General features: G+C 44.0%; 4 protein-coding genes across 4 annotated transcripts; all 4 read right to left on the reverse strand.

The window, feature by feature from the left end:
• Positions 1-5,078: 5,078 nt before the first annotated feature.
• LOC139459308 (BTB/POZ domain-containing protein 6-like) lies at positions 5,079-7,035 on the reverse strand. Its single transcript, XM_071240764.1, has 2 exons — positions 6,767-7,035; positions 5,079-6,135 (listed from the first exon to the last, which is right to left on the reverse strand). The coding sequence occupies exons 1-2, from the start codon at positions 7,033-7,035 to the stop codon at positions 5,079-5,081; spliced, it is 1,326 nt and encodes a 441-aa protein (XP_071096865.1).
• A 1,309-nt stretch (positions 7,036-8,344) lies between these two features.
• On the reverse strand, positions 8,345-14,717 carry LOC139459309 (BTB/POZ domain-containing protein 6-like). Its single transcript, XM_071240765.1, has 3 exons — positions 14,644-14,717; positions 10,435-10,717; positions 8,345-9,913 (listed from the first exon to the last, which is right to left on the reverse strand). Exons 2-3 carry the CDS (start codon positions 10,701-10,703, stop codon positions 8,854-8,856), a joined length of 1,329 nt encoding a protein of 442 aa, XP_071096866.1. The 5' UTR covers positions 10,704-10,717; positions 14,644-14,717; the 3' UTR covers positions 8,345-8,853.
• A 7,606-nt stretch (positions 14,718-22,323) lies between these two features.
• LOC139459310 (BTB/POZ domain-containing protein 6-like) lies at positions 22,324-45,523 on the reverse strand. The gene is made up of 4 exons (XM_071240766.1): positions 45,474-45,523; positions 34,424-34,657; positions 27,980-28,035; positions 22,324-23,300 (listed from the first exon to the last, which is right to left on the reverse strand). Exons 2-4 carry the CDS (start codon positions 34,648-34,650, stop codon positions 22,324-22,326), a joined length of 1,260 nt encoding a protein of 419 aa, XP_071096867.1. The 5' UTR covers positions 34,651-34,657; positions 45,474-45,523.
• Positions 45,524-55,359: 9,836 nt separating this feature from the next.
• On the reverse strand, positions 55,360-58,311 carry LOC139459311 (uncharacterized). Its single transcript, XM_071240767.1, has 3 exons — positions 58,300-58,311; positions 55,900-55,944; positions 55,360-55,644 (listed from the first exon to the last, which is right to left on the reverse strand). The coding sequence occupies exons 1-3, from the start codon at positions 58,309-58,311 to the stop codon at positions 55,360-55,362; spliced, it is 342 nt and encodes a 113-aa protein (XP_071096868.1).
• Between the last annotated feature and the right edge of the window lie 5,091 nt (positions 58,312-63,402).

Consider the following 63,402-nt stretch of genomic DNA (forward strand, 5'->3'; position numbering starts at 1 on the left):
CACCGAACAGCCCCCTTATGCCGAGCCTCGGACATGGTATCAACAAATATCAACGTTTGGTATGACGCGGCCGAGGATCGAACCCCAGAGCTTCCGCTCTCCGGGTGGACGCTCTACCACTAGACCACGGAGGCGGTCATCAAGCATAGGCAAGTATTTGTCGTCAGTGCAGACAGCTCTGTCAGTGGGACTGGAAATGTGGGCCTGCTAGGAATACATTTGGGTGTGTATGCACAGTTTGTTAAACTGTCAAATGTGTTGTGATGCATTGGAAAAACTACGCCATTTGCCAGCACACGCGAACCGATAAATACCGATAGGTTACTTGACTGGCTTCAGGTCTCCTCTCGGGCGGTGGGTAGCCAAGTGGTTAAAGCGTTCGCTTGTCACACCGAAGAACCGGGTTCGATTCCCCACATGGGTACAAGACGTGAAGCCCATTGCTGGTGTCCCCCGCCGTGTTCCTGCTGGAATATTGCTAACAGCGACGTAAAACCATACTCACTCACTCACTCACTACTCAGGTCTCCTCTCATTTTTTCTCCAGACAGAGTCTGCAAGTAGCACAGCACAGCCGTATCTAATGACCTTTTTGAAAATTTCAGGCCCAGTTTTCTTTGAAAAGTGGATATCATTTTACCATTTTAAAAAATAAATATAGGCAGAAAACCCTTTCCATGATCATACGGAAAATCGTTTGTGTTTCAGAGGTGTAAAGGTGTCCAGGTGGTTAACTGTTTGTCAGCGATTCCCCACATTGGTACACATCGCGAAGCCCATTTCTGGTGTCTCCCTCCGTGGCATTGGTGGAATATTGCTAAAAGCGGCGTAAAATCAATCTCACTCACTCACTCATACGTTATTTTATTCTACGTCATTTCACATCACGCCTATAGTACGAGACTTAAATGAGCACCGGGTGTCTGGACTCATTGACCTGGTTAACTGTGTGTCATCCTACCCTGATGGCGTTGATCGTTGCTCTTGCTATAAGTCACCAGTTTGCCCTGAGCCTACTCGAGTACAGACAGGTCATCGTGACTGTAATGTTGCCGGGTGCCATGTGAAAAACATACACTCAGTCAGTCACTCTAATGTTACTGGTGTGTTTCTGTCATTGAAAAATATATTCGAACCATTATTGTCATGTTGTATAGGACTTTCATACACGTTTACTCAAGAACAGCTGAGATGTTTGATGAAAGTGCACGTCGCTTCGGCCTCTTAGTGTTCGGTGTATGTGTCTAGGATGTCATGTGTTAGTCCTTTTCGTGAACACCTTATCATTGGTTTTCAGTGGTCCATTCATATAATATTCACCGCTACTTTGGCATTTTTGTCCAGTGGTGACTGTTTCGGCGTATGGTCGTGAATCTCTGACGGTGACGTTATGTATTACAATGTTACTGAATGTTTGAAATCAAACGTGCGCTATTGGAATACGATGACATGCGATCAACCAAGTCACCGAGCCTGTCACATTCAGTCGCCTCTTAAGACACTCACAGGTTGTTGGGGAGATATATACTTACTTGAAATCCGCAAGTTTTTTACTTAGTTTATCATTATATGTCCAACAAAGTCCCATGTTTTAAATCTCTCTTGTTTTTTCTGGGCCAAATATCAATACTTTTATTAGGCTTTGTGTTTAGGTTGGCTTATTTGTAGAACTCTGTTGTGAGCTATTGCAAACTTCACCTGCGTCCATGGAAAATCACACTTAGGATATGAGACTTGCTTCATACTGTTTGACCCATTGGCAAGAAGTTCGCGTTAATTTCAATTACAGAGAATACAACAAACACTTTAAACATTGACAATATGTAGATGTTAGTTGGTCAGGATATTCCCAGGTTTATAGGGTTTAACTTCACTTGAGTGAATGAGTGACTGTTGTTTTATGCCTCAAGGAGCATTATTCCTGGTATATCACCGTGGCCAGTATAAATGCAAGTCTGGCTGCGGCCTCTTCATGGTACTGTACACAATCAGCTGAGTCAGCCATGCTGAGCACTCGATCACTGTGGTCGATGTCTGACAACGATCACAGGAAACAGGTTCAATACTGCCGTCGTCAATATTTGTGTGTCAGGGAAAGTATGGGAGAAAACATGTTGATTTCCCTTCAATGTCTACCGGTACTGACACGTGTCAGGATCCTTCAGAAATATGTCGACCTTGAGATAGTGGTTTTGTGAGTGAGTGAGAGCCTGAGTGAGTGAGTGAGTGCACGCCGGGTTTGACGTTTATACCCCCATAAACGCAATAAAACCATAATAAAGTCACGTCCTATAAGTAGGTAAATCAACAATAATAACTTATAATAATAAAAGTTAATACACAAAAAACTGTAGACAGCAATACGAATGAGTGACATCGTTTGACCCGTGAAGATCTGGTGAGAATTGCTCTTCATCAACCATTGTTTACGCTTCTGTGCTTGTTGTACGAGGCGACTAACGGAGTCAGGTGGTCAAACCCGCTGACTTGGTTGATGCATGTCATGGTATCCCAATTGCGTAGATCGAAGCTTATGACGTCAATAGCCTGATTGCCTGGTTAAGAATCGACTATTTACAGATCGCCGTCATATTGCTGAGTGCGGCTTTAAAAAACAAACAAACATACAAAAAGAGACATCGTTGATCGCAATAATGCAATACAAGCCCCTCCCTTTCTCTTAAAGGCCAATCTGGAAAGAGTAGTCCGTCAGTGGGAGTGTCCCATGTTTTAAATTTGTGGAGACATAGTTCGAAAGAAGGTTTGCTTGGTTAGCCCATCAAATGCCACTTAAGCAAATTATTTATAACTGTATACAGAGGGAAGGAACACAACAGAGCGAATTCAGGCACAAACGGAGATTGGGATACCCATATACATGAACACGGCACAAGTACACAATGCATGCCTTGAAAAGAAGCTCACTAACATCGGCCTCCTCTATTCTCTGCAAAGGCAACATCGATGTATCTGATCTAACAGACAGCAAACGTGTCTACTCAAAGAAAACTGAGAAGGGTTAATCACACAGCGTAAAGTAAACTATATGTCTTTGTTGATCAAGAAACTTGTTGGAAGATGTTTAACTTACCACAGTTGCAATACATTTACAACTGAGGCCGTGCAGGGAACTGTCCCAGTTTATTGACAAGCAGTACACACACGGGATCACACAGCACTAGCTTATTATGATATATCTAACTCAGATGTACATCCAGGAAGAAAATGATTAATAAAACAGGGACCAGGAAATCTATTACCTCAGCTATTGTGAGTGACTGGGGAAAACTTTATCCTAACGTCACAACCTTCTTGCACTAAAGCATCAGTCACGAATCCAAACCACGAACAAAATAGCAAACTGCAGACGTCATTATGTTTGAGTGAGTGAGTGAGTGAGTGAGTTTGGTTAAACGCCGCTTTTAACAGTATTCCAGTTATATCACGGCGTGTCAGCTTAATGTGGGAGGAAAGCCCGAAGTGATGCAAGTCTCAGACGTTTACCACTTCGGTGAAACCCACGGGGACGGGTATGGTGCTGACAAACCTAGAAACATAATCGGGGCGAACCGGGATTCGAACCCACAATCATAGGTTTCTGGCGTGCCCAAGGGGCGCAACTCTGCACAGCGAATCGCGGCGCCTTAGACGACTGGGCCACCCGTTCCCCCTCATTATGATGGAAGCAGTGCAGGCAAATACTATAGGAAGAATAAGCTCAATGTTTAGGAACGTTAAGGAACATTCATTTCAAAATAGATATCACACTCATCTCTCTGACATGTTTTCAGAAACATGGTAGTTATGTCAATTGGATTTTATCAATTGACTCACATGTAACGTAGTCTGCATTATGGGTGAGCTTAATATATATGGTACATTGTAAGCTAGTTGGATTTCATGTGATTATACCTTTTAAACAGATGTTCAACAAAACACATGTCCAGATGCTGGATGAAGATATCGCTCTTCTCAGGCTCCCACTTTGTTGTTTCGCTTTCTTCAGTGGAAGTTACTGTCAACGTCGTGTTCGTGTCCAGTACTCTCAGTATAATTATTAACACACATAAATGAAAACTGCAAAGGGACCAATGAATATCAGAAAATGCGAGGCCAAACTCATGTACCACAATACTATAGTTAAATTAACCCAAAACAGGCCCCACTGCTAGCAAGCCATGATTAAGGTTAAGTACCACAATTTACGAAAAGATTAAATAACTTCAGGTATACAGGCATCATTACCTTGACACTCGTCTTGATGTACTCAGTGAATATTCCATCAAGTCCACAAGCTGTGTTATAACGTAACCTGTTACAGCTGAGGTTATGTCATCTTCACAAATACACCAATCTAACAATTTACACCTTTTGACTGAAACAAATCTAGGCTTACATCCTCTTCTTTATAATCATTCGATTCTGTGAAATAGTCCTACAATTGTTCGACACTGGAACCTTAAAGGAACTTAGTTGTTTACACAGATGTTCAACAAAACACATGTCTAGATGCTGGATGAAGATATCGCTCTTCTCAGGCTCCCACTTTGTTGCTTTGCTTTCTTCCGCGGAGGTTACTGTCAACGTCGTGACAGTATAATTAATGACACACATAAATGAAAACTGTAAAGTGACCAATGAATATCAGATAATGCAAGGTCAAACCCATGTGCCGTAAAACCTATAAGAAGGGAAACAGCTCTGCTCTTGCTGAACAGGAGGCTTCAGTGTTTTACAGGTTGGGGTCCAAGTGCTCTGTCTTCGTCTACTCGTCCATTGGCTGTATATAGACCAGTAGCTTTACATATATCTGACAGTTTATGTTAATAAGAACTGGCTGTATATAGACCGGTAGTTTTACATATATCTGACAGTTTATATCTATAAGAATTGGCTGTGGTGTACCTTGAACTCCCGTCTATACCCACGTCCAACTGGATTAAAACACCATGATCTCTTCACGTTAATCCTCTGTGTATAGAAATATGAGCAATTTACTTTGCTTATTGGGGTGATTGAATGAAATCAGATTCTACCAAGGCGTCACAGTTGTCAGCAAGGCACAACTGACACACTCCCTATGGCGGGCGACTGAATATCAAGCCAGGTATCTGTCCCCTAGTTGTTGATGTGTCTGTAGTAGACATTGGAGAGTCTGTAAATGTGAACTGTACTCCATCTACTGTTACTGTATCCTTTCCTCCCACACCACAGATGGTGTGAGGTCCCTCCATGTTCACACACAGAGTATAGGTCGCACCTGCTGTGAGGGACAGATATCTCGGAAACAGGACGTCATTCGAAATCTTCCTGCCATGAAGCGTCATCCTGGTGTTCTGGAACAGTTCATCAATCAGCAGGTTATTGGCGTCATACACTCTGATTGTCAGTTTATATGAATCATCATTTCTACTATACAGCTGACAACCTTGTAGGAAAATGCTCTGATTAGGTGAGAAGGCGATAGCATTATGCCCATTAGCCGACATCGAAAAGGGACTCAAAGAGGAAAACCTATTGACACTTGCACAGGATGCCTTCCGTTGCCCGTGAATAATACTGTCAGCCTTTCTATGTGAATGTTTAAACGGAGATATGTCAACATTTGAGTCCATAGCTCTGTCCATTATTCGTAATCTCTCATCCCCTGTCAGCACACCTGATCTCCCTACAACCTTCACCAGATACTCCAGGGGCATGCTGGTAAACCGGATCTCATACCTCATATCTCCCATGAGTCTCCGTATGTTATCAGGCGTGTCACTCACACCTTCCTTCCGGCATCTTTCCTTTGTCCAGGACAGCACAGCTTCAAATACGTCTTCCTCTTTCAATCTCAAATTGTCTGACCTGACAAACTGATCCATACAATCAGGGCAAAGATTCACAAACCCCAGAGACTTGGCAACTCTGTTCCCTCCTTGTGTAAGAAGCTTCAACGCCTTCTGTTTCAGGTCCAGCTCCCCGTAACCATGACACTCCTCCAGGATCTGGCAGACATTGTCTTCTGACAGGGACTGTTCCAGGAACGTTACACACAGATTGAACAATGCGTCTTGAGAGTATTTCCTAGAGGTGTACATTAGTCCTGTGACTGTTTCAGCGCTGATAGTGGCCTTGTCTGTATACACATACCTACAATAATATATTGGAACAATGTTTAGATTGCTTAAAACAAAGGATTCATGAGATTTATCAGCTTAGTTCAAATCCAAATAGCACAATCATGTTGGGTTGTCTGTTTCAAATGTTCACTTGTTCAGACGAGTACAGTTGTAGTTACTGGTAGAGGCTAACCCATGTATTATTCCTTCTTCTCACTTGTCAGGGACCGCCTCCGTGGCCTAGTGGTAGAGCGTCCGCCCGGAGAGCGAAGGGTCCGGGGTTCGATCCCCGACCGCGTCATACCAAAAGACGTTAAAAGATGGTACTTGTTGTTACCCTGTCTGGCGCTCGGCATTAAGGGGCTAAAACAAGGACTGGTCGGCTCGGAGTCAGTATACTGTGTCTGAGTGGGGTATTCATGTTAAACTGCGGCATGGTATCTCAGTGAGCTAGCACTATAAATCGGCATCAGTCCGGACTAGTACAAGCAGCCACACACATACATACACGTGCATGCACGTCGCTATATAAGTGTAATAATCTTGGACGCGACGTTAAACCCCATTACACCTCACCTCACCTCACTTGTCAGCATTGATTACAAAAGGTGTTATCTTCAATGGATAATGGTTGATTTGTAAAACTGCCAGAATAATCTAACCTCAAGAACTCTTTGAAGATGTCTGCCTCAATGTCAGAGATGGTTACCTCCCCTGGCTCGGCAAGGGGGCCACAGAACATGGCATGGAAGATACAGCTGCGACTGACAAGAACGTAGCGGTGAGCTCGGACCACCCGTTTCTCTGACCCAACAAGGAAGGTGACGTCACTTAAGTCTTCCGTGTCGAGCATGCGCAGATTACACTCTGTGACAGTCTTCCCTGACTGCCAGTTGTCGACAGATCCAGATCCTCGGCTTGTACCGGACATCCTATAGCTTGGAACTGACAACAAAAGGACACATAGATGATAACCATGAGTTAATGGTTAAAGCATTAGTCATATAAATGTACTGTGTAAAGAGCAGTCTTATAAATTCACATGGCTTAAATCACGTTTGAGTATTGCTAGGCAATAAGTGTTCATTTGATAACCTACACAATCAACTATACTTGCCAAGGATTTTTGTTACAGTGGCCTTAGTGTGGGAGACATGTTTGCGTATGTTATGGAACTGATCCACGAGAGTGACACTGTAAGATACACCTCACATTGGAATGAATGTAGTAGATAAAAGCCTTATTGCATTCAATGTCTGCGAAATGAAAGTTCTTCTGTCTTTCTGACACCATGGGACCAACTTCAGTCCTAGTGTACAGATCCCTGCCACACAGTCCACAGTCTGGATCCTTGAATCTGTTGCTGTACAACAGTAGTAGCGTGTGACAATGCTACTATTGAGTCCCTACTGACTGAGAAGGCACAAGGACTCTTATGTGGACATTAAAGCAAGAAACTAGATTTAATACTTCCCTCAGCCACATTTAGCAGGCTGCCACTAAAGTGAAGAAAATATTGCAACGTTGACAGAAGTATGGTCAGTGAACAACATGAACTTATGGCCGGCAGAAAACTCCAGCGGAGTATGCCGATGTTGTATCCCACTTTGTTGGCCTGTAAACGTGTTTGAAGTGGGGAGTGTGTGTGTGTGTGAGTGAGTGTGTGTGAGTGAGTGAGTGTGTGTGTGTGAGTGTGTGTGGAGTGTGTGTGTGTGTGTGTGTGTGTGTGTGTGTGTGTGTGTGTGTGTGTGTGTGTGTGTGTGTGTGTGTGTGTGTGTGTGTGTGTGTGTGTGTGTAATATGTTGAAGTCATTATAAGTCACCAAGAATCACATCATATTCAATTATTAATAGACACAAAATACTTAGCTGTGTGGACGGGGTGGCAACTACAGGATCTAAAACATAATTGTGGATCTGATTTAACGTCCGGGGATACACGCGTTTTCAGCATTCACACACGCACGCACACACGTACGCAATAACCAATAAGGGTTGTCGGGTAACTACTTGTTAAATGGAACTAAGAACTAATTTACACCTTTTGACTGAAACAAATCTAGGCTTACATCCTCTTCTTAATAATCATTTGATTCTGTAAAATAGTCCTACAATTGTTCGACACTGGAACCTTAAAGGAACTTAGTTGTTTACACAGATGTTCAACAAAACACATGTCCAGATGCTGGATGAAGATATCGCTCTTCTCAGGCTCCCACTTTGTTGCTTTGCTTTCTTCCGTGGAGGTTACTGTCAACGTCGTGACAGTATAATTAATGACACACATAAATGAAAACTGTAAAGTGACCAATGAATATCAGATAATGCAAGGTCAAACCCATGTGCCGTAAAACCTATAAGAAGGGAAACAGCTCTGCTCTTGCTGAACAGGAGGCTTCAGTGTTTTACAGGTTGGGGTCCAAGTGCTCTGTCTTCGTCTACTCGTCCATTGGCTGTATATAGACCAGTAGCTTTACATATATCTGACAGTTTATGTTAATAAGAACTGGCTGTATATAGACCGGTAGTTTTACATATATCTGACAGTTTATATCTATAAGAATTGGCTGTGGTGTACCTTGAACTCCCGTCTATACCCACGTCCAACTTGATTAAAACACCATGATCTCTTCACGTTAATCCTCTGTGTATAGAAACATGAGCAATTTACTTGCTTAATGGGGTGATTGAATGAAATCAGATTCTACCAAGGCGTCACAGTTGTCAGCAAGGCACAACTGACACACTCCCTATGGCGGGCGACTGAATAGCAAGCCAGGTATCTGTCCTTCGTGTCTTGATGTGTCTGTAGTAGACATTGGAGAGTCTGTAAATGTAAAATGTACTCCATCTACTGTTACTTTAGCAGATCCTCCCACACAACAGACAGTGTCAGGTCCCTCCATGTCCACACACAGAGTATAGGTCGTACGTGCTGCGACGGAAATAGACCTGGGAAACAGGACGTCGTTCAGCTTTCTCCTGCCTTGAAGCGTCATCCTGGTGTTCGGGAACGGTTCATCAATCAGCACGTTAATGGGGTCAAACACTCTGATTGTCAGTTTATACTCTTCATCATTCCGCCCCCCATACAGTACACACCCCAGTAGGAGAATGTTCTGACTAGATGAGAAGGAGATAACACTTTTCTCAGGTGGCATAAACGAAAAGGAGTGAGACGAAAACCTATTCACCACACTTCCATAGGATGCTTCATGCTTCTCCTGAATGATATTGTGGGCCTTTCTCTGTGAATGTTTAAACGGAGATATGTCAACATTTGTTTCTGTAGCTCTGTCCATTATTCGTACTCTCTCACTGTCTGTCAGCACACCAGATCGGCCTACAACCTTCACCAGATACTCCAGGGGGATGCTGGTAAACCGGATCTCATACCTCATATCTCCCAGGAGTCTCCGTATGTCCTCAGGCGTGTCACTCACACCTTCCTCTCGGCATCTTTCCCTTGCCCAGGACAGCACAGCATCAAATACGTCTTCCTCTTTCAAATCTAAATTCTCTGACCTGACAAACTGATCCACACAATCAGGGCAAAGATTCACAAACCCGACTGACTTGGTGACCCTCATCCCCCCTTCAGTAAGAATCTTCAGCGCGTTCTGTTCGAGGTCCAGCTCTCCGTAGACATGACACTGTTCCAGGATCTGGCAGACATTGTCTTCTGACAGTGATTGTTCCAGGAACGTTACACACAGATTGAACAATGCGTCTTGAGAATATTTCCTGGAGGTGTACATGAGTCCTGTGACTGTTTCACCGCTGATATTGGCCCTGTCTGTGTAAACATACCTACAATGATATATTGAAACAACGTTGAAAACAAAGATCAAAAGGTATCTACAGTACTATTTAAGATGAATGGATTAATATTACGTTAATGGTACAATGGATTAATTAAGATTTTATCAGAGTTCTCAAACTTTTTCTCAAATCCAAATAGCACAATCATGTTGGGTTGTCTGTTGTAAATGTTCACTTGTTCAGACATGTATAGTTGTAGTTACTTGTAGAGGTTAACCCATGTAATATTCCTTCTTCACACTTGTCAGGTCAGCATCAAATACAACAAAAACAGCTATATGCTACCCACAAAACTCCCTTGACGAAGGACATGCAGACGTAGTTCTACTGATCTCATATTGCCTTCGAAACTACAAATCCATACACTTTAAATTTAACTTGAATATGGAATTACACCTTTCTTTCTGCCGAGCGACTTCGAGACTTTGGAATAAAATCAGCTTTGATTACGGAAGGTGCTATTTTCTCTGGGTAATGGATGATTTGTAAAACCGCCAGATCAATCTCACCTCAAGAACTCTTTGAAGATGTCTGCCTCAATGTCGGGGATGGTTACCTCCCCTGTCTCCGCCAGGGGGCCACAGAACATAGCTTCGAAGACACAGCTGCGACTGACAAGAACGTAGCGGTGAGCTCGGACCACCTGTTTCTCTGCCCCCACACGGAAGGTGACGTCACTGAAGTCTTCCGTGTCGAGCATGTGGAGATTACACTCTGTGACAGTCTTCTTTGACTGCCAGTTGTCCACATATCCAGATCCTCGGTTTGTATCGGACATCCTATAGCTTGGAACTGACAACAAAAGGACACATAGATGATAACATGAGTTAATGATTAAAGCACTTGTCATATAAATGTAATGTGTAAAGTGCAGTGTATAATGCTATTATATACAACTGAGTCTTAAATCTCACTTGGCTTAAATCACGTTTGAGTGTTGCTAAGAAACAATGTGTTCATTCCATAACCTACACAATCAACTATACTTGACAAGGGCTTTGGCTGCAGGAGCCTTAGAGTGGGAGACATGTTTGCGTACGTTATGGAACTGATCCACGAGTGTGACACTGTAAGATACACCTCATATTGAAATGGATGTAGTGAATGAAAGCCTTATTGCATTCACTGTCTGCGAAATGAGAGTTCTGCTGTCTTTCTGACACCATGGGACCAACTTCAGCCCTAGTGTACAGATCCCTGCCACACAGTCCACAGTCTGGATCCTTGAATCTGTTGCTGTACTCGGGCGTGGGGCAATGCTACTATTGAGTCCCTACTGACTGAGAAGGCACAAGGACTCTAATGTTGACTAAAGCATGAAATTAGATGTAAACCATCCCTAAACCCTATGCATCTAGGTTGAGAGGACTGACTTGTGGATCTCCACTTTCTCATCTATTCTATATGATCTACTTTGCAGAAACTGCTTTCCAGACATCACTGTTAATGAATTCATTAAAGAAAGAATGTAGATTACACATTTGTCCTGCTACTGGTCAAGACGACGCCTCTAACAAAACATATTGTGATATACACAACCATCCTTGGGATGGCAAGGACATTGTCGGTCAAGAATTCCTCCCTAACCTGAAAACCATAGTTCAAATTAAGAGCAAGCCGGTTCTAACCACCTCAACATCTTCACATTTGTAAACATAACGAAGGAAGAGTCCCGTCCTATGACATTGCTGCTCCGAATTCCAAATTCAACCTGGTGGCAAGCTGCCACCAAAGAGACGAAAATACACAACCTCCACACAAGTATCCTCAGTGAACAACATGAACTTATGACCGGCAGTAAGCTCCACTTTGTTGGCCTGTAAACGTGTTTTTCATGTCAATTATTGAAAAAATGGAAACTCATTAATGTCTTGTACATTGCAAACCATTTTATTGATTTTCAGAATGTATGTTTCGGAACATGTATCGTACAATGTTTGAAGGTGTGAGTCAACGTTGACAATTCAACATGCTAATTAAACCAATAACCATATTCACATAATTGATTTTAATAAAATATGTATCTTAATACGTGTATCTTATTGTGTAATATATCTGTATATTTGTAATGTGTACATGTATAAATGAATAAACGAATACCTGACATTCTGCCACAGACTCTAGTTAATCATCTAATTGTCCCCAAGAACAACAGGTGAGGCCACAGTGAGGTTCCCGTGTACAGAGCATATTACGTATAATCTTTTCCACCACCTTGATGAACATGTTCATACATGAGTGAGGGTCGACAAGTAAAAATATGGCGGAGGTCCCCCACATGCTGGATGAAATCTACAACTATCCAGTGACTCAGTATCGTACTTCCGTGCGCGAAATACGCATATGCACGTTAAAACCCAAACAAAGTAAGTAAGTAGTGAGTGTCAGTGAGTTGGGTTTAATGCCGCTTTTAGCAGTATTCCTGTTATATCGCGGCGTGTCTGCTTTATGTGGGAGGAAAGCCCGAAGTGATGCAGGTCTCAGACGTTTACCACTTCGTGAAACCCACGAGCACGGGTATGGTGTGGACAAACCTAGAAACATTATCTTTTCCATCCCCTTGATGAACATGTTCACACATGCGAGAGGGTCAACAAGTAAACATATGGTGAGGGGTCCCCACAAGCTGGATGAAATCTACAACTATCCAGTGACTCAGTATCGTACTTCCGTGCCGGGATTCGAACCCAGAATCATAGGTTTGTGGCGTGCCCAAGGGACACAACTCTGCAAAGCGACTCGCGGCGCCTTAGACGACTGGGCCACCCGTGACCCCCTAGTAAGTAAGTAAGTAAGTATCGTACTTCACATCTTAGTCAGAACAATAGCATTTCACCAATTTTACAGTCAACCCTTTTCAATATGGAAAAGCACAGATATGCTGGATAATGATTTTTACACATTAACACAAATATTTACAAGCCAAGTCAATTACAATAAATGTAACAGTTACTTGTTTTGTATAGACCAAGATGATCAAAGGGACATAACTCTGCAGAGTCTAATACAAAAAACTTATGTGGATTCTCCACACGGTTTAAGCCACGATCAATATCACATTAGTCACAAACATTCACACAAAAAATTCCATGATAGCAGGGAACCTTGTTACGTATCACAGAACTTATGGATACTCTGACCAACTGACTGTTACACCAGAGACCATATAATAGTCCGGACAGGCTGCGCAGAACAAGCCGGAGCACTAATTATTTCAATCATATTAAATGATATTATTTAGATTCCACATGTATCAGAGACCATAAAATATTTAATTGTCTCTCCATATATATGAGGACATTCTGCTGGCAAAATGGTTTTGAAAGCTGCAATGTATATATGTCAATAAGCTACCAGGAATGGTTCAATGAGTTTCCCAGTTAATTCTCTCACATTCCGCATCTGCTATGCCTTAATTTGGTTGGTTTGTTGTTTAACGCCGCACTCAACAATATATGACGGCGGTCTGTTAATAATCGAGTCTGGACCAGACAATCCAGTGATTAATATCATGAGCATCGATCCACCCAATTGGGATCGATGACATGCATTTACCAAGTCAGGGAGCCTGACCACCCGATCCCGCTAGTCGCCTTTTACGACAAGCATAGTCACCTTTTACGGCAAGCATGGGTTGCTGAAGACCTATTCTACCCCGGACTCTTCATGGGCCGCTATGCCTTGAAGCAGTGACTGTGAGATATTGGGGCTTAGAAATCCCTTGAATAGTACAAATGTAATTGGACCCCTTTTAACTCTATTGTATATCATATACTCTGTTTGATGTTTAATGACACACTCAGTAATATTCAAAATAATTAGTATAATTATATTACTGTACATACCCTCCTACATATATAGTGTGAACATCATCGCCTATTGTACAATGTCATAACATTTTCATCCTGTGTTTCTGTGTATGAGAAGAATAATCAAAATAATCTTGGAAAAATAGCATAACACAAACATCATAGGAACTTGTATTATTACACTTATATCCCGTCCAATGAGTGGCATAACATCTTTAAAATATATAAATTAGAGAATAATTTTATTTTCATTTGGCTTTTGCTATTTCATAGGAAAACAATGTGTTCAGAAGTGGCCAAGATAGCTATTTAACAGAAAATTTACTCTATTATTAAACATGTCACCACCTCACGAAAGTTATGATATGATAAAGGATCAAATAATACATTTGGGAGTGATATCATGGTTAGAAATTAAACATGGCAATGGGTAGTAAATACAGCTAACAAGCAACACGACCATTTTCATAGGAATTGCATTTTTTCATTAGCGATCTGTATAAGAAGAAGAAATTGTATTCCGCTTTAGTTCCGCATTACCACTTTTATGCGCTTCTATATTTAGCTAAAAATGGCGGCTATCGAGTCAGTAGCACTGCCATTGGCGCACTTTGCAGAACGGAGTAAAAATATAAAACACAAGAAGTACAGATGATTTTGCTCTTATTAAATGTTTGTCAATCAAACACATAGTTGCATGCAACAGATATAATTCTCTACGGTGTTTATCCCAGTTCTGGTCGTATCCCACTTCTGGTCAATACAGCCGTCCCTCTTATCACATAGCACTGAGGTGTGATTATGTCAAACTCCAGACATATCCAGTACTCGATCTAGTCAGTGACACCACACACTGTACACGAGACAGATCACCGTTCAGTACAGCTGTGTAGACAGTGTACACCTTACCTGGGCCGGTACAGAAGGTTTGAACACAGCGGGCGAGAGAGACGCATTCACCCGTTTGAACACCTGGAATTCGCTTTGACACGACTTCCGCATTGCATGAGTATATTTTATGTGCGCTTCACTTGGTATGAAACGAGGGACAACTCTGTCAATCACGCGCACGTGAATTGTAGATACCACAACCTTATTGAACATCAATAAAATGTTATTGTTTAAATTTGATTAGAAAACGCGATACATTTTGTAAAATCTTTCTCACCTGATACTTTTATGAATATTCTTATTTAAGCTCTTGATCAGTGATGAGGAGAGATTTATATTCTACAATGTTAGAATGTGTGAACTGACAGGACTGTCGTTGGTGTGCGTGTGTGTGTGTGTGTGTGGCGGGCGTGCGTATGGCGTGCGTGCGTGCGTGTGTTTGTGCGTGTGTGGGTGTTGGGGTGAGTGTGTGTGTGTGTGTGTGTGTGTGTGTGCGCGTGTGGCGTGCGTGCGTGTGTGTGTTTGTGTGTGTGTGGGTGTTGGTGTGAGTGTGTGTGTGTGTGTGGTAGTGGGGTGTGTGTGAAGACGCTTTGAACGCAGAAACATATTGAAGTCATTATAAGTCACCAAGAGTAACATCATATTTAATCATTAACACACAAAACAACTGTTGGCATGGATACAAAAAAACAATAATGCTAACTTATACAACACAAACCCTGCCGACTCAATACAGTTTTGTTCACATATAACGCACAAATATATATGGGTCCTTCTAAGTCACCAACAATAACATCATAGACTGCTTATTTAATCATTAACATACAAAACAAGGGTTGGCAGGGATACGAGTAGTATCGGCGCAATTACACACAAGCACTGCCGACTCAATTATCAGCCAAGCAGAAAACAGTAGTCCGTTAGTTGGTGCGGCCTAATATTTTATGGAAACAGACAGAAATAGCTTGGTTAGCCATCTGATGCCACTGAATTAATTTCCATTCAGAACCCATTTCTTGTTCAAATTATGTGGGCTGAACACTATCACGGCGGACGACCCTGTCACTCGTGGCATATAACAAGCACACAGCACACACATCTGTGAAAGAAGGATCTTACCTGGCCATGTGCAGGTGTGAACTGACAGGGAGAATATCCTTTATATCATGTGCCAGGCAACAACAGATTTTCTAAAAAGAGCACATTTAATCAACAAATTGAAATCGGACAACAAATTGTCATATTTATAGTGTAGGTCAGAAATAATGTATTCTCATTCTTTGTAGAGATGTCCATTGAAGCGTAAATGTCGACGCCATGTTGTCACGTTTTACAGTCATGTGTTCTCCTATCTATGTTTTATATATCAGTGTATTAGCTGTGAGGACGGGCGGCAACTACAGGACATTAAACATAATTGTGGATCTGATTTAACGTCAGGAGATACACGCGTTTTCAGCATTCACACACGCACGCACACACGTGCGCAATAACCAATAAGGGTTGTCGGGTAACTACTTGTTAAATGGAACTAAGAACCTCATGTGTGATGTACATCTGAAACAGCAGACACCATGACAATCGGATTACTAGCCAAAATCAAATGTGAGACAATGGTAACTAAATAGTTACATAACTGGCGCTAGTTGACATTCGATTCACTTTGAATCTGTATAGTATAGGGCATAGAATACAGCATAGGATTTCTTCTTGGCTGTCCTGGTGTGATCTCGGTAAGCAAAGGGACACAACTCTGTAAGACAAACACTCAACACAAGCTGACTTACTGTTCAGACACAAGCTGTGACATGTCCCACATTTGCATGTAAGGTTCATTGTGACCCGTGTCGATATTGTCAGACACTATTTCCTGCCGGACATGATACACACGACTTACGAATATGAACAGTTCAAAACACAGAGAGCAGAGAGTGGGATCGGTCGATGTTGTTACCTGGAATCTGTGTGTTGCTTTTGAAAGACTTCCGCACGCTCTGTCAGTATGTAATGAGCGAATCACTTCGTATATACCCGAGAGATTTTCTTGTTGTGACGACAATGAATCGTGCAGCTTTAGAGTGTTAACTTTGTAAGAAGATATGTATGTGTACGCATGGTAGCTCTATGCGTGCATGGCCTGATTGACAAGAAGAACGGAAAGAGTTGCCTCCATTTGCAACAGCGACCCATCATTGTTCGGCGAACTGAGCATACAAAACAGTTGGATCAACCTTGCCTTCTTAGGACGGACACAGACGTTTTGAGAAAATAATACATAGAAAATGTTACAGGAGATATAAGAAAAATAGTGTGAGTCCTCGTGTTTACAAAACTAAATTGTTTTGCGGGCCTAGCGACGCATGTGTGTGTGTGTGGCTGCTTATGTACTGGACTTCCCCCAGTTTTATATACATAATACATATGCGTGCAAATAAAAAAAGGACGTTGCATGAACTGGTAAATACGGTCATAAATATTTGATCAATATTTTGCCTAATATAGTTGACCCCTGTTTTCTCGTATCGATCTGCAGCAAGCATAGGAGGTGAAGTGAAATGGGGTTTAACATTGCATCCAAGAGAATTGCACATATTTAGCGACGTGCATGCACGTGTGCAGGTTTGTGGACTAATCCCGATTTAACGTGTATGCCCCACACAGACACAGTATATTGACTCCTCACCGAACAGCCCCCTTATACCGAGCCTCAGACATGGTATCAACAAATATCAACTTTTGGTATGACGCGGCCGAGGTTCGAACCCCAGAGCTTCCGCTCTCCGGGTGGACGCTCTACCACTAGACCACGGAGGCGGTCATCAAGCATAGGCAAGTATTTGTCGTCAGTGCAGACAGCTCTGTCAGTGGGACTGGAAATGTGGGCCTGCTAGGAATACATTTGGGTGTGTATGCACAGTTTGTTAAACTGTCAAATGTGTTGTGATGCATTGGAAAAACTACGCCATTTGCCAGCACACGCGAACAGATAAATACCGATAGGTTACATGACTGGCTTCAGGTCTCCTCTCGGGCGGTGGGTAGCCAAGTGGTTAAAGCGTTCGCTTGTCACCCCGAAGAACCGGGTTCGATTCCCCACATGGGTACAAGACGTGAAGCCCATTTCTGGTGTCCCCCGCCGTGTTCCTGCTGGAATATTGCTAACAGCGACGTAAAACCATACTCACTCACTAACTCACTACTCAGGTCTCCTCTCATTTTTTTCTCCAGACAGAGGCTGCAAGTAGCACAGCACAGCCGTATCTAATGACCTTTTTGAAAATTTCAGGCCCAGTTTTCTTTGAAAAGTAGATATCATTTTACCATTTTAAAACATAAATATAGGTAGAAAACCCTTTCCATGATCATACGGAATATCGTTTGTGTTTCAGAGGTGTAAAGGTGTCCAGGTGTTTAACTGTTTGTCAGCGATTCCCCACATTGGTACACATCGCGAAGCCCATTTCTGGTGTCTCCCTCCGAGGCATTGGTGGAATATTGCTAAAAGCGGCGTAAAATCAATCCCACTCACTCACTCATACGTTATTTTATTCTACGTCATTTCACATCACGCCTATAGTACGAGACTTAAATGAGCACCGGGTGTCTGGACTCATTGACCTGGTTAACTGTGTGTCATCCTGCCCTGATGGCGTTGATCGTTGCTCTTGCTGTAAGTCACCAGTTTGCCCTCAGCCTACTCGAGTACAGACAGGTCATCGTGAATGTAATGTTGCCGGGTGCCATGTGAAAAACATACACTCAGTCAGTCACTCTAATGTTACTGGTGTGTTTCTGTCATTGAAAAATATATTCGAACCATTATTGTCATGTTGTATAGGACTTTCATACACGTTTACTCAAGAACAGCTGAGATGTTTGATGAAAGTGCACGTCGCTTCGGCCTCTTAGTGTTCGGTGTATGTGTCTAGGATGTCATGTGTTAGTCCTTTTCGTGAACACCTTATCATTGGTTTTCAGTGGTCCATTCATATAATATTCACCGCTACTTTGGCATTTTTGTCCAGTGGTGACTGTTTCGGCGTATGGTCGAGAATCTCTGACGGTGACGTTATGTATTACAATGTTACTGAATGTTTGAAATCAAACGTGCGCTATTGGAATACGATGACATGCGATCAACCAAGTCACCGAGCCTGTCACATTCAGTCGCCTCTTAAGACACTCACAGGTTGTTGGGGAGATATATACTTACTTGAAATCCGCACGTTTTTTACTTAGTTTATCATTATATGTCCAACAAAGTCCTATGTTTTAAATCTCTCTTGTTTTTTCTGGGCCAAATATCAATACTTTTATTAGGCTTTGTGTTTAGGTTGGCTTATTTGTAGAACTCTGTTGTGAGCTATTGCAAACTTCACCTGCGTCCATGGAAAATCACATTTAGGATATGAGACTTGCTTCATACTGTTTGACCCATTGGCAAGAAGTTCGCGTTAATTTCAATTACAGAGAATACAACAAACACTTTAAACATTGACAATATGTAGATGTTAGTTGGTCAGGAGATTCCCATGTTGATGGGGTTTAACTTCACTTGAGTGAGTGAGTGACTGTTGTTTTATGCCCCAGGCAGCATTATTCCTGTTTTTCACCGTGGCCAGTATAAATGCAAGTCTGGCTGCGGCCTCTTCATGGTACTGTACACAATCAGCTGAGTCAGCCATGCTGAGCACTCGATCACTGTGGTAGATGTCTGACAACGATCACAGGACACGGGTCCTATACTACCGTCGTCAATATTTGTGTGTCAGGGAAACGTATGAGAAAAAAACCATGTTGATTTTCCTTCAATGTCTACCGGTACTGACACGTGTCAGGATCCTTCAGAAATATGTCGGCCTTGAGATAGTGGTTTTGTGAGTGAGTGAGTGAGTGACCGCGTGCCTGAGTGAGTAAGAGCACGCCGGTTTTGAAGTTTATACCTCCATAAACGCCAAAAAACATATTCAAGCGACGTCTAGATAAATCAACAATTATAACTCATAATACTCATAGGTAATACACCAAAAAACTGTAGACAGCAATACAAATCAGTGACATCGTTTGACTCGTGAAGATCCGGGTTAGAATTTGTCTTCATCAACCAATGCTTGCCGTAAGACGCTACTGTGTTTGTTGGACGAGGCGACTAACGGAGTCAGGTTGTAAAACCTGCTGACTTGGTTGATGCATGTCATAATATCCCAATTCCGTAGATCGAAGCTTATGCAATATATTTACAACTTCTGCAATATATTTACAACTTCTGCAATATATTTACAACTTCTGCAATATATTTACAACCTCTGCAATATATTTACAACTTCTGCAATATATTTACAACCTCTGCAATATATTTACAGCTTATGCAATATATTTACAACCTCTGCAATATATTTACAACTTCTGCAATATATTTACAACCTCTGCAATATATTTACAACTTCTGCAATATATTTACAGCTTATGCAATATATTTACAACCTCTGCAATATATTTACAACTTCTGCAATATATTTACAACCTCTGCAATATATTTACAGCTTATGCAATATATTTACAACCTCTGCAATATATTTACAACTTCTGCAATATATTTACAACTTCTGCAATATATTTACAACCTCTGCAATATATTTACAGCTTATGCAATATATTTACAACCTCTGCAATATATTTACAGCTTATGCAATATATTTACAACCTCTGCAATATATTTACAACTTCTGCAATATATTTACAACTTCTGCAATATATTTACAACTTCTGCAATATATTTACAACCTCTGCAATATATTTACAACTTCTGCAATATATCTACAACTTCTGCAATATATTTACAACTTCTGCAATATATTTACAACTTCTGCAATATATTTACAACTTATGCAATACATTTACAACTTTTGCAATATATTTACAACTTATGCAATATATTTACAACGAAGACCGTGCAGGGAGCTGTCCCAGTTTATTGACAAGCACTACACACACACACGAGCTTACATCAAGGATCACACAGCACTAGCTTATTATGATATATACAATTAACATGTATACCGAGGAAGAAAATGATTCATAAAACAGGGACCAGGAAATTCATTACCACAGCAGTTGTGAGTGACTTGGAGAAATCTTTATCACGACCTTCTTGCACTAAAGCATCAGTCACGAATCCAAACCACGAACAAAATAGCAAACTGCTGACGTCATTATGTTTGAGTGAGTGAGTGAGTGAGTGAGTGAGTTTGGTTTAACGCCGCTTTTAACAGTATTCCAGTTATATCACAGCGTGTCAGCTTAATGTGGGAGGAAAGCCCGAAGTGATGCAAGTCTCAGACGTTTACCACTTCGGTGAAACCCACGGGGACGGGTATGGTGCTGACAAACCTAGAAACATAATCGGGGCGAACCGGGATTCGAACCCACAATCATAGGTTTCTGGCGTGCCCAAGGGGCGCAACTCTGCACAGCGAATCGCGGCGCCTTAGACGACTGGGCCACCCGTGCCCCCTCATTATGTTGGAAGCAGTGCAGGCAAACATCCAGGAAGAATAAGCTCAATGTTTAGGAACGTTAAGGAACATTCCTATCAAAATACATATCAACATTCATCTTACACAATCAGGGCAAAGACTTTCAGAGCGACAAATACAAGGTGCATATAAATCCTCTGTTTTAAAGGAAATAATATAGTTATTTTTACAGATACTGCTAGCAAGCCATGATTGAGGTAAAGCACCACAATGTACAACAAGATTAAACAACTTCCGGTATACAGGCATCATTACCTTGACACTCGTCTTGATGTACTCAGTGAATATTCCATCAAGTCAACAAGCTGTGTTATAACGTAACCTGTTACGGCTGAGGTTATGTCATCTTCACAAATACACCAATCTAACAATTTACACCTTTTGACTGAAACAAATCTAGGCTTACATCCTCTTCTTTATAATCATTTGATTCTGTAAAATAGTCCTACAATTGTTCGACACTGGAACCTTAAAGGAACTTAGTTGTTTACACAGATGTTCAACAAAACACATGTCTAGATGCTGGATGAAGATATTGCTCTTCTCAGGCTCCCACTTTGTTGCTTTGCTTTCTTCCATAGAATTACTCTCAACGTCGTGTTCGTGTCCAGTACTCTCAGTATTATTAATGACACACATAAATGAAAACTGTAAAGTGACCAATGAATATCAGATAATGCAAGGTCAAACCCATGTGCCGTAAAACCTATGAAAAGGGAAACAGCTCTGCTCTTGCTTAACAGGAGGCTTCAATGTTTTAGAGGTTAGGGTCCCAGTGTTTTTGTCTTCGTCTACTCGTCCATTGGTTGTATATAGACCGGTAGTTTTACATATATCTAAGAGTACATATCTGTAAGAATTGGCTGTGGTGTCCCTTGAACACTGGTCTACACCCACATTCAACTTGATTCAAATAATGTGATCCCTTCAAGTTTATCCTAAGTATATAGACCAGAAGTTTACATATATCTGACAGGATATATTTATATGAATTGGCCCCTGAACTCCTGTCTATACCCACGTCCAACTGAATTCAAATTCCGTGATCCCTTCACGTTAATCCTCTGTGTATAGAAATATGAGCAATTTACTTGCTTATTAGGGTGATTGAATGAAATCAGATTCACCACAGAGTCGCAGCAAGGCACACCTGATATACTCCCTATGACGGGAGACTGAATATCAAGCTAGGTATCTGTCCTTCGTGTCTTGATGTGTCTGTAGTAAACATTCGAGAGTCTGTAAATGTGAACTCTATTCCATCGACTGTTACTGTAGCAGGTGCTCCCGCTCCAAAGGTAGTGTCAGGTCCCTTCATGTTCACATACAGAGTATAGGTCGCACCTGCTGTGAGGGAAAGAGGACTGTGAAACAGGAAGTCATTCAACACTTTACTGCCTTGAAGCACAATTCTGGTGTTCAGGAACGATTCATCAATCACCGCGTTGTTGGCGTCAAACACTCTGATTGTCACGGTATACTCTGCGTCTCCATTCCATCCACCATACAGCTGACACCCCAGGAGGAGAATGCTCTGACTAGGTGAGAAGGAGATAGCACTTTTCCCAGCTGGCAGAATAGGACCGCATTGAATAAATCTATTGACCACACGTTTTTTGGAGGCCTTATATTTCCCTTCAATGATAGCGTCGACCTTTCTCTGTGAGTGTTTAAACGGAGATATGTCCACAGTTGTGTCCATATCTCTGTCCATTATTCGTATTCTCTCATCCCCTGTCAGCAAACCTGATTTCCCTACAACCTTCACCAGATACTCCAGGGGGATGCTGGTAAACCGGATCTCATACCTCATCTCTCCCAGGACTCTACGTATGTTCTCAGGTGTGTCACTCACACCTTCCTTCCGGCATCTTCTCTTTGTCCAGGACAGCACTGCGTCAAATACGTCTTCCTCTTTCAATCTCAAATTATCTGACCTGACAAACTGATCCAGACAATCACGGCAAAGACTCACAAACCCCAGAGACTTGGCAACTCTGTTCCCTCCTCGTGTAAGAATCTTCAGCGCTCTCTGTTCCAGGTCCAGCTCCCCATAACCATTGTCTTCTGATAGGAACTCTTCCAGGGACGTTACACAAAGATCGTACAATGCGTCTAGAGAATACTTCCTGGAGGTGTGTAGCACAACAGAAGAGTCGTTCAGGGTTATAATGGTTTTCTTTAATAACTGTTAACAAATACTTTACAGTACAATACGTTTTTCACCAGGGCGAACGTGGCAGAGACTTGTGAGAGGAGACTGTGGTGATTGTTCAGGCACGACCAGACGCGACAAGAGCTTGTCCCTATGTGTTGTTCTGGTGGGAGCTAGGTTGACTGGTGGTTGTTAGTCGTGGCGGCTGTTAGAGACCTGGGGCTGCTCTCCGGGACTGCTCTGTCGATCTGGTCTTGGTTGGTGTTGCTGGTTCTGTGCCTTCTTGCCTCTCTCTGCGTCCCTCTGCGTCTCTCTGCGTCTCCCCCGTACTTTACTGACGGACCGGCTTATATGTGGATAGCCCGGCTGGCTGAACGTGACCCAACACGCGCTTGCACCATGATTTCGTCAGCCTGAATCACGATTCATCAATCAGCCGACGACAACTGTCGGTCAGTACATGACAGTTCGGGACCATTGGGTCACAAAAAAGGTCAGTCCTTGATATATCCCCTGATGTGTGGAGGGTGTCCCTCCACATTAACACAGTTCCTGACCACTAGGTTACTGGAGAATCAGAGCACCACTTTGTCTAACACGGTCGTCAATCAGCCGGAGCCAATTTGTCAGCCAGTAACTGTCTCATCGTGACCATTAGGTCACCTGGACAGGAAACTCTCCAGTATAGCCGGCGGCAACATACAGCCTCCGGCCACACTGAATAGTGTTACATTCGCCCTTTCCACATGAAGACATTTTCCACGGAAAATTTGTTACAACAATCATATAACACATTAGTACCATTTGTATATGTACAATTCAACAACAACCGTTGTCCATTACCTTTACAAGAAATTAATACGCATACATAAAATGTAATCACAAAAACATCTTTGTACACCCGGATCTTGGGTGCAAGGACAGCGACGTGTTCGATCGTCTGCCATGCGTTGTGTATATTTTTTTTGTTTTCAAAGTCAACTTAAAAAGTTCTGTAATACGGTCTTCAGACCGACTGCAGAGATGACACCTCGTTGGGATGTCACTGCTTCTCCGGTTTACTTCCGTCGTGCTTCCGTCAACTAATGGGAGTTAGTTGACCTCACGATGTCCGATGGTAGCGGTATCCAACGTCGGATAGATGCTCCGTATGGCGGGAGTTGGTTCCACCTCTGCTGGATCGTGGTCCCTTCGTCTTAAGAGTGGCGCAGACGGTAGTGTTCCTCTGTAGGCGTGAACTGCGCTTCCAGTGTCAACTGGCGCCATCTCAAAGCTGGTTGCAGCACAGACATTCCTCCGACTCTTTCCTCGTTTAGCTAGCCAGGGTCTAATATATCTTACATATAGGAACACCCCTACCAGTATCCCTACTATAATTAAAGCTACTCCTAAAACATACTTCCAACAAATGGCAATAGTGAACGCTTGGGTCTAGTACGTAACCTGCTATATTCGGAGAAATTGTCTACTGGGTCATTCAATGTTGCATTCAACCTTATGATTTCCTCATTTAACTTAGTATACATGCTTAAGATCCCTGTTGATTGATTAGAGTGGTAGCGGCTCAACAGCTGTCTAATCATCATTGCAACTTGGTTAATGTTATACCTACATTTCCCAATAAACCTATCATATGGCTTTAAGTCAATAACACATGTTACTAACCACTTTGACCTTGTTGTAATTATATCGTTTAATTTTTGAAATATAATGTTTTCATACATAATTGTACCCTGAGCTAACCCTAACAGGAAGAGTAAACCTAGAGGACTCATGTTTTCTCTTTGTCGGAGGGTGAGTTTGCACCAGAGTCCCTAGTTCGGCTCAATTCAGTGGACTCTATCCACATGTCTCCTTGTTGCTATCCGCAACTTCACTTTCCACAACTGAACCTGTCGCTATCCTCAACTTTACTTTCCAAAACTGAATCTGTCGCTATCCGCAACTTCAATTTCCCCAACTGAACCTGTCGCTATCCGCAACTTCACTTTCCACAACTGAATCTGTCGCTATCCGCAACTTCACTTTCCCCAACTGAATCTGTCGCTATCCGCAACTTCAATTTCCCCAACTGAACCTGTCGCTATCCGCAACTTCACTTTCCACAACTGAATCTGTTGCTATCCGCAACTTCACTTTCCCCAACTGAATCTGTCGCTATCCGCAACTTCAATTTCCCCAACTGAACCTGTCGCTATCCGCAACTTCACTTTCCACAACTGAATCTGTCGCTATCCGCAACTTCACTTTCCCCAACTGAATCTGTCGCTATCCGCAACTTCAATTTCCCCAACTGAACCTGTCGCTATCCGCAACTTCACTTTCCCCAACTGAATCTGTCGCTATCCGCAACTTCACTTTCCACAACTGAATCTTTTGCTATCCGCAACTTTACTTTCCAAAACTGAACCTGTCGCTATCTGCAACTTCAATTTCCCCAACTGAACATGTCGCTATCCGCAACTTCACTTTCCACAACTGAATCTGTCGCTATCCGCAACTTCAATTTCCCCAACTGAACATGTCGCTATCCGCAACTTCACTTTCCCCAACTGAATCTGTCGCTATCCGCAACTTCAAGTTCCCCAACTGAATCTGTCGCTATCCGCAACTTCAATTTCCCCAACTGAACCTGTCGCTATCCGCAACTTCACTTTCCCCAACTGAATCTGTTGCTATCCACAACTTTACTTTCCAAAACTGAACCATGGGACTCTACTTGTTTGTCATGCTTTCTGTAAGTTTCGGATGACTTGCTTTCCTATCTTAACTGTACCAGCTACCACTGCTCGGGTTACCAGCTTAATTCATCCGGAATGTTGTCTCCTCCTCCTCCTTCCAATCAGTGTCATCATGAGAAGGAGTGTTCAGTGTTTAAACCTCTGTTATGTGTTCCCCTATATGCCCCATAGTTCGTCCCATAGGTTCTGACTGTTTAGGCAGTCTTTTTTAATCATATCAGTATGCTCTTGTCGCTACCCGCGACCAAATACTGATCATCACCGTTATCATGTCAGTACACCCTTGACGCAACCCACAATCAAGAACTGATCCTCATAACTGGATCCTTTATGTTTTTACAATCCCTAACGATATTAGCATACTTTTGACCGGACCTGGGCCATGTGTATGTCTTAGCATTAATGAATTTCCTGTTGTATTCACAGTTTCCCTATTCTGTTCTTGATATGAACCTTGTTCTCTCGTTTTAAGGTTTCCCTCATCCCTATAAATTGTTTAGCCTATTTAATAAAATCGACTTTCAGTTTCTTATATGCTGCCAATAACTTCCCTAATAATCCGGTATAAACTTAAACATACCTCTGTACGCGTTTGATCACTTCCACAACTAGTTTTACTTTATCTATACAAAACATTTCGCAGTCTTTGCCAACGCTTAACACACGGCTGGATCCCCTTCAAATGAACGGAATAAATTAGCAATGCATTGAGCACCTACGACTATTGCCAAGGTTACAATCTGCCTTGCTGCTTGATCATGGTCTTGTAGAGACCTATGGCTAAAATCGCTAACCGCCCCTGAACTTGACTGGTAGGCTACCAGCTTCGCTCTTTCTCTATCCGCATTAATGAGTAGTGCATATTTTTCAATGCTCATAATCCACTCTTTAAATTTTGTGGGCTCCCCCTCAAATGTTTTAATAACCTGCGCTATTCCCTGCGCACCTAGGGTAGTTGATAGATTGGTTAACTGTCCTGAAATCTGTCCCGCTATTCCTGACAAGATTTCACCTAGTTCCTGGCTAGCCATTACGAGATTGAAATGAGGAGAAGTCTGAGCTACTTACCAACAAGGATTTGGACGTCAGTCTCCACTCGCCTCAGGCTGTTCCTATTTGAGAGGGATCCGGGTCACGGCACCAAAGAAGAACCCACGCCCGTGCTATATGTAGCACAACAGAAGAGTCGTTCAGGGTTATAACGGTTTTCTTTAATAACTGTTAACAAATACTTTACAGTACAATACGTTTTTCACCAGGGCGAACGTGGCAGAGACTTGTGAGAGGAGACTGTGGTGATTGTTCAGGCACGACCAGACGCGACAAGAGCTTGTCCCTATGTGTTGTTCTGGTGGGAGCTAGGTTGACTGGTGGTTGTTAGTCGTGGCGGCTGTTAGAAACCTGGGGCTGCTCTCCGGGACTGCTCTGTCGATCTGGTCTTGGTTGGTGTTGCTGGTTCTGTGCCTTCTTGCCTCTCTCTGCGTCCCTCTGCGTCTCTCTGCGTCTCCCCCGTACTTTACTGACGGACCGGCTTATATGTGGATAGCCCGGCTGGCTGAACGTGACCCAACACGCGCTTGCACCATGATTTCGTCAGCCTGAATCACGATTCATCAATCAGCCGACGACAATTGTCGGTCAGTACATGACAGTTCAGGACCATTGGGTCACCAAAAAGGTCAGTCCTTGATATATCCCCTGATGTGTGGAGGGTGTCCCTCCACATTAACACAGTTCCTGACCACTAGGTTACTGGAGAATCAGAGCACCACTTTGTCTAACACGGTCGTCAATCAGCCGGAGCCAATTTGTCAGCCAGTAACTGTCTCATCGTGACCATTAGGTCACCTGGACAGGAAACTCTCCAGTATAGCCGGCGGCAACATACAGCCTCCGGCCACACTGAATAGTGTTACAGGTGTACATTAGTCCTGTGACTGTTTCAGCGTCGATAGTGGCCTTGTCTGTGTAAACATATCTACAACAATATGCAAGGAAAATGTTACACCCCTGTGTCGGTGGAGGACGGGATTCTGGTGGTTGAAGGCACTGGAGCCAGGAACAGTGTTCCTTTGCCCAACACACCACTTCGACCCTTACTTCACCTAGACGGGTGGTAGAATGGGCCCGATTCTATCAATCGGCTGGTCACGCCATGCCCTGAGCATGGAATACTTCCACATTTCGACATATATTAAACTATGTTTGATCACAATATTTTATAAACATGATTTTGTGAATTTCAATTTTGCCTAGAGTCCTATGCCAGAAGGCGGTGGCTCATGGGCCAATCTGGCATGATAAACCTCTGAATTCTGTGTTTCTCCAGAAAGGTGTCATGGGCGAACCAGCCTGGCATTTCTTCTTTCAGATTCCATAGCTATTCAAGTTTCTCTTTGCTGGAGTATAACATCCCTGTAGCCCTGGTGGTGCAGGCGGGCTTCCACTGCACCATCGTCCTTGTTGACACTCCATGGCGGGTAGGGAGCAGAGATGTCGAAACCTTTACTTTTACCATGGCTCTTCCCCTTCTATCTGGTTCATCAAAGAATAAGCGTAGACATGTTGAGTCTTTATCATCCGATGAAGGCTCGTCTGAAATTGTTGACTCGTGGCCACGGTTTGTTGTAATTTCATCTTCTGATGACACTCCTTTGAAACTAAACCCATTTGCTATCTCCTTAGGCATTAAAGGTGTCTGTGGTGAGGTGAAAAACGTAACACGTCTCCGAAGCGGTTCACTGTTAGTGGAATGTGCACGGAGACAACAATCTGACAATCTCTTGACATTAAAACAGTTTGTGAATACACCAGTTGTTGTCTCAGTGCACAAGACACTGAACTCCTGCAGAGGCATTGTCAGAGACAGGGTTCGCTGCCTTCATGACATGAGTGAGGAGGAAATTGCAGCTGAGATGCACACTCAAGGTGTTACTGCTGTGAAGCGATTCACCAAAAAGAAAGATGATGGTACTATTATAAAACTTAATACGTACCTATTTACATTTGCTCTTTCTTCTATTCCAAAGAGTTTAAAAGCTGGATACTTCAACATCGGAGTGGAGGTATACGTACCAAATCCACTCCGATGCTTCAAATGTCAACAGTTTGGTCATGGGGCCAAGTTTTGCCGTAACAACACGGCGTGTTCCCGTTGTGGTGGAGCTCACGAGGGCTCTGAGTGCACCAATACCATCAAGTGTGCTAATTGCAACGGAGAACACTTGGCCTCATCCAAGTCCTGTCCTAGATATGAACGTGAAACTAAAATTCAGAAAATAAAACACACAAACAACATATCTTACTTTGAAGCAAAAAAGTTGGTTCCTGCTCCAAATATTTCAACTGTTACATACTCAGCTGCAGTTTCCTCCCCAGCACTTGTTGCCAGACCTACCATGTCATCAACATCGTGTCAAACTTCGATCTCTTGGATAGATGAACAGTGCATCCTGGATGACCATACCCAGTTTGTTCCTTCTCTGCCCAATATCTCCACGTCAGCCTCACAGACTGACATTATTTCACCACAGCCTTCAGTAGATCAGTCATCGGAACCGGAAATTGTAAGTGAATCAGTACAGGGCGAAGCCCACATGTCTGCAAAAAAAAGAAGCAATTGAAAAAAAAGGCCAGGGCCCTCCAGCATTTGGAGGTGCCTTCTACTCTACCTGTGGAAGTTCATAATCAGTTTGAACCTTTGCAGATGGAAGTCTGTCCTTCACTCCCAGTCCAGGGGAGTGGACCCCTGTCCGGCTCACGATCTCCCATTGAGCCACCATGAACAGCTCAAATACTCTTATTCAGTGGAATTGTAGAGGACTAAAGAATAATTTTAATGACTTACAGTTATTGATACAGGATTTTCAACCGTCAGCATTTTGTTTACAGGAGACCTAATTTAAGGATACAGATCAACTTGACATCAGACAATATGCTTCATATCATTTATTTTCTCCTCCAGGGCCAAAAGCCACTGGTGGGTCTTCAATCTTAGTGAAGCAGGGAGTGATCCACAGCCCTGTTCCACTGATTACTCCACTACAAGCCGTTGCTGTCCGTGTGACCTTGCACATTGTGTTTACTTTGTGCTCTATCTATGTTCCTCCGACTTCATCTCTTCAGCTTGTTGATCTCCAGGCCCTCTATGACCAGCTACCTAAGCCTTGCGTCATTATGGGTGATTTGAGTGGACACAACCCCCTATGGGGAAGTGCACATTCTAACAATAAAGGTAAAGTCCTGGAAGATTTTATTTCCAACAACAATTTATGTCTTTTTAATGATAATTCCAACACTTATTTACATCCAGGTAAAGGTACATACTCTTCCCTGGATTTGTCACTTGTGGATTCTGATCTACTGAATGAGTTTGAATGGTCAGTCCATGACGACCTGTGTGGAAGTGACCATTTTCCAACCATTCTCAAATCTGTTATTCCATCTGATGTTCCTCCATCATCACGATGGAACTTCACTAAAGCCGATTGGCCTTTATTTGAAATTCTTTCTTCTGACAAGTTAAAACCTGATTTGTTTATCGCTGTCCCTGATCCTGTACAACTGTTCTCTGATGAACTAAACAAAATAGCTGATACCTGTATCCTTAAGTCCTCTACGATTCCACACATACGTAAACCATGGTTTAATTCTACCTGCAAACAAGCTCGGAAGGCTCGGAAAAAGGCAGAGCATTATTTCCGTCGCCACCCTATGGTACATAATTTAAATCAATTTAAAATTTTGAATGCTAAAGCTCGGCGAACGTTTAAACAAAATAAACGCCAGTCTTGGCATAATTTTGTTTCAAAAATAAACTCACGTACGCCAATGTCAAAAGTATGGAACATGATCCAACGAATCAAAGGTAAGGGTTCTAAATCTAACATTCGCCATCTTAAGAATGGGAATGAATTATTGACAAATACTACAGATATTGCAAATAAACTTGGTGAAACGTTGGCTAAACATTCTTCCTCATCTAACTATGTACCTCAATTTCAAACATATAAAAAACAGCAAGAAAAGAAACCTATTAATTTTAAGTCAGATAATGGGGAGGATTATAATGAAATATTTTCTATTCACGAGCTTCATACTGCCCTGGGGCAAGCTCATGATACTGCCACAGGAGCTGATAACATACATTATCAACTCTTAAAACACTTACCAGAAACATGCTTAGAAACCCCTCTATTGATATTTGATGAAATATGGACATCTGGCAACTTTCCGCCTTCATGGCATGATGCCATAGTTGTTCCCATACCAAAACCAGGACGGGATCATACTGATCCCTCAAATTATAGACCTATTGCATTGACCAGCTGCGTTTGCAAAACCATGGAACGCATGGTCAACAATAGATTAACATGGTACTTGGAATCTAATAATTTAATTGCTAATATTCAGTGTGGATTTCGGAAAAATCGAAGTACTGTTGATTATTTGGTTCACATAGAGTCATTCGTTAAGAATGTGATTATTAACAAGCAACATGCAGTGTCTATCTTTTTCGATTTAGAAAAAGCATATGACACTACATGGAAACATGGTATTTTAAGAGATTTACATGATTTTGGATTACGAGGCCGTTTGCCTCAATTTATATCCAAATTTTTATCAGACAGGCAATTTCAAGTTCGTGTGGGTTCTACCCTGTCTGATCATTATAGTCAGGATCAGGGTGTCCCACAAGGCAGTATTTTGTCTGTCACTTTGTTTAGTATTAAAATAAATAGTCTTTCCAAGGTTTTAACTGATTCGATTGATGGATCACTTTTTGTGGATGATTTTAACATATCTTGTCGCGGTAAAAACATGCGTACTATTGAAAGACAATTGCAATTATGTCTAAATAAAATAAATAAATGGTCCTTAGAAAACGGTTTTAAATTTTCTAAATCGAAAACAAATTGTATACATTTTTGTAGAAAATACAAACACCATAACGACCCAGAACTAGTTTTGGATAACATTCCTATTAAAGTTGTGAAAGAGGCCAAGTTCTTGGGCATAATATTTGATCATCATCTGACCTTTTTACCGCACATAAAATATTTGAAAAATAAATGTATGAAGGCCCTTGATTTGTTGAAAGTCGTTTCCAATTCAAAGTGGGGAGGGGACCAAAAAACGCTCCTCCAACTGTACAGAGCACTCATTCGCTCTAAACTAGATTATGGCTCCATCGTCTATGGTGGGGCCTGTAAAAGTAATTTAAAAATATTGGATACCATCCACCATCAAGGTCTGAGACTCTGTCTTGGTGCTTTCAGAACCTCTCCTATCAATAGCTTGTATGTTGAGGCTGATGAACCATCACTCAAACACCGTCGCTTAAAACTATCCTTACAATACATTACTAAACTGTTCTCTAATCCATCTAATCCAGCTTATCACTGCGTATTTCATCCGCTGTATGAGGATCTCTATCTCAAGAAACAATCCCTCACTCCACCTCTTGGCATAAGGATAAAGCCAGACGTTTCTGCTGCAGAAATTGAACTTTCTAACATATCTCCCACCAATTTAGTGTCGTCTCCTCCGTGGCAACTCGTAAAGCCACATGTAGATCTTGAATTAACAAAACTAAAGAAATCAGAAACTAATCAATTCCAATATCAGCAGGAATATCTTCAGTTACGACATACCTACAATACTTATCGATCTATATTTACTGATGGATCCAAGGATGGTGGTTCAGTGGCTAGCGCCACTGTCATTGGATCGAAAACAATCTCATCCAGATTACCAGATGCTTGTTCCATTTTTACAGCAGAATCTAAAGCTATTAACAGCTCTTGAATACATTCATCAACAATCCCAATATCATCAATTTATCATGTTTTCTGATTCTCTTTCATGTCTTCAGGCCATTCAAAATAATGCATGTCATAATCCACTTTTATTAGAAATTGTCGAATTATATAATGTTCTTGCTACTGGCCAATACGACATCGTTTTCTGTTGGTTACCCAGTCATGTTGGCATCACTGGTAACACGATGGCCGATGCTGCTGCAAAAGCTGCCCTCAACAAATCTGTGACACCACTTCAAATTCCATACAGTGATTATAAACCAGTGATCAGATGTTACATCAGGGATCTGATGCAAAAGAAGTGGGACACCCAAGTAGGTATCAATAAATTACATGAAATTAAACCAAATATCGGTTATACCTACTTGGGTTGTCAGTCCAGATTTGATGAGGTCATTATACGACGATGTCGTATTGGCCATTCAAGATATACAAATGAATATATATTGAAAGGTGAGGATCCTCCATTCTGTATCCCTTGTGATGAGAGAATCACAGTCAAGCATGTCCTGCTTGACTGTATTGATTTTTCCATCACAAGGGATAAATATTTCAGTGCAACATCAATAATGGATCTTTTTAATAATGTGTCCTCTCATTTAATAATTAGTTTTTTAAAAGAAATTGAACTAGTAGATAAATTTTGAATATGTGTACATAGTTACCTTTTTACTGTATAGTAGTGTTTAACTTGTAACTGAGTTTGTTAGTGGCTGTATCTTCAAAGGGGGTTGAAGTACTGTAAAATTATTGTCCCCCCGAGAAGGTATGTAAGTCCACATCATTCGAGGTAAATTTATTCCTACTACCGTTTTAGTCGTAGTATACTTGTTTGTTTTAATTTGGCTAAACTTGATGATAATCGCCAGCGGCTAAGGGATGGTGTAAATCCTGCTGGGGAACCGTGCAGGTAGCAGAAGTATTGTAAGTCCCCACGGTTCCTAGTATGGTGGCCTACTTTTAATTGCTGGCGATTCCTAGCCCCGTTTTTATACTGTATTGTTATTTATGGTAGTACTTTTTTATGGTTCCATACTAGTCTTAAAATGTACATCTGTGATAATCTAGTTATTTTACTGTCCTTTGACGACAGTTATTATGATAAAAATGTATGTATTATTACTGTCTAACTTGATTTAGTCACGATATGGCTGAAATATTGCCGATGTGACTATAAATATTCACTCACTCACTCACTCACTATTCAAATCCAAATACAAGCACAATCATGTGGGGTTGTCTTTTTTAAATGTTCACTTGTTCAGATATTTGTAGTTACTTTTAGAGGTTAACCTACATGATATTCCTTCTTCTCACTTGTCAGGTTAGCATCATATACAACAAACACAGCAACAAAACTCCCTTGATGCAGGACATGCTGACTGAGTTTTATTTGTTTGATATTGCCTTCGAAACTAAGAATCTATGTGTATACACTTAAGATTTAACCTGAGTATGGAGGAAGACATTTCTGTCGGCCCAGCAACTTCGCGGTGTTTTTTTCAGGTTAAAGGATGATTTGTAAAACCGCTAGATCAATCTCACCTCAAGAACTCTTTGAAGATGTCTGCCTCAATGTCAGGGATGGTTACCTCCCCTTTCTCCGCCAGGGGGCCACAGAACAGAGCTCGGACCACCTGTTTCTTTGAGCCCAGGCGGAAGGTGACGTCACAGAAGTCTTCCGTGTCGAGCATGCGTAGGTTACACTCTGTGACAGTCTTCCCTGACTGCCAGTTGTCGGCATATCCAGATTTTCGGCTTACGTGCGACATTGTGGAACTTGGAACAAAAATCACGGACATTATAACCTTGAGTCGATGGCTTGAACTGTATCTGAAAACTTCGTGTGAGTGTAATTCGATTTTGAGCATTGGTAGGCAGACGCTTACGGAAACCTTTTAGGGCCATTCGTTTGTTCTTTTTGTCTTGAAATTTCAAGATACTAAATTGAGACTTTACGATACTACCTTTACGTTTCAAGATACTAAGTAGAAATGTCAGGTCATTATCCTGAAATTTCAAGATATTATCTTGAAATTTCAACTTAGTATCTTGAAATTTCAAGAAAAAAGTAAAAAAACACAAATGACCCTAAAAGTCCTCCGTAGACACTCGTTTATTCCAATTAAATACCATTGACTGTAACAACATGAACTTCACGTGCATGTGACACCAAGTACGTGTGTGACGGTGGTCATGATCTGTAAAGCGGTGTTTGAGCTTTAGCATTTTGAAGCATTTCTCTGTGCTTCCAATGGCCCGAAGTCACATGTTTGAAGACAAATTATTGGTAAGAGGGAGGAGGAATGTCACTAAGACAGATCGCGACACACATGATTGTGTGTCATAGTATTGTCAGTTGGTTTGAAGGTAATAATGGACAGATCCCTGCCCCCCACACTGCGGTCTTGACCCATTGAATATTTCACTGTACTCGGGCGTGGGGCAATGGTATTTATTAAGCCCCCTGGTGATTATAAAAGCTTATTCTTGTAAGTTGACAAGACAACCTTATCTTCAAGTATTCGATGAAAGAATTTAGAAAATCGCCATTAGAATCTGGAGTATGGGTGACTTTTGTTTTAATTTGACGGGATCCCCACTCTCTTCTGTAATCTACACAACCTACAGTGAAGAAGTGGCTTTGCAGAGATCCATGTTAACTCCATTTGATAGTGTGGGACGGTAGAAGACACCATAGTCTTGTTACAGGTCAAGATCGCGCCAACTTGACAATACCAATGAAAAGCGCGCCACTTGCTTGCTAACGATACCACGCTTGCTTTTGCTTAATCAGATTGGTTCGAGATTGCAGATTAACATAAAGATACCCAAAGTCCCGCTTGCGTTCTCACTAACCTCATCACGTGACAGTTGAAATGAAATTCAAATTGACCAACTCATAAAGTTGACATAACATTTACATTTACATACATCCCTCCATCAACCACGAATATCCCCCCATCAACCACGAACATCCCTCCGTCCACCACACACATCCCTCCATCCACCACACACATCCCCCATCAACCACACACATCCCTCCATCCACCACACACATCCCTCCGTCCACCACACACATCCCTCCATCCACCACACACATCCCTCCATCCACCACACACATCCCTCCATCCACCACACACATCCCTCCATCCACCACACACATCCCTCCATCCACCACACACATCCCTCCATCCACGACACACATCCCCCATCAACCACACACATCCCTCCATCCACCACACACATCCCTCCGTCCACCACACACATCCCTCCATCCACCACACACATCCCTCCATCCACCACACACATCCCTCCGTCCACCACACACATCCCCCCATCAACCACACACATCCCTCCGTCCACCACACACTTCCCTCCGTCCACCACACACATCCCCCCATCAACCACACACATCCCTCCATCCACCACACACATCCCTCCATCCACCACACACATCCCTCCATCCACCACACACATACCTCCATCCACCACACACATCCCTCCATCTACCACACACATCCCTCAATCCACCACACACATCCCTCCGTCGACCACACACCCCCCTCCATCCACCACACACATCCCTCCATCCACCACACACATCCCTCCATCCACCACACACATCCCTCCATCCACCACACACATACCTCCATCCACCACACACATCCCTCCATCCACCACACACATCCCTCCATCCACCACACACATCCCTCCATCCACCAAACACATCCCTCCATCCACCACACATCCCTCCATCCACCACACACATACCTCTATCCACCACACACATACCTCCATCCACCACACACATCACCACACACATCCCTCCATCCACCACACACATCCCTCCATCCACCACACACATCCCTCTATCCACCACACATATTCCTCCATCCACCACACACATCCCTCCATCCACCACACATATTCCTCCATCCACCACACACATCCCTCCATCCACCACACACATCCCTCCATCCACCACACACATCCCTCCATCCACCACACACATCCCTCCATCCACCACGCACATCCCTCCATCCACCACACATATTCCTCCATCCACCACACACATCCCTCCATCCACCACACACATCCCTCTATCCACCACACACATCCCTCCATCCACCACACACATCCCTCCATCCACCACACACATCCCTCTATCCACCACACATATTCCTCCATCCACCACACACATCCCTCCATCCACCACACATATTCCTCCATCCACCACACACATCCCTCCATCCACCACACACATCCCTCCATCCACCACACACATCCCTCCATCCACCACACACATCCCTCCATCCACCACGCACATCCCTCTATCCACCACACACATCCCTCCATCTACCACACACATCCCTCAATCCACCACACACATCCCTCCGTCGACCACACACCCCCCTCCATCCACCACACACATCCCTCCATCCACCACACACATCCCTCCATCCACCACACACATCCCTCCATCCACCACACACATACCTCCATCCACCACACACATCCCTCCATCCACCACACACATCCCTCCATCCACCACACACATCCCTCCATCCACCAAACACATCCCTCCATCCACCACACATCCCTCCATCCACCACACACATACCTCTATCCACCACACACATACCTCCATCCACCACACACATCACCACACACATCCCTCCATCCACCACACACACCCCTCCATCCACCACACACCCCTCCATCCACCACACACCCCTCCATCCACCACACACATCCCTCATCCACCACACATCCCTTCGTCCACCACACATCCCTCCATCCACCACACACATCCCTCCATCCACCACACACATCCCTCCATCCACCACACACATCCCTCTATCCACCACACACACCCCTCCATCCACCACACACATACCTCCATCCACCACACACATCCCTCCATCCACCACACACATCCCTGCATCCACCACACACATACCTCCATCCACCACACACATCCCTCTATCCACCACACACACCCCTCCATCCACCACACACATCACCACACACATCCCTCCATCCACCACACACATACCTCCATCCACCACACACCCCTCCATCCACCACACACATCCCTCCATCCACCACACACATCCCTCTATCCACCACACACACCCATCCATCCACCACACACTTCACCACACACATCCCTCCGTCCACCACACACATACCTCCATCCACCACACACCCCTCCATCCACCACACACCCCTCCATCCACCACACACATCCCTCCATCCACCACACATCCCTCCATCCACCACACACATCCCTCCATCCACCACACACATCCCTTCATCCACCACACACATCCCTCCATCCACCACACATATTCCTCCATCCACCACACACATCCCTCCATCCACCACACATATTCCTCCATCCACCACACACATCCCTCTATCCACCACACATATTCCTCCATCCACCACACGCATCCCTCCATCCACCACACACATCCCTCTATCCACCACACACATCCCTCTATCCACCACACACATCCCTCTATCCACCACACACATCCCTCTATCCACCACACACATCCCTCTATCCACCACACACACCCCTCCATCCACCACACACTTCACCACACACATCCCTCCGTCCACCACACACATACCTCCATCCACCACACACCCCTCCATCCACCACACACCCCTCCATCCACCACACACATCCCTCCATCCACCACACATCCCTCCATCCACCACACACATCCCTCCATCCACCACACACATCCCTTCATCCACCACACACATCCCTCCATCCACCACACATATTCCTCCATCCACCACACACATCCCTCCATCCACCACACATATTCCTCCATCCACCACACACATCCCTCTATCCACCACACATATTCCTCCATCCACCACACGCATCCCTCCATCCACCACACACATCCCTCTATCCACCACACACATCCCTCTATCCACCACACACATCCCTCTATCCACCACACACATCCCTCTATCCACCACACACATCCCTCTATCCACCACACACATCCCTCCATCCACCACACACATCCCTCCATCCACCACACACATCCCTCCATCCACCACACACATCCCTCCATCCACCACACACATCCCTCCATCCACCACGTACATCCCTCTATCCACCACACACATCCCTCTATCCACCACACACATCCCTCATCCACCATACACATCCCTCATCCACCACACACATCCCTCCATCCACCACACATATTCCTCATCCACCACACACATCCCTCTATCCACCACACACATCCCTCATCCACCATACACATCCCTCATCCACCACACACATCCCTCCATCCACCACACACATCCCTCTATCCACCACACACACCCCTCCATCCACCACACACATCACCACACACATCCCTCCGTCCACCACACACATACCTCCATCCACCACACACCCCTCCATCCACCACACACCCCTCCATCCACCACACACATCCCTCCATCCACCACACACATCCCTCCATCCACCACACACATACCTCCATCCACCACACACATCCCTCCATCTACCACACACATCCCTCAATCCACCACACACATCCCTCCGTCGACCACACACCCCCCTCCATCCACCACACACATCCCTCCATCCACCACACACATCCCTCCATCCACCACACACATCCCTCCATCCACCACACACATACCTCCATCCACCACACACATCCCTCCATCCACCACACACATCCCTCCATCCACCACACACATCCCTCCATCCACCAAACACATCCCTCCATCCACCACACATCCCTCCATCCACCACACACATACCTCTATCCACCACACACATACCTCCATCCACCACACACATCACCACACACATCCCTCCATCCACCACACACATCCCTCCATCCACCACGCACATCCCTCTATCCACCACACACATCCCTCCATCCACCATACATATTCCTCTATCCACCACAGACCGCCTCCGTGGTCTTGTGGTAGAGCGTCCGCCCGGAGAGCGGAAGGTCCAGGGTTCGATCCCGGGCCGCGTCATACGAAAAGACGTTAAAAGATTGTACTTGTTGTTACCCTGTCTGGCGCTCGGCATTAAGGGGCTAAAACAAGGACTGGTCGGCTCGGAGTCAGTATACTGTGTCTGAGTGGGGTATTCGTGTTAACTGCGGCATGGTATCTCAGTGAGCTAGCACTATAAATCGGCATCAGTCCGGACTAGTACAAGCAGCCACACACACACATACACGTGCATGCACGTCGCTATATAAGTGCAATAATCTTGGACGCGACGTTAAACCCAATTTCACCTCACCTCACCTCTATCCACCACACATATTCCTCCATCCACCACACACATCCCTCTATCCACCACACACATCCCTCCATCCACCACACACATCCCTCCATCCACCACACACATCCCTCTATCCACCACACATATTCCTCCATCCACCACACACATCCCTCCATCCACCACACATATTCCTCCATCCACCACACACATCCCTCCATCCACCACACACATCCCTCCATCCACCACACACATCCCTCCATCCACCACACACATCCCTCCATCCACCACGCACATCCCTCCATCCACCACACATATTCCTCCATCCACCACACACATCCCTCCATCCACCACACACATCCCTCTATCCACCACACACATCCCTCCATCCACCACACACATCCCTCCATCCACCACACACATCCCTCTATCCACCACACATATTCCTCCATCCACCACACACATCCCTCCATCCACCACACATATTCCTCCATCCACCACACACATCCCTCCATCCACCACACACATCCCTCCATCCACCACACACATCCCTCCATCCACCACACACATCCCTCCATCCACCACGCACATCCCTCTATCCACCACACACATCCCTCCATCTACCACACACATCCCTCAATCCACCACACACATCCCTCCGTCGACCACACACCCCCCTCCATCCACCACACACATCCCTCCATCCACCACACACATCCCTCCATCCACCACACACATCCCTCCATCCACCACACACATACCTCCATCCACCACACACATCCCTCCATCCACCACACACATCCCTCCATCCACCACACACATCCCTCCATCCACCAAACACATCCCTCCATCCACCACACATCCCTCCATCCACCACACACATACCTCTATCCACCACACACATACCTCCATCCACCACACACATCACCACACACATCCCTCCATCCACCACACACACCCCTCCATCCACCACACACCCCTCCATCCACCACACACCCCTCCATCCACCACACACATCCCTCATCCACCACACATCCCTTCGTCCACCACACATCCCTCCATCCACCACACACATCCCTCCATCCACCACACACATCCCTCCATCCACCACACACATCCCTCTATCCACCACACACACCCCTCCATCCACCACACACATACCTCCATCCACCACACACATCCCTCCATCCACCACACACATCCCTGCATCCACCACACACATACCTCCATCCACCACACACATCCCTCTATCCACCACACACACCCCTCCATCCACCACACACATCACCACACACATCCCTCCATCCACCACACACATACCTCCATCCACCACACACCCCTCCATCCACCACACACATCCCTCCATCCACCACACACATCCCTCTATCCACCACACACACCCCTCCATCCACCACACACTTCACCACACACATCCCTCCGTCCACCACACACATACCTCCATCCACCACACACCCCTCCATCCACCACACACCCCTCCATCCACCACACACATCCCTCCATCCACCACACATCCCTCCATCCACCACACACATCCCTCCATCCACCACACACATCCCTTCATCCACCACACACATCCCTCCATCCACCACACATATTCCTCCATCCACCACACAGATCCCTCCATCCACCACACATATTCCTCCATCCACCACACACATCCCTCCATCCACCAAACACATCCCTCCATCCACCACACATCCCTCCATCCACCACACACATACCTCTATCCACCACACACATACCTCCATCCACCACACACATCACCACACACATCCCTCCATCCACCACACACACCCCTCCATCCACCACACACCCCTCCATCCACCACACACCCCTCCATCCACCACACACATCCCTCATCCACCACACATCCCTTCGTCCACCACACATCCCTCCATCCACCACACACATCCCTCCATCCACCACACACATCCCTCCATCCACCACACACATCCCTCTATCCACCACACACACCCCTCCATCCACCACACACATACCTCCATCCACCACACACATCCCTCCATCCACCACACACATCCCTGCATCCACCACACACATACCTCCATCCACCACACACATCCCTCTATCCACCACACACACCCCTCCATCCACCACACACATCACCACACACATCCCTCCATCCACCACACACATACCTCCATCCACCACACACCCCTCCATCCACCACACACATCCCTCCATCCACCACACACATCCCTCTATCCACCACACACACCCATCCATCCACCACACACTTCACCACACACATCCCTCCGTCCACCACACACATACCTCCATCCACCACACACCCCTCCATCCACCACACACCCCTCCATCCACCACACACATCCCTCCATCCACCACACATCCCTCCATCCACCACACACATCCCTCCATCCACCACACACATCCCTTCATCCACCACACACATCCCTCCATCCACCACACATATTCCTCCATCCACCACACACATCCCTCCATCCACCACACATATTCCTCCATCCACCACACACATCCCTCTATCCACCACACATATTCCTCCATCCACCACACGCATCCCTCCATCCACCACACACATCCCTCTATCCACCACACACATCCCTCTATCCACCACACACATCCCTCTATCCACCACACACATCCCTCTATCCACCACACACATCCCTCTATCCACCACACACACCCCTCCATCCACCACACACTTCACCACACACATCCCTCCGTCCACCACACACATACCTCCATCCACCACACACCCCTCCATCCACCACACACCCCTCCATCCACCACACTCATCCCTCCATCCACCACACATCCCTCCATCCACCACACACATCCCTCCATCCACCACACACATCCCTTCATCCACCACACACATCCCTCCATCCACCACACATATTCCTCCATCCACCACACACATCCCTCCATCCACCACACATATTCCTCCATCCACCACACACATCCCTCTATCCACCACACATATTCCTCCATCCACCACACGCATCCCTCCATCCACCACACACATCCCTCTATCCACCACACACATCCCTCTATCCACCACACACATCCCTCTATCCACCACACACATCCCTCTATCCACCACACACATCCCTCTATCCACCACACACATCCCTCCATCCACCACACACATCCCTCCATCCACCACACACATCCCTCCATCCACCACACACATCCCTCCATCCACCACACACATCCCTCCATCCACCACACACATCCCTCATCCACCACACATATTCCTCATCCACCACACACATCCCTCCATCCACCACGTACATCCCTCTATCCACCACACACATCCCTCTATCCACCACACACATCCCTCATCCACCATACACATCCCTCATCCACCACACACATCCCTCCATCCACCACACACATCCCTACATCCACCACACACATCCCTCTATCCACCACACACATCCCTCATCCACCATACACATCCCTCATCCACCACACACATCCCTCCATCCACCACACACATCCCTCTATCCACCACACACACCCCTCCATCCACCACACACATCACCACACACATCCCTCCGTCCACCACACACATACCTCCATCCACCACACACCCCTCCATCCACCACACACCCCTCCATCCACCACACACATCCCTCCATCCACCATACACATCCCTCCATCCACCACACACATCCCTTCATCCACCACACACATCCCTCCATCCACCACACATATTCCTCCATCCACCACACACATCCCTCCATCCACCACACATATTCCTCCATCCACCACACACATCCCTCTATCCACCACACATATTCCTCCATCCACCACACGCATCCCTCCATCCACCACACACATCCCTCTATCCACCACACACATCCCTCTATCCACCACACACATCCCTCTATCCACCACACACATCCCTCATCCACCACACACATCCCTCCATCCACCACACATATTCCTCATCCACCACACACATCCCTCTATCCACCACACACATCCTTCATCCACCACACATATTCCTCATCCACCACACACATCCCTCATCCACCACACACATCCCTCCATCCACCACACATATTCCTCATCCACAACACACATCCCTCCATCCACCACACATATTCCTCCATCCACCACACACATTCCTCTATCCACCACACATATTCCTCCATCCACCACACACATCCCTCATCCACCACACACATCCCTCCATCCACCATACATATTCCTCTATCCACCACACATATTCCTCCATCCACCACACACATCCCTCTATCCACCACACACATACCTCCATCCACCACACACATCCCTTCATCCACCACACACACCCTCCATCCACCACACACATCCCTCCATCCACCACACACCCCTTCATCCACCACACACATCCCTCCATCCACCACACACATCCCTCCATCCACCACACACCCCTTCATCCACCACACACATCCCTTCATCCACCACACACATCCCTCCATCCACCACACACATCCCTCCATCCACCACACACATCCCTTTGTCCACCCCACACATCCCTCTATCCACAACACACATACCTCCATCCACCACACACATCCCTCCATCCACCACACACATCCCTCCATCCACCACACACATCCCTCCAATCCACCACACGCATACCTCCATCCACCACGCACATCCCTCCATCCACCACACACATCCCTCCATCCACCACACACATTCTTCCATCCACCACACACATCCCTCCATCCACCACACACATCCCTCCGTCCACCACACACATCCCTCCATCCACCACACACATCCCTCCATCCACCACACACATCCCTCCATCCACCACACACATCCCTTCGTCCACCCCACACATCCCTCTATCCACCACACACATCCCTCCATCCACCACACACATCCCTCCATCCACCACACACATCCCTCCATCCACCACACACATCCCTCCAATCCACCACACGCATCCCTCCATCACCTCACTCACATCCTTTCGTCCTCCATCCACCCCAAAAGAAAAACAGCCTTGCGCTTTCCCATCACCTCAAGATGATAAGTCGTTGCATAACCTAAGCACATTTCAGATTGTTCTGATGTAATAAGAGGAGTTTACTTGAAATGGCATAGAAAAATTATTACTATGACAATTTATTACAGTTGTCATCGAACATATACACAGAATGTCATAACATCTACTTACCATTCCCTAAGGATGTCCCACATTACTCCTCACTATTAAACACGTTACCTCTGACATATTAAACACAAAGTCGTTGCACATGAACAGTAAGAGCTTACCTTAGAACAAAAGCTTGAAAAACGGCGAGCGCGAAAGCGGGTGTGATCGATGTCACCTGTTATTCCAGTTGAAACAACTTCCGCGTTCGCTATCTGTATACGTATGTGATCACGTGATGATAACTGGCCTTTTTTATCTCCTGATAGGGCGGTAGGGTACACGTAGTGTTTAAGTTACGTTTGTTCTTCTCACCGAGTGTCCGGGTTCAATCCTCAACATGGGTACAATAAGTATCTATGACTTCAAGGAAAAGGGCCGGTTAGCCGCTGTGCCTTATGGAGAAGGATAAAGTCAGTTCTGATAAAATTGTACTCATAAACAGTGTCTGGTAGGCACATCAACGAAATGACTGGACTTATTTATGGCATAGGCAGAAAAACATCTCCAGTCTTTGATTACTGATTGATTTGGAAAGCATTTGACACTGTTGACTGGATATTTAATTTCAAATTAGTGTTCCTATACGAAGATACTTTAAAAAATTCCACCGGGGAATTCAATCTAATTTGTGTGTAAATGGCCAAGGTTATGCCATGTTTGATATGTCTAGAGGGTGTCGCCAAGGTGACCCCCTTTCGCCGTATATATTTATCTTATCTGCTGAAAAACTCGCAACCCTGACAAGAAATAATATAAACATAACAGGCATAAATATAGAATAGTTGCTTGCCTATGATCTGGCATTATTGACCTCCGGGTTCTATTTGTCTTCAGAAAATTGCCATGGGCGGAACCAGCCTGACTTTATTTCTGTTTGACTCTCTTAGCTACCCGTGTCTGTATTGCTCGAGTACATCATGATCGGTGTTTGTAGTCGGCTCCCACTGTAGGGTGGGTGGGGAGCAGGGGTGTCGAATATCCTTTTTTCATTATTGCTTCCCCACAGATCACTGGTTCTCGACAAAAAAATAAAAGAAGGCATATTGATACAGATCCTGCAATATCTTCTGATGAGGAATCTGTACAAAATATTGACTCTTGGCCTCGATTTCTGGTAGTTGAAGGGATTGATGGTGAACCTCTCAAACTCAATCCCTTTGTAGTTTCAAAATCAATTGAAGGTATTTGTGGTACTGTGAAGAATGTTACTCGTCTCCGGTCCGGTTCACTACTTGTGGAATGTGCAAGGAGACAGCAATCTCTGAATCTACTCAAAGCTGATCATTTCGCACATACAGAGATTCATGTAGAAGCATTGTACGTGGCTGTGCAAAGTGCCTCCCAGACATGTCTGTAGAAGAGTTGAAGTCTCCAGGTGTATCTTCGATGAAACGGTTTACAAGGAAAGATGGTGACACCATCATAAAAACAACTACATACCTTTTCACTTTTAATCTCAGAATTTCACAGCTTCCTTCCTCCATTAAAGCCGGTTATTTCAAAATCGTGGTAGATATATATATTGCAAATCGACTCCGTTTTAAATGATAACAATTTGGACATGGAGCAATATCCTGTCGCCATACTCAAGTTTGCTCCCGCTGCAGTAAGACCAATGATAGCACTGACTGCACAGATACCATAAAATGTGCAAACTGCAGAGGTGATTCTAATTCATGTCCCTCTTTTGTGACACAAACTATAATTCTAAAACTGAAATACACAAATGATATCTCATTTACAGACGCGAAGAAGCTGGTTACAAGTTCTCCTATCAAGGCTGATAATAGCTGTCAAACAGCTCTTAGCTGGGTGGGGGCACGGGTGGCCAAGTCGTCTAAGGCGCCGTGATTCGCTGTGCAGAGTTGCGTCACTTGCGAACCTATGATTGTGGATTCGAATCCTGGTTCGCCCCGATTATGTTTCTAGGTTTGTCAGCACCATACCCGTGCTCACGGGTTTCACCAAAGTGGTAAACGTCTGAGACCTGCATCACTTCGGGCTTTCCTCCCACATTAAGCTGACACGCTGTGATATGACTGGAAAACTGTTAAAAGCGGCGTTAAACCCAACTCACTCACTCACTCTTGGCTTAGGATTTACCGTAATTCCTGACGATATTAACATTAAGAAAACGTGAAACATAAATGTTTTTATCGGTTATAATTCCAAAACTACTGGTTTTACTGGCAGAGGATGGTCATTGGTTGTTTCGGTGTTGTTGAGGCGGTTAATGGTTGCCCTGCACTAACAGAAGCACCCGCTTATAGTTTACCTGAAGCCCTTTCACATTGATTTTGTGATGGTCATGGCATCTACTGTGTTAAAGCGTTCGCTCGTCACGCCGAACACCCAGGTCCGAGTCCCCACGTGGGTACACAGTGGGAAGCCAATTTCTGGTGTAACCCGCGGTGATATTGTTGGAATATTGCTAAAGGCGGCATAAAACCATACTCACTCACTCACTCTTGGAGAAGATGTCAATTTAGATTGATGTCCCGTGGATATCATTTCCGAAATGTTACCGGAGGTACTAGTTGTAAAACCGTTCGGGAATGCACGTGTATGTATGTGTGTATGTGTGTATGTGTGTGTGCGTGCGTGAGTGCGTGCGTCCGTGCTTGTGCTAGTCCGGTTTTATAGTGCTAGCCAAATTATAAAAGGTCGCAGTTTAACATGCATTTAAGAAATATAGTTTGCTCTTCCCCCGTGTGTTTTCCCCTGAACTACAGTTAAGTCTTTGAAAGGCATTTAGAAGTGATACACATAAGGAAGAGAATTTATGGATGTCAACTTCTTTATAATAAGGAAACCAACGTTTCGGAGTTTACGCTTACTCCTTCATCAGGTGAATGAATGCTATGAGGCAGAGAGGATATATATGTACATGTAAGAACAGCAAAAGTAATAAGACAACAAAAGGTGGAAACTAAACAAGGGAAGCCAACAGATAATTGGCCCTGAAAGGTCATTAGCAATAGACAATGGAAGCCAACACTTTGCAGTAATTAGCGCTGAGAGTCAGGACAACTAGAAGCCAGGTCTAAATTATCACTGATAGGTAATTGGCAATGGACAATGGGCAAACGTGGGGCCGGGGGTAATTAGCACTGACAGGTAAAAGTGAGTGAGTATGGTTTTACGCCGCTTTTAGGAATATTCCAGCAATACCACGGCGGGGGACACCAGAAATGGGCTTCACACATTGTACCCATGTCGGGAATCGAACCCGAGTCTTCGGTGTGACGAGCGAACGCTTTAACCACTAGGCTACCTGACCGCCCCGAAAGGTAAAAGAAAGAAATAGCAATGGGCAAATAGAAGCCAACTAGACAATGGAGACCGACAAAGATCAATGTAAGAAAGAAAACTACAAGAAGCCAATGACTTCAGGAGACACCAGCCAGCCATGAACCGTGACCAGGGAACCTATCTGCCTAGTGGTTAGTTGAAGCGTTCGCTCGTCACACCGAAGACCCGGGTTCGATTCCCGACATGGGTACAATGTGTGAAGCCCATTTCTGGTGTCCCCCTCCGTGATATTGCTGGAATATTGCTAAAAGCGGAATAGAACCATGTTCACTCACTCACTCACTTACTACCCACGGGGTGACGACACACGTGGTGAGATATTAACCCATCAGTACTTTACAAGTGTGTCGTACTCGTTTCGTCCAAAGGGTATATGACGAGAATGAGTGTAGTATTCTCTATGTATCAAATGAGTACTTTTTTCCTGCACATCAGTTGCAAAAACAAACTGACCAAACATGCATTATAGATTAATGACAGAGACACAAAGATACATTGCTTACTGTAACACTTTTTGAATAAAATTTGTACTCTCTATCAGAAAAAGTATCAGGTTCGAACCTTGTTATAAAATATTCAATATGTTTTATCTAATTCATTTCCTAAGGTAATACGGTATTTTAACCTTATTTTCTATACGTTCTTACATAAAAAATGATAAACGATATCTGATATAGCCTTAAAATATCAAAATATGGCAGGACAGGGCTGTAGAACAATGTACTCTGAACATTCATTTTACTCCTAAATAAACCAGTAGGGACCAAAAGTATTTGATAGCAAATGATAGTGGTTAATACGGGTAGATTAATGATGGTACTTAAAAACAAGATACTTCAAAATAGAGATGGTAGTAATTTTCTTGGAATTTTAAAATTCTAAGAGGAATAATGATATTAATAATGTAATGTAATAATTCCTCATTGATGTGTATGTGCGAAAATTGGGGATTAGACATTTAGGACACACGTAGCCATCGCCATGGGTACCAATCGTACCCCCCTTCTTGCTGATCTGTCTCTTTATGCATATGAATCGGACAAAAACTGTACCTTTTGGTGTCTACATTTACAATTGTCAAGGTCCAGTCGAGCATGCTCTTTCTACGAAAATTTCGAAGAGCGTCACGCGACTCTTGGTAAAAAGGTAGGTTGGGTTACTATGGATCACTGTGGATCACTGTGGATCACTGTGAACGGATCAGCTTTACCAAGCATACCAATGTAACACCTCAAGCACAGAGCGACTTATATAGACCACAACGACTATACCCTTGTATTCCAGCGTGTCTCATTTCCGTTTTGTCAAAGTCACTTCGTCTTTGGCATCAAGGAAAACCACAAACCGATGACGACCTCCACCCGACTGTATGACGTATTCATGACCCTGGAGGCCATAGAACGACACCCTCGCATCCTTCCACAAGGCAGGCTTGTGATGCTCCAGGTTAGAGATGCAGGCTTGGATCTGTCGCCGTAGATACGTCCCCTCCTCGTCTGTCTCTGTACCTTCGTGGCCGTCAGTCTTGATGATCAGCTTCCCCAGCGTCCTCTTGTTCACGTCCTCAACTTCCAGCTGAAACAGACGCGTGAAGATCCGGGGTAGAATAGGTCTTAAGCAACCCATGCTTGCCGTGAAAGGCTACTATGTTTGTCCTCTACTTCCAGCTGAAGAGTGGTAACATGAAGGAGAGGCTGTGCCTGACATTCCGGGCATAACCTTCCCACCAAGCAGTCACACACAGATGCAGAGGAGGCCTCACTTTAAGATCGGAAAAACACTTTGGATTCTTTGCGGTATATTATACGTTATTCTTTAAAACGAAAATGTCTATTTTTGAACGTACCAAATACTTTCTTCTTGAGACAATAGAACGATACCCTTTGAACAATACCAAAACCCTATTTTGTAAAATAATATTCGGAATAGAACGTATACACGATCAAACTGTACAACCTACCAAAACCGAGGGTTCGTGAGCGGACAGCTTTTCACCATGTCCTGTCTGAAAGGGAAATAGTTCTAGGATATGGAAGACAGCAATGTTCAACGTAACTTATGTACTACGTGGCCATTCTGGCAATTTCCAATAACAAGCCTTACCTCAATTGCAGCAATGTACTGTCGCCTGTCGTCAGAGAATGGAGTTACAGTAAACTACGATTATAACGAACTGAAAGGGACCACTAATTTGAATTCGTAATAAACGTAGTTCGTTATATCCATATGTACGACATATGTTTAGGAAATGGACAGGACCAAGAAATAGTTCGTTATATCCGTCAGTTCGTTTTAAGCGTGTTCGTTACAAACGTAGTTTACTGTAACCTATTTTCATTAACAAATAATCAAACTGGAAATTTAACAGCAGTTAATTCCATACTTTCTTCTCTATCTTAAACCCGTCAGGCCGAAGATCCGGGTTCGGTTCCCGACATGGGTACAATGTGTGAAGCCCATTTCTGGTGTCCCTCGCCGTGATATTGCTGGAATATTGCTAAAGGCGGCGTAAAACTATACTCTCTCACTCACTATTTAAAACATAAAATTGATTTAATTATTACCAGACCACTTTGACCAAAATTTCCCTTTCAAAATTTAGGCGTAACACAAACATACCCTACTCACAGAAGTGGTATTCTCAAATCACATACATGTTATACTCAATACACAGAGGCGTTATACCATAACGTATTTGCTCCATGATTAACGTCGCTTTTGTTTGGTGTTTGATAATAGTATTAGCCTCCAGTTATGATCTTATGAGGGGTATTCTTTACCTGTTTAGATCATATTCAATCTTACGCCAGTGTCAAGGACAGACGGTCCAATGGCTGCAGTCCAGGGGATACTTCTGTGGTAAAGGTCAACAAAGACTCTAAACCTAATCGGGGCGGTCGGGTAGCCTAGTGGTTGAAGCGTTCGCTCGTCACGCTGAAGACCCGGGTTCGATTCCCGACATGGGTACAATATGTGAAGCCCATTTCTGGTGTCCCCCGCCGTGATATTGCTGGAATATTGCTAAAAGCGGCTTAAAACCATACTCACTCACTCACTCACTCTGACATAACTGATCTGTTGAGAATATGATGTTTTCTACATGCGTATAGCATCACGTGACCACTCAGGATCAGTGAATACTCAGGAAACTTACACAGAAGCACGCAGTTAAAGGTTTATATCAGATAAGAAATATTATTCATACCCAGGTCTCTCAGCTGTGAACACTAGCTCTAGCATTACTGTCCAACAGCCCTAGCTTTATATCACGCAACTTAATCACCACTGGTATCTGATCCCGTTCTCAGTGTTCTGATACATATCGTATGTATGTGTGTATGTATGTGTGTGTGCGTGCGTGCGTGCGTTTATGTATATGTATGTATGTATGTATGTATGTATGTATGTATGTATGTGTGCGTGCGTGCGTGCGTGCGTGCGTGCGTGCGTGCGTGCGTGCATGTATGTGTGTGTGTGTGTGTGTGTGTGTGTGTGTGTGTGTGTGTGTGTGTGTGCCTTATCTACTTACTGCGGATTTGAATAGTAGTAAACACATTCCAAGAGCCCAGTTCTTTTCCTTGCAGGAGGATGACGACGATATGGTGTCTGGGGTAGGTACAAGTTCATTTTATAATTGATAAATCTCATTACAAACATACCAGCATGCGCCCATTGTTAACATAAAACAAAGGAGTGGCTATATGTATGTAAAAACAATAGGACACCTGTTACACTGAATGGCAATGTGTAAACGCCTGGCGTCATGGCCAAACTGGTTATTAATATTTAATTACTTTCAAATTGCATTCAACGCATGTGGAGAAAGAACTGCTGATTCATTCTTATTTAACCTTTCCTAAAGTGACATCCAGTATCTGTGTATTGCAGATCGTGAACTGTGGCCCGTACATTGACCTTTCCGACATCTCCGATTTCATCCAAGAGAAGCAGCACCGTCTGCTGGGCTTGGACCGGAAGGTACTCCAGTGCTGCTACTCTGTGATAGGGGGAGAGCCTGACTGGGTTTCGAGGAAGCCATCATAGAGGTGTACGGGTGATTCCTCATTGTCAAGTTCTACGCCGGAAGTCAGTGCAACAAATATGTTGTGTCCATCAACAACGAAAAAACGAACACGCAGTGTGTCAACAGAGGGCTGCGTCTCAAGAGATGGCTTCCGGTCGGTGTTCAGCTGGATTGCGGGCACGGCTAAAACTGTTCTGGGAGCAGTGGCTGGAGGTGGCATGGGGATGCTGACCTTTCATTAATCGTAATTACATCTTTGTACTGAGAGTGATATGCAGTTACTTTCGCCTTTGGACGTACTGGGGTATATCTTCATGTCTGGAGCCAGACCTTTTGATGTAACCCTCTGACACTCACCACAGTGATCGCGCATCAATACAATTGATTGTAATTACATCATGTCGACTACCTGCATGACAGTGTGTACCAGCTTCATGTATTCACGTTTGCTTTACTCACTAAACTTGAACATATGAAAAGAACACATTAATTTATGTAAATAAAGCTTGTTGACCTCCAATTGTTACATGAGAAACGCTAGTAACGATGGTGATCATCATCATCATCATCATCATCATCATCATCATCATCATCTCAATGTCGGTGTTGATTTAGGTGATGGTTCTGTACTGCTGGACGGTACAGAAATGAGTGTCAACCACGCGAAGTGCCATATCATATCGGCCCAGTTGTTCAAGGAGAGGTTTTCTGAACGACTACTGCATCGAGTTTATGTGCAGTGTGTTGAAAACATCAGCAATCCTGTAGAGTGCTTCACTTGGGTGAAGTCGTCTTGCCTGAAAAGTGAAACAGAAGGCTTTCTGTTTGCTGCTCAGGACCAGTCACTTCCAACTCGAAACCGTCAATGTGTGATTTTGTATAAAAATGTGAATATGAAATGTCCAACACATTGTGAGTGGATGCCCAGCTTTGGCACAGACACAGTATCTGAAGCGACATCATGGAGTGGGTCGATCATTTTATTACTGTCTTCGCCATGCTTGTGGTTTTGACACAGAGGTCCATCCATGGTACGACCCGGAATATGTAGAGGGCTTCATGGAAAATGATGAATACAAAATCCTTTGGAATAGGCCCGTATACAGCCTCAGGCATATCCAGGCCAACAAACCTGATCGGTGCCTTAGGTTTGGTACCTCCCAATCTGTTGTCTGACATTGGGAGAGTACCCGGGTTTGCTACCAGGAATACAGCCTTTCTGACAATCTGGTTAATGCAGAAGGCTGCAGTGTTGGGGAGTCTTCACATTCTCCGAAGAGTTCTGGATGGGTTTGACTAGGCAGCGTTTCCTGGGAGAAGTCCCATTCGCTGTCTGGGCTGCGTGGAGAGGGGGCAAGGGCCCTGAGCTGATGATGAGCCTAACCAGCCCGACTGTGCCAGGATCACCCAAACCCTCTTTGCTGCATTTTATTTTAATAAAAATAATAATAATAATAATGATACTACTACTACTACTACTACTACTACTACTACTACTACTACTACTACTACTAATAATAAACGGCATCCTCTCGTCCCTGCCAGATAACAACGTAAAGCTGGTGGTGGATGTGTACCTTGTGTTTCCCTTGTCTTCACCTTATATGACATGACATGAGACATGAGATATGAGACATGACATGATACATGAAACATGATCAGACTTTATTTTGGTACTTGGAGGCCAGTGGCCCATGGTACAAAATTTATAACAATTCCTCTTGCCACGGTGAGAGGTTACACGAAATAGACACCAAGTGTCTAAAGTCACAGATATACATTAGCTAGAGAAATAATCACATAATGAATGGTATTCTGGTGTGGGTTGAGACGACATAAATGTACCTTAAACAGGTGTAGTAATAGATATGTAGCAGTTCTTTGAACATGGTAAATATTGTCATTATTCAATATCAGATTTAGTTTCCACATGTTCAAAATTTAATATTCCCCTTCCTTACTTTAATATAAGGTTAATATACAATGGACAGACTGCAACTCGATTGTTCTGAAAAGAAAAACACACGGGAACGTCTCAAGTTCATTGTTATCCACATGTCCACAAGGACACTTTTTTAAAGTTTTACTGAGGCCTTTGATTGTTTGCACGGTGTACCTCTACCAATTTATTACAATTGAAACTCCCGACAAAAACTTACCTCTCCAAAACAAGGGCGGATCCAACGTTTCTAAATGGGAGAGGTCAAAAATATCAAAATCCTCTCTCAGATAATTTTACTGTCACATTTGGACCTTCTTGTGCACACATGACCACGTCTTGACCTACCGGACAACCAGTGTCCATTTTGACCAAGGAAAAATAACCAGACAGTGTCAGATACGCTCTATTACAGTGCTCACTTCTCTGCACCGTCCAGATGAATATACACATGTCCTTGTGTACAGTAAGAAAAGAAGTCGTTCACTTTGAGTCAGTTTCGTTTTTTAATTTGCTAACACAAGTGATAACAAGTGCTAGCCTCATTACCGTACATCCATGGCACATAGCCACTTGTCAGATAAGATATTCATTTCAGTGTATATCGTGTGTGTTTATAGCTAATACAGACATGATGCGAATCAACACTTACATTCAAACAGAAACGTCTTGACAGAATACCGCATATGCATATTCAGTTAAAATGTTTTTGTGTGTTCTTGTATGGACCCTATTTCCGTTTCGTCAAAGTAACTTCGTCTTTGGCATCAAGGAAAACCACAAACCGATGACGACCTCCACCCGACTGTATGACGTATTCATGACCCTGGAGGCCATAGAACGACACCCTCGCATCCTTCCACAAGGCAGGCTTGTGATGCTCCAGGTTAGAGATGCAGGCTTGGATCTGTCGCCGTAGATACGTCCCCTCCTCGTCTGTGTCTGTACCTTCGTGGCCGACAGTCTTGATGATCAGCTTCCCCAGCGTCCTCTTGTTGACGTCTTCTACTTCCAGCTGAAACAGACGCGTGAAGATCCGGGTTAGAATACGTCTTAAGCAACCCATGTTGCCGTAAAAGGCGACTATGTTTGTCGTAAGAGGTGATTAACGGGATCGTGCGGTCAGACTCGCTGACTTGGTTGATACATGTCATCGTATTCCATTTGCGTGGATCGATGCTCATGATCTCAGTCACTGGATTTATGTACTCAACCTTTTAGATCTTAAACAATCTCCAGAATTGGAATAAGTTTAGGGTGTGAAACGTACCAAAACCGAGGGTTCATGAGCCGACTTCATGTCGCCGTGTCCTGTCTGAAAATAGAGAGAGGACATTGAGGAGACCTAGTAAACAGTTATGTAGTAATATCCCGGCGTGCCATCTTGATGTTGGAGAAAGTGATTCAGATTTTGGACATTTACAACTTTGGTGAAACCCACGAGCACGGGTATGGTGCTGACAAACCTAGACACATAATCAGGGCCAACTGGGATTCGAACCCCTACGACCATAGGTTTCTGGCACACTTAAGGGGCGCAACTCTGCGAATTGCTCAAAGGCCTAGGCACGTTGGCCATGCGTACCCCTAATTATACATCTGACAAAAAGGCGCCACTCATATTTTCACATGCTATGAACTTCCGTGTCACATTGGGAAGCGTTTACAGTTGACATTTATCTCAGTTTAATATATGTCTACGATAATACGTTTAATGAAAACTTGGTACAGGGTCACTGTGTTTTCTAGATGGACACAAATACTACTTCACATCACATGATATAAAACATCAGTGGACTCATCTTAAAGAGTGGGGGCACGGGACGCCCAGTCGTCTAAGGCGCCGCGATTCGCTGTGCAGAGTTGCGTCCCTTGGGCGCGCCAGAAAACTATGATTATGGGTTCGAATCTCGGTTCGCCCCAATTATGTTTCTAGGTTTGTCAGCACCAAACCCGTGCTCGTGGGTTTCATCGAAGTGGTAAACGTCTGAGACCTGCATCACTTGACACGCCTTGATATAACACGAATAATGTTAAAAGCGGCGTGGAACTCAACTCACCCACTCACTCTGAAAGGGTATCCAAATAAGTATTGACACGAAACATAAGATCCCGAATAATACGATTCTAAAATAACATAATTTATATAGAAATATGTGGTTTGCGGTGCTTATTTCAGAGAAAGATATCTACTTTTACCTCACGTGTTCCTCATATACATCTCATGTAGATTTTTAGACGAGTCCTTCGGAAGTATGCCAAAGAGAATACTTTTGACCTATATTCAAACGTTGTGATTTCAACTCACTGTCAGCCAGATGATACCTGGTTGTAATTTAAAATAATGTCCCTGGCTCCTTTTCATTGATATTGTTAACATCCGGTTCATTTCTGAATACCCAGGATTGTTTTCTGAATCATATTGCGTAGGGGCATTGCCGCACAAGTTAAATTGTCCTGTTTTATTTTCTGCATGTTAAATGTTATGATGTAACGCAGCTATACAACGCTACACAAAGTTCCACCTAAACCTCAACATGGTGTAACTCAGATAACGCTAACTTCAGTATTTGCTCAATATTTCGAATATTTCATTTTACTTTTCGTATGATGCGAACAATGAATACGAATTAATCGTGTGTATACAATTAATCAAATTCATGGGTGTCAGGAAATAGTAAATAAACTTCATTCCATAAGCGTTCTGAAATAACAACAGGGCCAAACACGAGAAAATGAGTGACAAAGGAGAACACTAGAGGTGGACATTCAAAATTTCACGTTCTACCCCCCCCCACCCCCCAAAAAAAACACAACAAAACACAAAAAAACCAAAAAAAAACCAAAACCCAAAACAACAAAAACCAACAAAAACCAAAAATAACAAAAAAACAACCCCAAAACAACAACAAAACAAAACAAAAAACAACCTCGATTCTGAAACTGTCAGGATTAATTTATCCGGCATTGAACTATTTTCACACAAATAGTTATCCGACTTTCATGAACCTCGCGATTAACCTCGCCCTTACATACGTGTTTCGTGTTTGAGGTCCATTGGAAACTTCCCCGTTGTCAAAATGATGGGGGGCTGTTCGTCTGCTTAGTAAATAGACAAACCATACTCCATGGTCCAGGACAGAGAGTCATATGTCAAATAAACAGTTCAAGTGACTGCAAATTCATATTTATTGAATGGAGACACCAAAGCCTTCAAAGACTCCAATAACGTCCCACATGATGTTTGCGACATTCCAACGAGGCAATGAAGAACAAACAAACAAACAAACAAACAAATGGACGTATACTAGTATATTGATTGCAACACAATCTGTAACAAGAGCGTTGCGCGTTGAGGCGTGAACTGTTTTTGTTGTGGTTAGCTTAGCCTCCCCAGGCCTTGAAACGTAATACCCTACTGTCACAGAATACCTTGTTTGTGAACAAATATCAAGTAAGACCGGGAATTCCTGGCATGCTTCGTCGGTTTATAACCTGCGTGTGCTGCTGTGAAAATACGCTACTCTGAAAACGTAGATGGTACCATCTTGAAATCATGAAGTCATATGTATTCGTTTGTTGTTTAACTATAGGAGATCATATTAGTTCAAACAGTTGTGGACACATGTGTTTGTGAATAGTTGATAAGGTGATATAAACGCTTACGTACCGTGTTGCCCATGTTGACGCTGCCAGAACAGAATGACGGCTGTTTTCCTTGCACTGCTTCAGTAGTGGAAAGACGGGTGGGTTTTACCATGACATAAGTCCAGTCACGTGATTCCCCCATACAGAGATACTGTGCAGTTCCACAGACTGGACTCTGAAGAGCGTCCTGGGCATTTTGTTTTATTTCTCAGTTCATTAACGAAGTTTTACCGACACAAGCCAACGTATCAAAATGTTCAGAGTAAGTGGCCTTTTAGTTATTATCTGTTTCAGTTTCTGTGGATTGATCTGTCGTTTCAGTGTGTACAAGCGAGTCATGTTCTGCTCTCTTTCAGTATATGCTCTGAATACTTGATACAAAAGTATTACTGGTATATTTCACAGTTTACTTCTAAGAACCAGTGTATACAACAGTCATGTCACCATGTACCTCTCAGTGTTCGGAGCAGGAATCTCTTTTGCCCAACATGTTGCCTTTATTTCAATACTACCTAGATAAGTGAGTGAGTGAGTTGGTTTAACGCCACTTGTAACAGTATTCCAGTTATATCACGGCATGTTGTGGGAGGGAAGGCGGACGCGATGCAGGCCTCAGACTTTTACCACGGGGGGGGGGGGGGGGGGGGGGGGGGTAAAAGTTTTTGGATGCACTAATGTACTGAAAATAACGACCCTCCCCTAATACATGTTGGAAAAGACTCCCTTGCCCCTTGTGCACATTTTTTATGACCTTCTCTGAAAAGACATTGCAAATTAAAACACTTAATATTTCATTATGAAATGCCATGTTTTTCATGACCCTCCACAATATGAGTATTATTTTTATCCCCCCCCCCCCCCCTCCCCGAACAGACGACACAAATGAGTGAGTGAGTGTGTGGGTATAGTTTTACGCCGCTTTTTAGCATTATTCCAGCAATATCACGGCGGTGGACACCAGAAATGGTATTCACATATTGTACCCATGTCGGGAATCGAACCCGGGTCTTCGGCGTGACGTGCGAACGCTTTAGCCACTGGGCTACCCGACCGCCCCTACAAATAAGTATATCAAGTGGCAGTTCGAAGCAGAAGGGGCGGTAGGGTAGTGGTTCAAGCGTTCGCTCCTCTCGCATTTCTGGTGTCCCCCGTCGTGATCTTGCTGGAATGTTGCTAATAGCAGCGTAAAACCATCCTCACTCACGTCAAAGAAGCAGAAATGTGGCTGAAGACAGGGCTGACATATTTATTTCAACAATCCTCATTAACAAAAAATACCAAGAAGTTCTTGATAAAGGTCCCAGCAACTGTATTCATATTACCATATCAGGACGGCAGATACGAACAATGGGTTTATACATTGTGAAGGGGGGAGAACCGAATCTGGGCCTTCCGCGACGAGCGAACATACCAACCGCTCTGCTACACAACTACCCGTATGTTATGTGTTCCGCGCAGCTTAACTGCCATTTACATGATCCTCACTGCGTGTCTTTCGGGGTAACTGTATACATTGGATACACTGAGCCCATGGTGATGCAGGGGAAGATTAGAGTGTGACTTGAGCTCAGTTGTCTCCTCAACGTCCAAATCCTATCCGGCTATGCGGAAGGTTACCTTCAAGAAGGAATTGGTATCAACCGAGACGAAGTCACTGTCAGCCAGTATATCGATTATCGAATTACAGACAATGCCTGGTGTAAACGTGTCGTGATTTTGTAAAGTTTCTGTACCGCTGTGGTGAACAGGCAATATGCTGCAGTAGCGCCAGGAAAACGCTTTAATAAATAAAAGGTTATCTATGTGAATACCCCATATATGACCATATATGACAGATAGCAAGGAATGTTGTCTGACACGAGTCCTGCCAATGTGGCTAACATGAAAAATACACAACCTTGTCAATTAATTAATTCAATTTGGTATTTTCAGAGGTCCTGCAAATCCTTCCCGTTGTATGTAAGTATAAAGATCGATCTGATGGGATCATTATAATCTTACATATTAATATGAATTTAACAAACAAAAACTACAATTCAATACAGTTTTGAAATATAATTTTGAATATTACACATATACATCCGTACTATACAGATAGTCTTACAGCTGATTCATATATTTCATTTGATGAAGAATATATATACATGTATATTAGCTGTTGCTATTAACGATATTGTATAATTCAGCAATGTGTTCAACGCATGTTTAAAATCACAGTAGCGAAAATGTAAAAGAAATGATTTCGTTTCAACATTATGTCCTGCAAGTGTCAGGAAAGAATTGTCGGTATTGTTGGAATTGTGTATATTAATAAAAGCGAGAAAACCCTTTCAATAATCTTTCAAGACATCTCGGAGTCCATTCTACGATTCGGACTATATAATAAACACGTGTTTATGAATCACTATCAAACAGTGGGAGATACTTGGCGTCATCAGTTAGCTGTTCTTTAGCAGATATTTCATTTTTTTGCATTTATATACATTAAAATTATTTTCATGGCCAGTTTTGTGAAACAAATAGAGTAAGAATCCCACAATGTTTATTACTAATACTATTACGAAGCTTGGAAACAGGACGTGGTTTCTTTTTAATTTCAAAGGTACAAAATCAGAACATTTGACACTGATCATTGTATTTGCAGGGTGACGATGACGATATGGTGTCCGCTGTAAGTGTACATTTCTTCACGCTTAAGTTCATATCCCACCAGTATGAGCAAGGTCAAGCCATCCACAACCTTGTCTCAAGACAAGAACCGTGGTGGCTGCGTGTTAGACCTGCGCCCCGTTCCACAAAGCGATCGGAGCGCTACGACAGGCGTAAGTGTATGTTAAAATATGGGAGTCAGTCATGCTGATGGCAAGAGGCGACTCAATGGATTAGTTGGTCAGGCACGGTGACTTGGTTGATGACGTGGCCAAGTACCCGAAGGCGAGGATCAATGGTCATAATATCAATCACCGGAATGCCTAGCCCAGAGTAGATTATTTCTGGCCATCTTGATGAGTGCCGTTAAACAACAAGCACGCACACAACCAAGGCATGGTAGGTATGTTGTGGTGAATCAAGTCATCAGTCCTATCTAAGGTGAAGTATGTTAGTCCTATTGGAACTTTTGATTTGATTCCACAAGTACAAGAAGAATAATTTCATATCCGCGAAAACTGTGCATTAACGTCGCTGTAACTACCCCGCATCGCTCTTTTAACAGTGATCACGTTCTTAATTTTTGAAACTTTGGAACGTTTGTGATCATTTTGGAATGTGAACTCTCTATCACACAACACCACGCCCGACAGGATGCCTTGTATAACGCCTATCTCGTAAGGAACGCGTTATATTTTTGTTCTTGGAGAATTAGCTTTTGAGATTGAATAGGACTGTGCTTGTAGGTATTGCAAGGTATGGTTGTTCCCCAGTACTCTATACTTACGCCCCTATCAGATTTCTGTATCGAGAATATGTCACGGTTACCCTTTCATAGTATACCAACAGTAGGGTCAGGTTTTCCCATTGCATGACCTCGTGTGTCGTGGTACCGTGTTGTTTAGTCGACGAGTTGTTGCCCAGTCGGGGCGGTCGGGTATCCTAGTGGTTAAAGCGTTCGCTCGTCACGCCGAAGACCCGGGTTCGATTCCCGACATGGGTACAATGTGTGAAGCCCATTTCTGGTTTCCCCCGCCGTGATATTGCTGGAATATTGCTAAAAGCGGCGTAAAACCATACTCAGTCAGTGTTGCCCAGTCCCGATGTCCAAATATGGAGCCCCGTTTCACCTCACCTTTATTACTTAAAGACTGACTAGTAATTCGCTGAGAAACTTCTGGGCCTATGTATTTATGTGTAAGGTGCAAGGCCAAACTGATTGTTTAAAGTAAACTTTATGTCACTATCGTATTATCAAGGCCGTGTGGTCTGGTGAAATGCTAAGTTGCTCTTATTTATTCTTTACTTAAATAATATTTATATCAATCTTTTGCAGGAAATTGACTGTGGCCCATACATTGACTTTCCCGACATCTCCGATTTCATCCAAAAGAAGCAGCACCGTCTGCTGGACGAGGACCGGAAGCTGCTCCAGTGCTGCTACTCTGTGATAGGGGGCGAGCCCAACTGGGTGTGGAAGAATGCCAGCATAGAGGTGTACGGGAAATCCCTCACTGTCAAGTTTTACGCCGCAAGTCAGTGCAACAAATATGTTGTGTCCATCAACAACGAAAAAGTGAACACGCAGTGTGTCAACAGAGGGCTGCGTCTCAAGCTCAGAGATGGCTTCCGGTCGGTATTCAGCTGGATTGCGGGCACGGCTCAAACTGTTCTGGGAGCAGTGGCTGGAGGGGGCATGAGGATGCTGACCTTTCAATGAGTACAGTTCCTGTTTAGAGTTTAGGATCAAACATTAAGTTATTGAGACAATACCTGGACCCAAGCCTTGGGTTCACACCTATCGCAGCCTTGTGAAAAGATGTGACATCTTGGGGCTTCATGGATCGTAACATTCCAGATGTTTTCTCTACCACCACTTTCACCTGAACCAAATTATGTACCATCTAGATCAACAAAGTAGACACAATGAATGGATTACAACTTCTTTATTTACTGTAAAGGCGATGTTTCGGTGCCTTGTCATCAACCAATTCCTACGTAATCCATATCAATCAATTCATGTACATGTACCCGTGTTCTTCTCTGTGATCCACAAAATAAATGGAGAATCGTTTTAATACGATGATAATGTTGATGGGTAAATTAAAGTTTTGGAATCAATGTTCTTCTGTGCTGTCAGGACAATGCGTTCTTTGGTTGCGCCATAGTGGTTCATGTCTTTGATCATGATCGCTTGAGTCATTTTCCCAACATTTTATCTCCTCGCAACTGAGAAACACGCCAATTCGCGGTAAAATCACTCACTGTTAAACTGATTATTTACATGAAGTCATACACGACAGAACAAATTTAACGCTTTTGAACTTGCACAATCACTCACGTGTCCGCAGATCATTGAACTGTCTCTTTACCTATACCTGTATTCTACAGTTCAACATCCACGTCAAAAGAAACTATGATAAGTCTACAATAATAAAACGGATACAAGAGAACTGCAGTTACTGCCGTGTCGGAC

Source organism: Haliotis cracherodii, unplaced genomic scaffold, assembly GCF_022045235.1.
Source record: "Haliotis cracherodii isolate W230 unplaced genomic scaffold, xgHalCrac1.p SCAF_13, whole genome shotgun sequence".
NCBI classification, from domain to species: Eukaryota; Metazoa; Mollusca; class Gastropoda; order Lepetellida; family Haliotidae; genus Haliotis; species Haliotis cracherodii.

Excerpts from the sequence above, each read along its gene's own strand:
- LOC139459311 (XM_071240767.1), bottom strand. Across the intron at positions 55,645-55,899 it reads CTCATGAACCCTCGGTTTTG|CTGGAAGTAGAAGACGTCAA; the intron begins GTACGTTTCACA and ends CGTCTGTTTCAG.
- LOC139459310 (XM_071240766.1), bottom strand. The coding sequence starts at position 34,650 with ATGTCGCACGTAAGCCGAAAATCTGGATATGCCGACAACTGGCAGTCA. Across the intron at positions 28,036-34,423 it reads ATCTTCAAAGAGTTCTTGAG|ATATGTTTACACAGACAAGG; the intron begins GTGAGATTGATC and ends ATATTGTTGTAG. Across the intron at positions 23,301-27,979 it reads AACAGTCACAGGACTAATGT|ACACCTCCAGGAAGTATTCT; the intron begins ACACCTGTAACA and ends CTGTTGTGCTAC.
- LOC139459308 (XM_071240764.1), bottom strand. The coding sequence starts at position 7,035 with ATGTCCGGTACAAGCCGAGGATCTGGATCTGTCGACAACTGGCAGTCA. Across the intron at positions 6,136-6,766 it reads ATCTTCAAAGAGTTCTTGAG|GTATGTGTATACAGACAAGG; the intron begins GTTAGATTATTC and ends ATATTATTGTAG.
- LOC139459309 (XM_071240765.1), bottom strand. The coding sequence starts at position 10,703 with ATGTCCGATACAAACCGAGGATCTGGATATGTGGACAACTGGCAGTCA. Across the intron at positions 9,914-10,434 it reads ATCTTCAAAGAGTTCTTGAG|GTATGTTTACACAGACAGGG; the intron begins GTGAGATTGATC and ends ATATCATTGTAG.